Source organism: Apodemus sylvaticus, chromosome 18, assembly GCF_947179515.1.
Source record: "Apodemus sylvaticus chromosome 18, mApoSyl1.1, whole genome shotgun sequence".
NCBI lineage: Eukaryota > Metazoa > Chordata > Mammalia > Rodentia > Muridae > Apodemus > Apodemus sylvaticus.
In genome coordinates this window covers 28,346,627-28,418,715 of record NC_067489.1, presented here as the reverse complement: position 1 = coordinate 28,418,715, position 72,089 = coordinate 28,346,627, and positions in this window count along the sequence as shown.

Genomic DNA, 72,089 nt, shown 5'->3' with positions numbered 1-72,089 from the left:
TGGGGACCATGGAGGAACACTGCAAGAAGTTCTAGGACCAGTGAAGCAGAAACCTCTAGTTTCTTTGGAGAATTGGTTATGCTAAATGATGTTTTGCTGGGGCACACAGATGAGAGGATGTTTTGCTGAAGCAGACACAGGCAAAAGGATGTTTTAATATAGCAAACACGTGAAAGGACCAGAGATGAAGGAGTATAAATATGGCCCCACAGGCAGTGGGAGAGGAGCCCTGAGCTTTGGTTTGGTTTGCTCCACCCTCTACTTTAATGACATGCCTGTATTGGTTTATCTTACATAGCATTGTTGAGCTGAACTTGTGTTATTGTCACCATTGAGAGAAACTCGCCTAAGAACTGCTCAAGATTCCTTGCCGATTCTGACTGAGGTCTCGACTCAGGTTGGTTGGTGAGCTTTGCAGTTCTTTCAAGATAGAACTTCAGCTATTGGTTAGAGCCTGGTGTCTGCCTGCCTAGAGACCTGGTCTGCAGCTGCTGAGTCGTATTTGGTGTTTGCTACGGGACAGAACTGCTGCCAAAGTAGATTGAGTTTGTCCCCCAAAGAGCTATTGCCGAGCAGGTCCACTTCCACCATACCCTAATAACTTTTTTCTTCTACTACTTCTGCTGGGTGATGGGCTAGAGGAGAGGTCGAACCCTTATTAAAAGTAAGTTGCTGGCTGGAGAGATGGCTCAGAGGTTAAGAGCACTGAATGCTCTTTCAGAGGTCCTGAGTTCAATTCCCAACAACCACATGGCAGTTTACAACCATCCTTAATGAGATCTGGTGCCCTCTTCTGGCCTGCAGGCAGAATGGTGTATACATAATAAATAAATAGATCTTTAAAAAAAATTAAAATAAAGTAGGTTGCAAAAAATGTATGCCTACAGACCAGTGCCAGGAGATCAGTGTGCCCCAAAGGGGGGCTGGCTTTCCTATCTAGAAGCCACAACACAAGGAGCAGAACCCCAGCAGACTCTGCAGACATGCAGTGAGAGAGATGTCTGGCTCTCAGCTCTTGAGATGCTGGGACTACGGGCTCCCAGCTAGCTGTATGCTTAAGTGGAGATGCAGGGAAGGTAGGAAGGGAGCCACCTCCATCTTATCATGGCTATCATTAGGGCAAGAATGATAGTGGTAGTGTGAGTGAATTTTTAGGAAATGGCGCATGAGGGAACTAGAGGGATGCTCTGGAGGAAGGAAAGCCATTTTGGTCAATGAGGTTTTACATGAGTGAACTTCGTAATTAGAAGCAAATGGAGGCGTTAGTGACATGGAAAAGGGGGGAACATCCTCGCAGGAAGAAATGTCTGACTCAGGGAGGGAAGCATGAAAGAGAATGTATTCTATAAAAAGAACGTTAGGGGGTGAGGTGCTGTGTATGCCCTGGAGGGATTCAGATTCAATCCTAACCTCTCTGGGGAGCTCATAAAGAGTTTTCACTGGGAGTGATGGGATCAGATTTAGAGTTGAGATGGGAGGGAGTGGTTGATCATTGAGGCAATAGGATGTGTGTAAAACCTTTCTTTGAGCAGCGTAAAGGAAGCAGAGAGAGCCTCTACCTGGGAAGGATCCATGGTAAGTTGTTTTGCAAACCGGAGTTCCGGGCCCACAGCATCAAAGGTAGTGGCAGTATTTTCTACCGAGAAATACATAGGCTGGTAGCAGAATATTTTTACCCTTTTAAAAGGGAGAAACATGAGACCTTCCAAGTGTATTTTAAACAAAGTGTCTTGCAATTCTGCATCAGAGGAACTGCCACACAGCTGAGTGCCATCAGCTGCCGTGGCGATCTTTATAAATGCGTGGCCTTTTTACTCTGAATGATGTTTTAATTCATATAACGGGCCACCTGTTGGAGGGGGGACGCAGATGTTTAAACATAGCTGGTTAGGGTATGTTGAGACTGCACATTCATGTCAACCAGGTCTCTGTTCCACTGGTGTGAGTGAGCGGCCAAACATTTCTGGTCAGAAAGAGGAAAATCGGGGTTGTTAAACGTGCTTCCTCTTGCTTAAATGCAAGTAAATTCTATTCACACCACAGTGTGTATTTGCAGAGAATCATTTGCAAATACCAGCTTGAGATCTTTCTTCTTGTCTATTAAACATTCAACATTTAGGTGTTAAAAAAAAAGCCACTTATATTTTAGGTAAAATACAATGTTTTAAGATAAAACATATGTACCTTGAGGTTTAGGCATTAAAGGTAGGTTTTGCCTGGGCTTACTGACTGAATGGGCTACGGTTGATCCAATACATATTTAGACATAAATTCGGAATTCAAATGGTATGTTATATGACGTTGGAATTTATTCCAACTCCCCCCAAAATATTTTTATGCATACACAGGACATTAAAATATAACTTTTTGATAAAAATGATGTTATATTTATACAGTAAATAAGTACCAACAGTCAACACAAATCTAAAACTAACTTCCAACCCTGGGTTTGAGAAACAGCTGAGTGACTTCCTTCAGGAAGGGGGAGGGGCATGGTGGCTCATATCCAATGACCCATGGCTTCCTGGACAGTGCAGAGCATAACATAAGCTGGATAGCCTGTGGAAGGAGAGAACCCAGTGGCTATTAGGATAGGGCTTCAGTCAGTAGGACTCTTGTCTTCTGCGGCCCCTAAAATATAACTGTTTAAATGGAAATAAGTTAAACTGTGCCTATATAATATTTCAGTGTTGAAATCATTTTATGAAAAAAAATTTTTTTTGAGACAGTATATTTTTGCTATGGTAGCCCTAGCTGGTCTGGAACTTGCTATGCAGACCAGGCTAGCCTCAAACTCAAAGATCTCTGCCTGCCTCTGCCTTCTGACTGTTGGGATTAAAAGCTTGTACCACCATGCCTAGCAATTTTAGGATCTCTTAAGAAAGCTTATGGAATTCCACGTAGGTGAGGAGTTACTGGGGATGAAGTCTCATTCACTCTGAGAACTAAGTGCTCCACAAGGGAGCTACATCCCCAGCTCTGAGGTTCTGTATTACTACTTAAGGCCAGAAAGGCATTGTGGTGCGGGGAAGGAGCTGAATCCAGAAGTCAAATAGGATCCAAAATCTTTATATTGCCACACCAAAGCCTTGTATTATACTTCACTTTTTGAGAATAGATTAGTATCAAACTTATAGTTGGGGTGGCTAGCTTGGACCTCTTCATCCTCCAGCTAAGACTCCTAATAGGATCACAGATCTCTGCCACCATCCTTGGCTTACCCTTAGATCATCGTTTGAAGGTGTTGCGGTAGATGTGAAGAGACTGAGGCCGAGGAGTTTGCGGTCTTTTTCAGACCGACTGTGCAGATTACCTGTCCTATTGCCTTCCAATCTTTTTCAGTTGATTGGTACTCTGCTCTAACAGAGCAGCCAGGAAGGTCTGAAAGGGATGGTAGAATGGAGAAGGACGTCCATTAGAAGAAGCCTTGAACAGGACGGCTGTTGTGTATGATGGCGGGAGGTAAGTACTTGCACACTGGGTGGATGGAGGATGGGAATCTGGTTTGGATTCTTTGAGCTACAGAATGCTGAAATGAGCCTGTCTGCTTGGGGCTTCACATAATTGCCTGGGGCCCTATGATAAGATGGCCTGAGATGAGAGGCATCAATGACAGATGTGTCAGGAGATACACCTGAAAGGGGGTTCTTAAATGCTCGATGCAGGGATTTCCTTGCAGTGGATTCAGATGAAGGCTCTGCATCGTAAAGGGGGACTTTTGTACTACATTGTTTTGCTAAAACAGCACCAGGGTGACTTATACAAAGGCGCATTTGCTCAGGCTGACAGTTTTAGAGGGGTGACAGCCCATCATTGCAGGGAACTGTGACACACGGTGGTAGGAGCTCATATGCGATTCTGCTGCAGCCTTGGCAGAACCATGGCATCCCGTGATGCTGGAAAAAGTCTTGGTGTGGGAAGGGAAATCTGATGTGCCTTCTGTTTTGAGGCAGAGATGGGAGTGTTGTAGTTTATTACCTTTAATGGAAGTACAAAGCTCTCCATGGCATCTCCCCACCCCACCTCCACTGAATAGCTGGGCCTTTATAGGTAAGAGATGTGTAAGCATGAGGGGTTGGGAGGAGGCAGGGGGTGGGTAGCAGGTAGGAGAAGGGCAGGATTTTTAAAGCAAATGAAAAGAATTAAGAGGATGGGAAAGAGAGAGGAGGGGTACAGCAAAAGTTCATCATATCTACGGGAACAATGAGAACTATTTACCTTAGGAAAGGGCAGGGAGGTGTCAGCTGATACCTAACATTGTCTGACTGTGAAAGGAGTAACCTTTCTAGGGAGCAAGGGATTTGACACAGGGAAGAGTAGGCAAACCATTGCTCTTTGCAGGCCCAGACAGAATGTCACTTTTATTAAAATAAGAAAGGTCGAAAGAGGCAGGTGTTGAAAGTGGGCAGAGTTCTGGCAGAGTCAGGTGTGGGGTTCCAAGGAAGAGGTGCTTCTTCCACAGAGGCTGCTAAAGCTTTTGCAGCTGCCTCCGGGTGAGCCTGGCGGTGTAGCACTCAGTGAACTCAATGCTCTGCACCAGACTCCTCCTGATGGATAACCGGCTACATTGCTTTTAAGTTTAATGGTCACACCCAGCACTGAATCTATTTGGGCACAGTGTGAAGGCGCTCAGGTAAATTACAAATATTCGGGTTGGATGATGAATTTAACATGATGAGGGATCCATGGGGCATGGTTGTCTCTGTAGAATGTTGGGTAGTGGTATGATCAAGCACACAGTATGATGTGCTGACAGGGATATACATCATAGTTTCTCCTTTGTTAGCTATTACCTCATTGCCTGCTGTCTAGTTTGCTTTCTAACAACACTGTGAGGAACATCATGACCAAGAAGAACTTGGGGAGAAAGGGGTATATTTCAGATTACAGTTTACTGTCCATCATGAAGGGAAGTCAGGGCAGGAACCTGGAGGCAGGAACCAAAGCGGAGGCCGTGGAGGGATGCTGCTAACTGGCTTACCCTCCAGTGTCATGCTCAGCTCTCTTTCTTGTACCTCTTATGACCACCTGTGTCAGTCCATCAATCATTAATCAAGAAAGTACCTCACAATCTTGGCAACAGGCTAATTTGATGGAGCGATTTTTTTTCTCAGCTGAGATTCCCTTTTCCTCGATGGCCCTAGTATATATCCAGTTGACAAAAATCAACCAGCACGTTTGGAGTTCTTTTTTTCCAAGAAAAGTTACTGTAATGTCGAGTCCCTTACTACTCCACAATTATTTGATTATTCCTACATCAAGCAACATATATTAGGGCTTTTTTTCTGTTAACTTGGTGGATTGGATTGTTTCCTGCTATAGTTAGATCTTAAGTATCCTCCATAGGCACATATACTAAAACCTTGGTCTCCAGGGTGGTGGTGTTTATTGAGCGCTCTTAGAACATTCAATAGTGGGAGCTTTATGGAAGGACCTTAGGTCATGCAGGGAGTGCCAGTGAAGGAGGTAGTAGATCTCCAGCATCTTCTCTGTGTACATGTTACATGTATGTATGTGCATGCCTGTGGCAGGCAGCGGTCCACGTTACATGTTCTCCTTGCCAACTTGTTTAAACAACATTTTGATATTTATTTATTTACACTCTCTCTCTCTCTCTCTCTCTCTCTCTCTCTCTCTCTTTCGTGTGTGTGTGTGTGTGTGTATGTGTGTGTGTGTGTGTATTTGCATGGGAGCCATGGTGAGCAGGTGGGGTCAGGGGACAGCTTATGGGAGTTGATTTTCTCCTCCCACCATGGGGAGGGCTGAGGCTTGTCAGCGTTTACTCACTTCACCATCGTTTCACCTCCTTGACTGAGATGGATTTGGAGTCACTCCCTGGATCCGAAGCTCACCAGCTGAGCAGATTTCCTAGACACGGAGGAGCCCTAGAGACCCTCCTGTCTCTGCCTGCCAAATGCTGGGGTTAGAGGTATACACTGGTAAGCCTGGTTAGAGGTATACACTGGTAAGCCTGGTTAGAGGTATACACTGGTAAGCCTGGTTAGAGGTATACGCTGGTAAGCCTGGTTAGAGGTATACGCTGGTAAGCCTGGTTAGAGGTATACGCTGGTAAGCCTGGTTAGAGGTATACACTGGTAAGCCTGGTTAGAGGTATACGCTGGTAAGCCTGGTTAGAGGTATACGCTGGTAATCCTGGTTAGAGGTATACACTGGTAAGCCTGGTTAGAGGTATACACTGGTAAGCCTGGTTAGAGGTATACACTGGTAAGCCCTAGAGACCCTCCTGTCTCTGCCTGCCAAATGCTGGGGTTAGAGATATACACTGGTAAGCCTGGCTTCTTACACGGGCACAGAGATCCCGAGTCATATCCTCTAGCCTTTACTAATCCACTTCTCCAGCCAAACAGTACTTCTTCTTCCTCTGTTTTCTCTTGCTTGACCACATGCTCACGAAATGATGAACCATCTTTCTGCAGACCTAAATGATTATGATCTGAAACCTCAAAGCTGTGACTCAAAGCAATGCTTTTCTCTTTACAAATTGTTATTTATTTATTTATTTTTTGGTAACATTTTGGATGTGGATTATCATCAAAGGCTCATAGTTACCAGTGTAGCAGTCAGTGTTTATAAGGGAAACCTTTGGAAGGTTTCATGAGAGCTTTAACTTTATCAGGGAATCAACCCATTAATGAATTCACACTCTAGAAAGAGGAACACTCCTCCACTGCTGGTGGGGTTGCAAATTGGTACAACCACTCTGGAAATCAGTCTGGCGGTTCCTCAGAAAACTGGGCACCTCACTTCCAGAAGATCCTGCTATACCACTCCTGGGCATATACCCTAAAGATTCCTCAGCATGTAATAAGGATACATGTTCCACTATGTTCATAGCAGCCCTATTTATAATTGCCAGATGCTGGAAAGAACCCAGGTATCCCTCAACAGAAGAGTGGATGCAAAAAATGTGGTATATCTACACAATGCAGTACTATTCAGCCATTAGAAACAATGAATTCATGAAATTCTTAGGCAAATGGATGGAGCTAGAGAACATCATACTAAGTGAGGTAACCCAGACTCAAAAGGTGAATCATGGTATGCACTCACTAATAAGTGGTTATTAACCTAGAAAACTGGAATACCCAAAACATAATCCACACATCAAATGAGATACAAGAAGAAAGGAGGAGTGGCCCCTGGTTCTGGAAAGATTCAGTGAAACAGTATTCGGCAAAACCAGAACGGGGAAGTGGGAAGGGGTGGGAGGGAGGACAGGGGAAGAGAAGGGGGCTTATGGGACTATCGGGGAGTGGGGGGGCTAGAAAAGGGGAAATCATTTGAAATGTAAATAAATTATATCGAATAAAAAAATGTAAAAAAAAATGAATTCACACTCTGATGGCATCATAGGTGTAAGGGTAACTTTTGTTTGCCTGATGTAATTGTTGTCTTGGAGGCTTACTGCTGGGTTAGCTTACTCTTTGCAGTTCTTTCTGAGCTCTGACTGGCTGGTTTAACTCAGCTATTTTGGCTCAAATTTCTCTCTAATCTGATTTCAATCCAGCTTCGTTCACCTTCTCACTGAATTGTTCTGCTTATCCTCAAACTAACTCTGCCAAAGAGTTGGGCCTATCCTATCTCTGACTCATTCTGTTAAGTCTTTCCCTGATCCATCATTTTGCCCCCCAGTTAGACGTCATTGTTTGGGATGAAAGGTGTGTCTGCATCGCAGCTGGATCACACAGATCTAGAAGGTCTTTGGACGTGATCAGAGGATCCAGCTGTGGTGCTGGATTAAAATTCCTCTACACATTGGGAGGTAGCAGAAACTCCAGGAGCCCTGTGGAAAAGTAGGAGATGTAACTCATAGAGTCATGGCCTAGAAGGGCATTGCTAACTTGTTCCATTTCTTTGTTTCCTGCCTTCTCTGAGGCGAGCAGCTTCTCTCACACTTGTCCACCACTATGGCATTCTGTTTCAACCTAAGCCCAAAGCAAGGGAACCAGCCAACCTTGGGTTGAGACCTCTGAAACTGTGAGCCCAAATAAAGTTCCTCCTTATCCTATTTGCACGAGGTATTTTATCACAGTGAAGAAAAACTAGCACAATTATCTTTGGTATTTGTCCTCATGACAAAATGTGGTGGTTTGAATATACTAGACCCAGGGAGTGGCATTAGTGGGAGATGGGGCCTTGTTGAAGGAAGTGTGTCATGGTGGGCATGGGGTTTGAAACCCTCTTCCTCCTCCTGCACCATGCCTACCTAGATGCTGCCATGCTCCCACCTTGATGATAATGGACTGAACCACCCTGAACCTATAAGCTAGCCCCAATTAAATGTTGTCCTTTATAAGAGTTGCCTTCATCACAGTGTCTGTACATAGCAGTAAAACTGTAAGGCACAAGCTAACTAAAGTGTCCCTATATCTATCTCACAACGTGATCTAATTTGGAAGCTGTCATTGCTAATGCAATTAGATGTAGTCATACTGGAGCAGGGCCCTAGCAACATATTGTTGATACTCCATTGTTTAAAAGCAATGTTTGGGGCACAGATATGTGCACAAGAAGAATGGCATGTGACTATGTGACTATCTAGAGGTCACCTACAAGCCCAGAAGTTATGTTCAGAGGATACTTTTCCTTAGGCCACTCAGAGAGTACAAACAATTTATCCCCTTGGAATTCTAGCCTCTGAGTCTATGAGGTAGTTCTTCTGTGACTGAAGCTGCCCTGCATGTGGTACTTTGTCATGGCAGTCCTGGCAAATGGAAAGTAACCACTGTAAGCATAGATAATAGACACGCGGGCACTGCAAAGGTAATTAAAAGTCCAGAGTTTGAAAAAGCCGCTTTCTTCTTTGACATGAACCATTGGCTTTAGAATGTTCCCTGTTCCCTGACTTGTGCTGTTTTAACTACATCTTCATCCCAAACCACCTAGCATATCTCATTCAGAATTATCCAGAGTCATTATATTATGTTACACAATGAAATGAAATGCTCTGTCCAGTGCAGAAGAGATGCTCCTTCTGGCTCTCCACAGAATTGAATCTTCCCCTGGTTGCCTTCGGATCAAGATGTAGAACTCTTGGTTCCTCCAGTACCATGACTGCCTGCACACTGCCATGCTTCCCACCATCATTTTTTTTTTTTCTTATCCGGGATGGCTAACTTTGAATCTGGCCCCTGTGATTTGAGTTGGACAGTGGAGTAGAGGTGGCTATAAAAACACGTGACACAAAGAAGCTTTGAGCGTCTTGGCTGTAAGTGCGGTCACCTTGATGGCATACATTTTTGAGCATCTCTGTCGACTTGCCTCCCCATATAAGACTCGTGAAGCCCACCCCAGAAGAATTGAAGAAAACATGGGTTAAAAAAATAGTGGTTCATTTATCATTACAGTATAATAGTATGTGCTGGAGTGTCAGATTCTGTGGTAGGCATTTTCGTGTATTGATTTGCATGAGTGGAGCAACCACATCTCTATCCATACTGAGGAAATGAAATTAGAGAGCTTAAAGAAGGTTTGATTTTCCTTGGACTAGAAGTAGCGGAGTCGGAAAATGAACTCAGATTATGTTGACTCTAAACTCAATGTTCTTCCCTGAATTGGGATGCTACCTGTCACCCGCCATTTCTGTTCTTCTGCCTATAGCTGAGGAATCACCTCTGTGTTCCTCTTGCTTTGTTAAAGGTGGGCCCTCTGGGTCCAGAGCAGGAGTGCACTTCCTATAGGAGTGGGTTCCAGCCTCCTCAGGGGATTCTTCCACTGGCCCTCAATCAATCTTCTTCCCATGGTTCTTTCAAACCTTCCCTTCCTTCTAAGGTCTGTCATCGTCCATCTTAGCCAGCAATCTGGCAGTTTACCTTAGAGTGAGTCTTAAACCGTAGCAGGTATGAGAATTGCCCAGAGAACAGTCCTAGCAAACACAATGCTGGGCTATACTAATCTCAGCAGATCTGGGAAGTTTCCATGGACCACCTTTTGAGTGAATTCTGTGGCACAGCAGATGTGGTGGCCATAGGAAGTGGCATTGTTAGGAGGTGTGGCCTTGCTGGAGGAAGTATGTTGTAGCATAGGCTTTGAGGCTTCTATGCTCAGGCTCTGTCCAGTGCAGGAGAGACGATCCTTCTGGCTCTCTATAGAATTGAATCTTCCCCTGGTTGCCTTTGGGTCAAGATGTAGAACTCTTGGCTCCTCCAGCACCATGACTGCCTACACACTGCCATGCTTCCCACCATGATGATAAGGGACTGAACCTCAGAACCTATAAGCCAGCCCCAATTAAATAGTTTCCTTAATAAGAGTTACCTTGCTTATGGTGTCTCTTCACAGGAATGGAAACCCTAAGACAGCAAATGATGCTCTTCCAGGGCTGGCACTTGGAGGTCCCACTTCAGGAAGGTGGCACCCATGGAAAGGCCATGTCTACTCAGATTTGTGCCAACTATTCTTTTTCATCTCCCCATACTGACATCTTTCTTCCTGCAAAAAGTTAAAACTACCTTTGCTACTGCTTTTGACTAGGGTCTTAATTCTGTTTACCCCTACAGAGGTGATCAAATAATTTTTCATACCTCCCCCATTTCAATCTGTTTCTCCTTTATTGGACTTTTCTCCTGAGCATGCACATGGCCTCTAAGTCTTTTCCAGTCTGTATGTACAACAAACAAACAATCAAATGAAGAAGCAACCCTCTCCCAAACTAACCATTCCTTCAGGAGGCTTCTTGAATACTTATGACCATTTCTTGAAAGAAGTAGCATACTTTTTGTCACTGGCTGTGACTAGGAGAGTTTCAAGGTACCAACCTTTGGTACCCTGTTTGGACTCCACCCCCACAGTTACCTAGCAACAGCCAGATGGCCTGGTCCACTATCAGAGGGGCTGCTTGGCCCCTCCCCTCTCTATTGCCTCTTGGCTCTCTTGCTTTTTTGTTCTCTCTTGCTTTCTTGTTCTCTCTTGCCCTCTTGGGCTCTTACCTTCCTCCTTCCCTTCCCCCCTCTCTCCACATGGTCATGGCCGGCCTCTACTTCTCTACTCTCTCCTTTTCTCTGCCTCTACTACCCTCTTAACTCCCCTCCCCACGCCCTAAGTAAACTCTACTCTCTGCTATACTATTGTGTATATGGTCCCTCAGGGGGAAGGGATGCCTTCACATGGGTCCACTGAGGCACCTCCTTCCCCCACACATCACCACACATACACCATAGAACACATCTTTTACTCCTTTCTCTTTTTATGATCACAACAGCAACTCTAAGATTCCTCTTTTCTAGTGTCTCAGTCAAAACACTAATGTGAACACTGCTATGAAGGAATTGGTAGTTGGAACTGAGGTGACTAGTCACCTGATTTTAACATGGGGAGATTATGTTGGATTGCCTAATTAGTTCATCATGATCAATAGATCCCTTAAAAAAACAGCATAAGACGACAACAGAAATGAATCAGAGAGGTCAGGGAGATTTGAAAAGATTCAACCCTGGCTCAGGATATAGCTTCACGGTAGAAAATTTGTCTTTCATGTGTCAAACTATGGGTTTGATCCCCAGCATGGAAAACCAGCTAATCTGCCACTCTGGGCCTTGAAAGATGGGTTTGTATGTAGCTTCTAGATGCTCAAAACAGTCCCCAGAAGCACATAGGAAGGAGATGGAGGATCTGCTCCCAACAACTGCATGGAGTAGAATTCAGCAAACATCTGGGCAGACAGGATTCTTCCCAGACTGTCTGGATGACAGCCCAGAGAGCCTGAAGCAGCTGCTTGATTTCTGAACTACAAAACCATGGGCCATCCTAAGCCTGCAAGTCTATAATGATTTGTTGTATGAGCAGCAACAAGGCATTAGCCTGCTTCCCCCTGCCTCAGTGGCTCCTGCTGATAGTTTTGAGCATCCACCTTTATTGCTATTGAAAATCACAAGGATTACAGCTATATCTTGTCTTAGCCAGGGTTCTGTTGCTGTGAAGAGATACCATGACTGTGGCAACTCTTATAAAGGAAAACATGTAATAGGGCCCGGCTTACCGTTTGGGGGTTTAATTCTGTTATCATCATGGTGATGAGCATGGTGTCATGGATGCAGAAATGGTGGTGGAGAGGTAGTTGAGAGTTCCCTGGAATCACAGGCAGCAGCAGGAAAGGAGAGAGAGACACCGGGCCTGGCTCAGGCTTCTGAAACCCCAGAGTTGTTCTTCCGTATGGTAGGGGAGGAAGTCACCATATGAAAGGAATCGATGTCCAACTTTTCATATGGAAATGGAAGGGCAAGAAATTCTTCCTGCATTAGTGATCTTTAGTTGTCCTTGTTAAAATAAATAATCCTTTTTGTCAATGTGGCACACATCAGGTGGCCCCTGCAAACCTCTTCTGAGATTTAATCTCGTGTCCCCAGAACTGTCATGTCTCAACATAGGTTCTCTAGTTCAACCCACAGATGCCGTTTTGTTTTTACTACAGAAACTTCCTGTGTACTCCAGGCTGGCCGGGAACCCGTGGTTCTGTGTCCTCACTGCCCTGAGCAAGTAGCTGTCGACACAGGCATTGCTCCTTGCCACAATGACAACACTCACTCCTCCCTTCACCACCAAAGTCAATTTTGCTGTGACTGCTTTTATGAATGGCATCACCATCCACCCTGTATGACTTAAGGTTAAGATTAGAAATATTATATGTCAAATGGCAAGTTCACATATACTTCCTACTCTCATATACATGAAATTCAGAGCTAAGAGAAAACAACAACAACAACAATAACAACAGCAACAGCTGGGCTGTGGTGGCGCACACCTCTAATCCCAGCACTCTGGGAGGCAGAGGCAGGCGGATTTCTGAGTTCAAGGCCAGCCTGGTCTACAGAGTGGGTTCTAGGACAGCCAGGGCTACACAGAGAAACCCTGTCTCGAAAAAACCAAATCAAAAAAACCAAAACAAACACACACACCACACACACACACACACACACACCACACAAAACTAAAAACCAAAAAACACAAAACAAAAAACAGCACCAAGTCCTCCCCATGGCTTCCTAATTACCAAGCATGTAGGTTACTTCTGCCATCCTGCTACAATACTGTCATGCGCAGTGTCTGTCCTCAGTGGTCACCTCATGGTTTAAGACTGCTGCCAGGAATTGTGTCACTCTTGTGGATTCCAGGCAGCAGGACTGAGGACATGAGGAGCAGGTCAGCTGGGGCTGTCTGCGGTATGAACATTGCTGGAAGATGTTTTTATTCTGTGACTAGGGAAGAGAGCGGGAGGACGGACAGCGCATTACTGACGATCTGCAATGGCTGCAGCCTCCACTTCTCCCACCCCTGCTCCCTAAGTCAGGCCCCCGGGATCATCTTGAGTCCTATACCCTTTCTCCTCATATCTTTCTCCGTTTCGTTCAAATTCCCCCCATTGGAGCATGACATATACAACATTTAAACATTCACTGAGATGTCACAATGTGTCGCGGTTCCAGATACCTTACACGTATTTTTCTCATTTTAGACTCAACTACAACTCTGGATGGGTACTGCTTTGTTCTTCTCATTGTCAGGGTCCTGGTCATTAAACCCAGGGCTTTGTGTACACTGGGCGAGCCCTGTACCGCTGAGCTAGACCCCATCCCAAAGGTACTGTTATTAAAGTCACATGCCAAATTATAAAATCAAATATTAGGAATTGGAGAAAGCAGCTCAGAGCTCAGCAAGAGGGCAGAGTACTGTGGTTTGAATCGATGTTTCCCATAGACTCTGCTACTGACAGCTTGCTTGTCAGTGGATAGGCTTTCCGGAAGTGTTTGGTTCCTGGGGGGCTCTGACCTGATCCATGGGTCACTCATTTGGTGCATTCAAAACAAAATGACATTACGGGAAGTTGGTGAAATGTGGGTGGCGGATTCTAGTTGGCAGAAGTGGGTGACTAAGGGGGAGGGCTGCTCACGGCTGTGTCTTTTTCTGGTTCTTTCCTGCATTTTTTTTTTTCAATACAGGGTTTCTCTGTGTAGCCCTGGCTGTCCTGGGACTCACTCTATAGACCAGGCTGGCCTCGAACTCAGAAATCCACCTGCCTCTGCCTCCCAGAATGCTGGGATTACAGGCATGCGCCACCACCGCCCGGCTTCTTTTCTGCTTTTTGTCTGCTGAGACAAGAGCTACTCCACTATGCCTGTGTGTGTGTGTGTGTGTGTGTGTGTGTGTGAGAGAGAGAGAGAGAGAGAGAGAGAGAGAGAGAGAGAGAGAGAGACAGAGAGAGACAGAGAGAGACAGAGAGAGAGACAGAGAGAGAGACAGAGACAGAGAGAGAGAGAGTCACATGTAGAGAGAGGGACAGACACAGGGAGAGAGAGACACAGAGACACACACAGAGACACAGAGAGGGAGAGACATACACACAGAGCCACACACAGAGACAAAAAACACACAGAAACAGAGAGGTGGGGCAGAGAGAGGCGGGAGAAGGAGAGGGAGAGAGATTGCCTGGATGCAGAAGAGGAAACAGGCCGTATGAAACCGAGGTGCATTATCTAACCACCCGGCAGACCTAGAATAGTGTAATGGGTTAATATAACTTGCAAGCTAGTTGGGGAACAAACCTAGCTTATGGCCTGCCTAGGCCATAACTCCAATCTCAGGCCAGATGGAAAAGCCTGCGGTTATAACCTTCATATAGAAAGATTCTTAGAATGGATAGGAGGGGCTTAGAGGATTCCATCCCTAAACTCTGCTCCCTTTCAGACATGGCTTCCTCAAGGCCAACGCTTCAGTGAGTGATCTCTAAGTGATCTTTCTCAATTGCAAATCTGATTTGGCTTTTTCTTTGATTCACAACTTCAATGGTACTCTGAATCATCCAGCATACATCTGAAGCCTCTGACTGCTCCGTACCCCCAAGCCCCTGAGCCCTTGATGGTTTCCTAGAAACAAGCGCTACTGAAACCACAAGCCCATGCTTATTTTCCCGGCATGCAGTGCAGTGTCTCCAGGTTGCCGTGCTCACCGTTCTCTCTGCCTGGGAGGCGGTCTCTGTTCCTCCACCCGCTTCGTCTGGACTCAGTCCTACATTACTTCTTCCAAGAAATACTTCACAACTTGTTCACTCAGGCTAGGCTCATTTCTCTCCCTCTGTGCACCACTGGCAACCTGAATAGACTTCTAAAATAAATAGCAGTAAGCACACTGCTTCATAATCTGTCTCTCTGCCTGCTTTCCTCAGTAGCCCCAAGCTCCTGGGGGGAATGGAGCAAGTCTTAATTGTCTTTGTATGTGTCCAAGACCGAACAGAATGTCTGGCTCTGAGAATGTTTCTTGAGTTAGCGTTGCATGTCCAGAATCAAGGGAAATTCTGGTAAGTGTCAATTTGGTTAGGATGAAATCACATTTGCAAGAACGTTTCCAAAATCTTAAGTAGAAATTGAACATAAAGTCAAATCTTTATTGTAAGATCAATACCCACATATGTCTTTGGGAGTACTTGGGTGGGGGGAGGGTGGGAGATGGTTTACAAGTCCTGTAAAGATAAAGTAGGGTAAAGTGGAGCATGTGGCTTTGATGTAGAAGAAAACCATCTCCAGCCCCTCCCTCAACTCTCCCTTTCTACCTTCTCTTTGGTTCCTTTCTGTTCTTCCTCCCTTTCCAGGTACCATGATGGCAGAAGGGAGAAATTCATACACAAAGATGGGAGTTGGAATCTGTCCTAGTGCTGGTGGTAGTTCCTTTTATTTCTTCTAAAGATCTACTTTGTTTATTTACATGAGTACACTGTAGCTGTCTTCAGACACACCAGAAGAGGGCATCTGATCCCACGATCCCATTACAGATGGTTGTGAGCCACCACGTAGTTGCTGGGAATTGAACTCAGGACCTCTGAAAGAACAGTCAGTGCTCTTAACCACTGAGCCATCTCACCAGGCTCCCAGTTGTTCCTTTTGAATCATACAAGTTGTTCTCATTTGATCCTCGAGGGACATTTCTTTGGTTAAACCTCAGTCTTTCACACAGTTCTGGGCACAGCATTTATTCATTCAAGAAGTATCCACAGAACCCCTGTGGTTTCTTTTCTTTATTGTTTTCAAAGGTCCTGCAGAAAGAAATAGCTCTGTGATGGACAGGACAGACAAGTTCCACGGTGAGCCTGCAGCTGCTGACTTGGGCAGTCCAGACTAGCTTTAGCCATCTGCTTGCTTACTCCTTGATTGGCTGCACACAGAACGGAATGGAAACCAATCAAGACCGATGACCTTTAGCGGAAGGAACAATTTGCAAGCAGCTGCCAGGACCCTGAGACCTCGGGAAGAGGAGCAGATTCCCCAAGCTTTTATGTTAGATTCACATCAAACTCCTTAATGTCAATAAGAAAGAACTCGAGCCTGTCTTTGCTGTGACGCTAATGAGGCCTTTGCTGGTTGCACTAAATTTCTCTCTTTGATTTCCCTCTTTGCCTTTTCTGTTTTCCATTCATTTTGTGTCCCTCTTGCCAATAGCCCTTTTCACTAATTTCAAACAAGGGAGGGAGGGAGGACAGAAAGTGAGAGAGCTTATAGACCAAGAAAAACTCCATAACGAGTTGTTAGCCTTTCTCTGTAGTGATAAGCTTTGATTCTTCCAAATTCAAGTCCAAGGAAACTCTGTTCCAGCTTGATTGGCTGTGAGGGCTGGGAGAATGGGGTACCTACCTTCTGTGGATCAGCACTGACGTCAGAGCAGGGCTGACTCCTCCCTTCTTGTACATGTCTACTCAAGATGAAGTATGTTCGAATGGAAGTTTTTTTTTCTTTTTTATTCGATATATTTTTTATTTACATTTCAAATGATTTTCCCCTTTTCTAGCCCCCCACTCCCTGAAAGTCCTATAAGCCCCCTTCTCTCCCCCTGTCCTCCCACCCACCCCTTCCCACTTCCCTGTTCTGGTTTTGCCCTATACTGCTTCACTGAGTCTTTCCAGAACAAGGGGCCACTCCTCCTTTCTTCTTGTACCTCATTTGATGTGTGGATTATGTTTTGGGTATTCCAGTTTTCTAGGTTAATATCCACTTATCAGTGAGTGCATACCATGATTGATCTTTTGAGTCTGGGTTACCTCACTTAGTATGATGTTCTCCAGCTCCATCCATTTGCCTAAGAATTTCATGAATTCATTGTTTCTAATGGCTGAATAGTACTCCATTGTGTAGATATACCACATTTTTTGCATCCACTCTTCTGTTGAGGGATACCTGGGTTCTTTCCAGCATCTGGCAATTATAAATAGGGCTGCTATGAACATAGTAGAGTATGTATCCTTATTACATGGTAGGGAATCCTCTGGGTATATGCCCAGGAGTGGTATAGCAGGATCTTCTGGAAGTGAGGTGCCCAGTTTTTGGAGGAACCACCAGACTGATATCCAGAGTGGTTGTACCAATTTGCAACCCCACCAGCAGTGGAGGAGTGTTTGAATGGAAGGTTTTTAAGGCTTCTAATTTGTGCTTTCTTTCCCTCCTTCTCTTCCTCCTCCTCTTCTTCCTCCTCCCTCCCCTCTTCTTCCTCTTCCTCCTCTTCCCCTCCCCCCTCACTGGGGATGTCACAGAGTTGTGAGGTTTCAGAAGCTCAATCCAGGTCGAGCGGCTCATCCTCTCTTCCTGCTACCTACAGATCCAGATGGAGAGCTCTCAGCTCTTTGTCCTGCGCCAAGTCTGCCTGCATGCTGCCATGCTTCCTGCCCTGAGATGACACTGGGCTAACCCTCTGCAGGTTAGCCAGCCCCAATTAAATGCTTCCCTTTATAATAGTTGCCATGCCTCTTCACAGTGATAGAACACTGACTAAGACATGGCCTATAACTTTTTTTTTCCTTCTTGTGTCTGATTTTAGGATCTAGGCAATGCTGATTTTAAATTTTTAGTTTGGTTGACATTTTTTTCTCCAAATGTTTTGTGTAATTTAACAATGATTTCATCTGTCTTAGGTTTTTTTCCATTATAGGTTTCTGGTCCAACTTCTACACGAGTTCTAGGTATACTGAGACTTCCTGTTTCTTCATGGATTAGCCTTTGCAGTCAGCATGCATCTAGGATTTTATCTTCTCTTCTAATTTGTCAAGTCTAATTCAGTTTTACTTTAGACTATAATTCTTTTTTTCCCCACAATGCAAAAGCAAGAGGTTTATTTTCTGGAGCACAGGGGTTGGCCTTTAATTAGTCCCTCAAGGCAAGTGACTAGAAGGTGTCCTAGACTATTGGTTCTTCCCCAAAGCAGACAGAATAATTTTCCTCCTTTTTAAAAAAATATTTATTTTTGCCTCGCTAATTGGTAGGAAAAAAATCTGGATCACTCCTAACACCATAATCAGAGTGTATTTTGAGTAAGGACCTGGCTAAAAAGTAAAACCATGTCAGTGAAAGACACATGTCAGGATATTTTATGATTTTAGAATGGAGAGGACAGGGGCTGGAGAGATGGCTCAGTGGTTAAGAGCACTGATTGCTCTTTCAGAGGTCCTGAGTTCAAATCCCAGCAACCACATGGTGGCTCATAACCATCTGTAATGAGATCTGATGCCCTCTTCTGGTGTGTCAGAAGACAGTTACGTGTACTTACATATAATAAATAAATAAATCTTTTTTTATTGATATATTTTTATTTACATTTCAAATGATTTCCCCTTTTCTGGGTCCCCACTCCCCACAAGTCCCATAAGCCCTCTTACGTCCCCCTGTTCTTTCATCCACCCCTTCCCATTTCCCTGTTCTGGAATTCCCCTATACTCTTGCACCGAGTCTTTCCAGAACCAGGGGCTACTCCTCCATTCTTTTTGGACATCATTTAATTTGTGGATTATGTCCTGGGTATTCAAAGTTTCTAGCCTAATATCCACTTATCAGTGAGTGAATACCATGATTGATCTTTTGAGACTGGGTTACTTCACTTAGTATGATGTTCTCCAGCTCCATCCATTTGTCTAAGAATTTCATGAATTCATTGTTTCTAATGGCTGAATAGTACTTCATTGTGTAAATATACCACATTTTTTGTATCCATTCCTCCGTTGAAGGACACCTAGGTTCTTTCCAGCTTCTGGCTACTACAAATAGGGCTGCTATGAACATAGTGGAGCATGTGTCCTTATTGCATGCTAAAGAATCCTCTGGATATATGCCCAGTAGTGGTATAACAGGGTCCTCAGGAAGTGACATGCCCAGTTTTCTGAGGAACCGCTAGACTGATTTCCAAAGTGGTTGCACCATCTTGCAATCCCACCAGCAGTGGAGGAGTGTTCCTCTTTCTCCACATCCTCACCAACACCTGCTGTCTCCTGAGTTTTTGACCTTAGCCATTCTGACAGGTGTGAGGTGAAATCTCAGGGTTGTTTTGATCTGCATTTCCCTAATGATTAATGATGTTGAACATTTCTTAAGGTGTTTCTCAGCTCTCCGAAGTTCTTCATGTGAAAATTCTTTGTTTAGCTCCATACCCCACTTTTTAATGGGGTTATTTTTTTTTTAGTTTGTAGTTATGAGGTCCCATTTGTCAATTCTTGATCTTAGAGCATAAGCTATTGGTGTTCTATTCAGGAACTTTTCCCCTGTGCCCATGTCCTCCAGGGTCTTCCCCAGTTTCTTTTCGATTAGTTTCAGTGTGTCAGGTTTTATGTGGAGGTCCTTGATCCATTTGGAGTTGAACTTGGTACAAGGAGATAAGAATGGATCGATGTGCATTCTTCTGTATGCTGACCTCCAATTGAACCAGCACCATTTGTTGAAAAGACTGTCTTTTTTCCACTGGATGCTTTCAGCTCCTTTGTCGAAGACCAAATGACCATAGGTGTGTTGGTTCATTTCTGGGTCTTCAATCCTATTCCATTGATCAGCTTGCCTGATATTGTACCAATACCATGCAGTTTTTATCACTATTGCTCTGTAGTAGAGTTTAAAGTCTGGGATACTGAATCCCCCTGAAGTTCTTTTACTGTTGAGAATAGTTTTAGCTATCCTGGGTTTTTTGTTATTCCAGATGAATTTGAGAATTGCTCTTTCTAGCTCTATGAAGAACTGGGTTGGGATTTTTATGGCAATAGCACTGAATCTGTAGATTGCCTTTGGCAAGATGGTCATTTTAACTATATTAATCCTGCCAATCCACGAGCATGGAAGATTTTTCCATTTTCTGAGATCTTCTTCGATTTCCTTCTTCAGAGATCGGAAGTTCTTGTCATATAGGTCTTTCACTTGTTTGGTTAGAGTCACCCCAAGATACTTTATGCTGTTTGTAGCTATTGTGAAGGGGGTCATTTCCCTAATTTCTTTCTCAGTCTGCTTATCCTTTTTTTTTTTTTGAAAGAATGGAGAGGACAAACTGGAGATTTATTTTCAATAAAGACTATCATGGACAGAATTTGAAGGCAGGAAAAATTGGGAAAAGATATTTACAATATTATAATATTTAAAATCTACAATGGAATATTTTCCATAATATACATATTTACAAATGAATATCATAGATACCAGTAAAGAGATGAGGAAAGAAAAATGCAGTTTGTAGGGTGTTGAGTTTTTAAGGCCTGCAAGTATAGAAACACATGATTTAGAAATAACTACCATGGGACAGGAGAGATGGCTCAGTCATTAAGAGTACTGGCTGCTCTTCAAGAATATATGGGTCCAAACCTCAGCACCCATACTGTCCCTTACAACTGTCTGCAACTCTAGGCCCCAAGGAACTGATAGTCCCTCCTGGAATCTTTGAATACCAGGTACATATGTGGTGCTCAAATATACATGCAGGCAAAGCACCCATACACATAAAATAAGCAAATTAAAAAAAATCACTGTTATGCTTCCATTTTTAGAAAAGTGGAAAGCTGGGAGTTCAAGTGTTAACATTATTTAGGGGTCAACTACCAGCTCTTATAGACAGGAACTCTTAGTAGAGCACTCAAGAAGTAATTGGTGAAGTCACATATTTACCCTGGAACCTAGCAAGCCAATATGGGGTACATATATGCCCAAATTTTAAGTCCATAAAAAGACATGCATGCCGGGTGGTAGTGGCGCACGCCTGTAATCCTAGCACTCTGGGAGGCAGAGGCAGGTAGATTTCTGAGTTCTAGGCCAGCCTGGTCTACAGAGTGAGTTCCAGGACAGCCAGGGCTACACAGAGAAACCCTGTCTCGAAAAAAACAAATCCAAAAAAAAAAAAAAAGAAAAAAAAAAGAAAAAAAAAGACATGCTGTATTGCTTGGGGAGATGGGATAATAACCAATCAATGGGATATTACAGAGAATTGTTATCACACAACTTCTGAGACAGAGAAGCCATGGGTGAGCCCTTCCATTCCCAGGTCCTGGCTATGTTGGAGTGGGGACTCTGTAGAAGACAAGTCTGTTTGGCTCATGTGAGTGTATCCTGCTAAAAATCCATGCACTGGCTGTAGTGTTAGGGAGAGCTGTCCATCAGGATGTGTCGTCATGGATACTCTGCCACAGGACTGCCTGAAGGACAAATGCTAGAGACAACTTGTGGGTAGTCCCAGCTCTTGTGCCCATCAGGAACCAGGAACTGGGGAACCCCATGAGCAACATTGCTGCAAAGTCCCCCAGTTTGAACGGAGTCATCTCAGGAAAGTCGTGATCATTGGCTGCCACTGGTTGCTGTGGGGTAGCTGTCTGTTCTGAAGCCTAACGAGGTACCAAACCAGAGCTAAGGAAAGGAGATGCCTTCTTCCTCAACACTTTCTGCCCTACTCTAGAATATTAACATTGTATCAACTGGTAGAACAAGAATACTTAAAAGGGTCCATATTTATTTATTTATTTATTCATTAAGTAGAGAAGACAGTGCAAAGTAAATTTGGAGCTGAAAGGCAAAAGAGTGCTAACTAAAACAGCTGGGGAGTTGAGGGTAATTTGAGTGTGTATTACAGTAGTTGGTTAAATGCCATGGCTGCACCAGTCTTTAGAGTCTTTAGAGGCTGCATAGATAGGATGTATCTAAGGCAGTATGTATCGAGATGGATAGAATTTTAAATTATGTGTTGGGTGAAGAAGAATAGAATCACAATAGGGACTTGGGCCTTGCACTGTTTTGTAAACACACATGCACACAGTGTTAGCAATTCCTCTAGGCTCCGCTCAAAAGTTACCTAGGAACAGCTTGGTAGCCAGGGGTGCTCGCCAACATGGCTAATAAGAAGGACTACTTGGCAACCTTCCTCTCCCATGTCTCTCTCTTTCTCTCTTTCTCTTTTTGTTTCTGTCTCTGACCCCCCCCCCATGCATGCACACATGCATGTGTCCCAACTGGCCTCTTTCCGCCTTCCTCTCTTCCTCTCTTCTCTCTCTCTTTTTCCTTCTCTGTCACCCTTTCTCTACCTCTATGCCTCTCCAGTTCCCCTTCCTTTTCCCCAATAAACTTCCTTTTGTGCTAGGCCTGTTGCGTGGCTTGATTCCTCAGGAGCACACCTTGGCCAGCCTGCTCTCCCTCCCACTGCATTATGAAACCACAACACACATTCCTTGCTTTAATGTTTGAACACAAGGCTAGCCTTGTCTTTGGGGATGGAACATTGACAAGTTTTGCATGATAGGGGGATGCCAGCTAGCAATGCAAAATCTGTAAGGTCCCAGAAACTGACCTTGTTGTCACAAGGTTGGTGGCTAAAGCAAGTGTCTGCGATAAATATAACTTTTCCCGAACACCTAAGTTTATATAGAAATATTTTAATAAATGTCAGCTCCTACAACAGACACTATCAAATTAGAACTCAATCCTTGGGTCTATGAAAATAAATCTTTCAATATTGCAGGAAAGTGGTTTGCCAGTCCCAGTAAACATTCTTAGACAGAAACCCAGCTTTATACTGTCAGGACACAGAGTAAGTGCACATTTCGCTTATATGTTATGGCGAGTTGCGCGTGAAGGTTCACTAAACTCTCAACTGTGAGAACAAGATGGATTGTCTAGGGGAACACTTCGTCTTTGCCAGTTCTCCAACAGCTGCCCTCCATCCTCTTTTGGGGCTTCCATTACATTGCTAATTAGCTTCTGTACTCATCCCATTCAGTTGTGCTTTCCATTCAAGGCTGACTGTGAAACCGTGGGTTTTTCTGAAGGAACAGGGTTGTGCCTGAGACATGCCTTCTCTGGAGAGCCAATGACTCGGGATTGTGACCTACAGGCCTAGAATTTTACCCTTCAGTTGGGTGTGGAATTGAGGAAGGCTATCATCGTACCCAATCTGACTGCTTTGCCTATAGAATTTTGTCGGTATTCTTCCCCACATGAAATACACATAAGCAATACTTACCACACATTGGAACTGATCCCCTGTCTTCCCTGTACCGACTGCAATACTAAAGAGTGGGCAGTAGTGATGTTAGTGGTTACTCTCATGCCCACACTTTGGGCTGAACATCAACAGTGGTTTGAATAGGTGTGGCCCTCATAGATTCATGCGTTTGATGCTTTGATCACGGAAAGTAGCACTATTAGGTGATACGCCCTCCATGGAGTAGGTGTGACCTTATCAGAAGCGGTGTGTCACCATTGGGGACAGGCTTTGAGGTCCCCATTTCTCAGTCTCTGCCCAGTGTGGTACCCAGTGTCCTGCTGCCTGCAGATCAAGATGGACAACTCTTGGCTCCTCCAGCATCATGCCTGGCTGCACACTGTGATGCTTCTTACCACGATGATAATGGACTGAACCTCTGAATCTGTAAGCCAGCCCCAGTTAAGTGTTGTCCTTTATAACAGTTGCCTTGGCCAGGATGTCTCTTCACTGCAATGGAAATGTCAATTAAGACAACATGTTTTCTGGTCATACAGTTCTTCTCCTAAATATAAATATGCTTTGCCTTTTTTGGTTGGTATTTTTGAGGTGGGGTCTTATTATGAAGTCTGGGTGTTACTGATGAGCAGGCTAGTATTACTGGGGTATAGTCTCAGTGTAACTGGTGTGTAGTTTATGTGTGGCTGGTGTTGCTGAGGAAAACCAGATCTCCTTCTAGGCGATTAGTCTCATTACTAAATAAGTTAAAAAGACGGACTTGGACAGAGGCTTGGGAATAATTGAATTCATTCCTGAGAAAACCACCAGAGTAGAGAAACCGACAGTCTTGGCAGCATTCAGGAGGGGAGTTGGGTAAAAGGCCATGCTTTTTCTTTGGGTGTGGAGGGCGGGTAATAGTCAGAAAGGCCAGTGTGTTGAGAAGGCATGCCCAGGGTTTAGGCTGACACCCACAGGGACAGAATGGAAAGGGACAGGGCGGGTACACTTCTTGCTGGGCCATGGATCTGAATTGAGAGGACACTTTGTGACTCAGGCTCTTGTGTCCCAGGGCAAAGGATTGGACCAGGGATGCCTGATTAAAATAGAAACAGAGACAGCTTATTAATAAAGGAAAAACATTCCTAAAAATGAGAGTGAGCTAGTGAGCTATGGAAGGCTTGCACAAGCTTCAGGGCGTGAGATATATAGACCATTCATTAAAGGCCCTGCACATACAATCAACCTTATACATCCATACGTTCTCCTTGTGTTTTTGATTTGTAAGCTCCACGATTTTTAAGGTCAATGAAGCTTAGGTAAGAAAGGGTTGCAAGTCTTCTTCTGTAGACTGCCTTCTTTCATATGCTAATAAGCATGTTTGAGTCTCCAGTTTCTGTTCAGTCACACAGGCTGGTCTCAGGCTTGGGGTCTTCTTTCTCCGGTCTCAGCCTTCAGTACTGGTGTCACAGACATGTGGCACCTTGCACAGCCGTCTTGATTGTGCCCGTACATAAAAGATATGCATGCTCAGAGCACACAGTTTTATTTATTTACCGCATAGCAAACCTTTTATGAGTCCTGTCCTTATATATTCCAAGTTGGTGAGCAAACAGGAGTCTGTCTGCCAGGGGAAGATATTAAGGGATAATATATGGGTAATGGATCTGTCAGCTTAGGGACGTAGATTCTGAATTACTTATATGATTTTGATAGGAAATACCATTTCTGGACCTCTGATGGAGCCCCAGGGAAATATCATCCAAGAACAGATCCGGTCATCTGGTTCTCTACTACACTTTGGATTTCTTTTCCTATCCGAGTTGCTTCGGCTGGATCGAATGGCTTTCAGACAGGGCCACAATGATGTATAGGACCAGTCTCCTCTCAACAAGGAACCTCTGAGAAAAGGTTATAGAACATTAACCCTGGGGGATGAAAGGGCTCACCTTATGCGCTATGCCATGAATAAGCTAGGTAAGCTCTAAATCCCATGTTCTGGTTACCTGAGCTACTGTGTGTGTGTGTGTGTGTGTGTGTCATCTATAGGAAGAGGGCTTTCCTGTCCTTGTCAGTGGCTTTGCTTATGTAGCGATGTGTATGTGTGTGTGTGTGTGTGTGTAGGAGTTCCTAACACACAGATAGGAGCAGAGGACTACCCTCTGTATGATTTAAGGGCTGGCTCTGAAGGTGTTCTCTTATCTGATCATTTAATGAGATTCCCTACCGGCTTTGTTAATATTCAAGATACTTACAATTCTTCCAGTTAGTCATGCTTGTAATTGAGTTATGGCTGACAGAGGCCTCTGTCAACAAGCCAGTCTTTGAGAGTAGTTCCTGTATTGAATCATTAGTCATCTAACATGATGATGTCCAGTCCGTATGATTTGCCACAAACAATTTGCTGCTCTTTAAGAGAAGAAAGGTAGAGGAGGAGGAGGAGTCTGGGCAGGTGGTGGGAGGTGGTCAAGGAGGAGCCAGGAGCATCCCGAGTCTGGAAGGTCCTGGACCTCCAGTCTGCTTCAGGAAGTATCTCAAAGGGACAGTCAGGACAATTCAGCCTTGTAAAAAGGTTTGGACATGGAAAGCAAGACAAAAGGGGAACAAACCTGCGGAAGGTGGTCCAAATGCTAAAGAGCAACTGTGTTTATATCATGAGTTTCCTGAAGTTCAGCTGACACAGAAAACAAACAAGGACAATAGCAAAAACCTTAATTAGCAAAAACCTTAATTGTGCTTAAGTGAGTGTGTATCATTCTGGGTACAAGAGGATCTGGGCTTATATATGTACTTAACTGAGTACTACTTATGTTCCCAGAAGAAACAGGATTTGCTCCTCATTAATTCTTGCTCCTTGTTGTCTTACAACATCAGACACTGGAAGTGGTGACTGGCCATTGAGTAATTCGTCTTGAATGAATGAAATGAAAGACAATTGCAAGCCAAGTTGCTCCTACTATGATTAATCCTGCCAACTTGAGAGGCTTTGGTGTCATTTAGGAGACAGTCCCCTGTGAACATCTGGAAAGGGTTTTCTGGGTTTTATCTTCATTGGGAAGCCCTACCCTGAATATAGGTGCCCCATTCTATTTAGGGGCCACACCCCAAATGAGAAGAAACACGGAGAAGGAAAATGAAGAAAATGAATGCAGGGCCAGAATTCCTGCCTAATTCCTGACTGGGTCACTATGACAACTGCCCTACGCTTCCGTCACTAAGTCTTTTCATCATGATAGACTGTCTGCGTTTTCAAACTGCACACTGACTAATTTTATGTTAAATTGATGGTAGCTAGAGTCATCAGAGAGGAGGGAACCTCAGTGGAGAAAATGTCTCCGTAAGATCAGGCTGTAGGCAAGCCTGTGGGCATTTCTTTTGCTAGTGACGAATCACTAGTGATTGATTTGGGAGGCTCAGCTCGTTGTGGGTGGGGCTACCTGTTAGATGGCCGCGTTCTATAAGAAGGCAGGCTGAACAAACCTGAGAAGCAAGCCAGTAGCAGCATCCTTCCACAGCCTCTGCATCAGCTCCTGCCCCCAGGGCCCTGCTTGTGTTCCTGTCCTGACTTCCTTCAGAGATGGGCTGTGATGTGGAAGTATAAACTGAATAAACCCTTTCCTTCCCAAGTTGCTCTTGGCCATGGTGTGCCATCACAGCAGTAGGAACCCTAACTAAGACAGAAGTCGGTACCAGCATAGTGCGGTTTCGCTGTGATGGACCTGAGCATGTGTTTGGGAAGATTGTGGAAGGACTTTGGAACTTTTAGTGGGAAAAATCATTGAGTGTTGAGGCTCAGTGGATTTTTTTTTTGTCAGAGCTCGGAAGATAAGAGTATTGAGAGCAGTGCAGATGACAGAGGCCTGGACTGTGACGTTTCAGAGGGAAGTGTAAAGAGTCTGTGGGGCCATTTGCTATTTTTGAATTAAGAGTCTATCCTTCTGGTCAGATAGGGCTGAAGGGTCATCTGTGATGAATAAAAATCCAGCTCTGCTGAAGTGACACCTATGCTTTACTGGGACAATGGATGCTGGTCAGGTGGAGCTAAGAAAAGAGCAGTGATTAAGAAGAGACCACCATCACTGACGTGAAGTGTCCTGGGAAGTGGTTCCTCAGAGTCAGACAGAAACTGTGTTCCAGAGGTTGTCAAGGCTGAAAACCTTGTGCAGGCAACTGAACTTGGAAACGTGTAAGAGTCACCTAGAAGGTATGGTGGTGCTGGTTTTGAAGGCATGGAAGTGTCACGGAAAGCACCTGGGCTTCTGTATCAGCTCGTGTGTCCAGGTTTCTGCTATGACTTCCTCCAATGATGGACTCTGATGTGGCAGTGTAAGCCAAATAGCCTCTTTCCTCCTTCCCATGTTGCTTGTGATCATAGTGTTTCACTACAGCTATAGTAACCCTAATAAAGACAAACAGCCATCCAAACAAACCCTTCCTTCCTTAAGTTGCTTTTATCATATATTTTGACAAAGCAAGAACAAAAGTAACTAATGTACCACGTAACCGGGTAAGAGAGAGAAATGGTTAATAACACGGTAAGTTTAGCGAAACAAACATCGAGTTTAGCTAGATTATAAGAGGAACCTACTTCAACAATTCAGAGCGCTTTTAGGATAATAGATCTATTTATCCAAACAGAGCAGCACCGATTTGTCAAGGCAATTGATTTTTTTTTTTTTTAAATTCTTTGCCTCAGAGGGATGCGATTCCACTTTCGCACAGCAGGCGGCGCCGTTAGCACCGTAATCCTGCTCAGCCATGGTTGGCTGCATCTGTGTGGAGAATGCCAAGGCAGACAAGCTTGTTTGTATTACAGGAGTCTGTTGCTTTTCAGAATTTCATTAAGGAGAGAAAGGCTATTCTTACTGCTATTACAATCACTTTACATTTCCAATGTGCCTCTAGTACCGGCAAAGACCGCAGCACTGTCAAAAGTGCCTGAGTGGCTTTTTCCGAAAACAGGAGCAGGGATTTGCTGAGTTCTTGCCTGCAGTGAAATAAATCTTTTAATTGTATTTACAGATGAAGATTCGTAGTAAATCTTGGCGAGAGACGCTTTGGAAATATTTGTTTTGTTGGCTGTATCTGAACCGTTTGTTTTTAGATGAAGTTATTATGTTTATAGATGAAGTTATTATTTTGTGTATTTTATTGTCTCTTTTCTTTTATATCTATTGAAAGTGACTTATTAGATGATCAATATTTTGTAAGTTTTTTTTTTTTTTAAGACCATGTTCCTAGTTAGGCACAGAGCATATAAATACTTGAACTATAGGTTCGTGAGAGTCGCCATTGGATCTTCATTTTCTTGATTGGTCTGATAGAACATTTCTTAATTTCCCGATAGAAAATTTGGTGAAATAAAGACGTTGAGTTCTTCCCACAGCCAGCCGTTTTGGCGAGATGGGAATTGTATTCCTTGGAGTGTTAGGCATATTATTCTTGAAAAGCGGATACAAAGCAACCTTCATATATTTGAAATGTCTTATTTTCTCATTATGCAAATTGTGCGTGATTCCACTTATGGGGGGGTCTCCAGAGTAGCCAAATTCATAGAAACAGCAGAATGGTGACCAGCGGGGCTTAGGGGAACAGGGAGTGGAAGCTGTTTACAGAGTAGAATTTTCTGTTTTGCTTGCTCAATAGATTCTGGAGAATTGTCAGGAATCTGTGTGAATAAGAGTGAACATGCAGCTGTGTACCGGGAAGTGATTGTGAGATGGTCCAGCTTTTTGTTAGCATCTTTGGCATAACTGAAAACTTAAAACAGAGGGTTTGGACAGTGGCGGTCGGTGGCCTACGGTTGGCATCCTGAAGGCTCAGGCTGACTCGCTCGCACTTCAATGCAGTGGCCATCGGCTACGGTACACTACGCATGCCCGTGGGTGAGAGTCAGGTCCTGCAACTACTGGGTAGGTGCTCGGCGGTCTTGGGGGGGGAGGGGGCAGTCTCCAACCTATAATCTCCCTGCGCCTGGAAGGCTGATGCTCTCCTCACAGCTCCTCCTAAGCTTCCAGGCTCTGCCTCTGCAGCTGAAATGCAGTGTCAGCTTCCCTCAGACCCCGGAAGCCGCTTTCTGGGCTCCTTCCACCCAGCTCTGTAGGGAACACCTGTCTCTACAGATGTAAAAGGAGCAGCCCGGAAGACTCATGCTAGAATCCGGCTCCAGCCTGTCCTGCCTTTCCACCTGTTCAGGCTTCTTGTCCTTCTGGATGGGCCCTTCTTAGCTTGGCTTTCTTGAGCCCGGGAAGGACCTGAGCTTGGTGTCTTTTGCAAAGGAAGGCCGGTGCCAGCCTCCTCCTCCTCCCACACGGTTCCCTTGCCCAGTTTCCCTTTTGGGATGAAGCTGCGGTTACTCTGGTGAAACAGTAGGTGGCGGTGTGGCAGCCGCTGCCTCTGCTCTGTGCTGAGCCGCCGGCCTTTGACACTGGCAGAGAGCTCTTCCAGCCTGCGACAAGAGCAGCAGGGAACGCGCTGGAATGGCCAGTTGAAGTCAAACTCTGATCATTCCTTTCAGTGGCTGCTTTTTTTCTTCTTTAAATCTCAGGCAAAACAAAACAAAACAAACCCCAAAAAACCAAACCAAACCAAACCAAACTAAAATACCTCAAACCCAAAACAAAACAAACAAACAAATACCCTTCAGCAAGAAAGAAGCTCCTGGCTTCTATGACACGCTCTTGCCGTCTGGACTCTTCTGCCCTCTGAGGGGCCATTACCCACCTAAGCAAATACATTACTCATTGCAGAATGTGAAACAAATAACTCTCTCTCATCACCTCAAAAAACTCCCCCAAACAAAATCAGAAACACCTCCCCTCAAATAATAACCCCCCACACACAACCCTACCTGTCTCCCGACCCCCAACAACTAACTAAGAAAGAGACTTGGCCAAGAGAGGCAAAGGCACATTCATTATGTGTCTCAAATCCATAGTAAATACAGTTTATAGTTAAGTAGAATTTTATAGAGTCTCTTAGCACACTTAAATCATATTTGTTGAGCCAGCATGCAAAGTGATATGTTTGCTTATATTTTCAGTTATGTCCCAAACAACTATACTGCGTGTGAGTGTGTGTGTGTGTGTGTGTGTGGTTGTATATTTGCAGATATGTGTATATGTATGTGTGGGTGTTTGTGTATATGGGTGTGTGTGTGTGTGTGTGTGTGTGTGTGTATGTGTGTGTGTTTGAAATGGCAAAGCCCCTAAGAAGGAGAGGTTTGCTAGGCAGTGTTTATTCTATTCTGTTTTGGTTTCTGAGGTCTTACTGCATGCTTTAGGTCATTCTGAAATTCACTGTGTGGCCCAGGAGGTCCTTACATTTATGATGCTCCTGCCCTTCTCTCCTGCTGCTGAGATTATAGGCCTATGCTACTATACCCAGTAGCAACTTCTAAACGGCAGGGGGAAAAACTCTTAGTACAGGGAAAATGCCCTCTTCTCTCCTAGTCGGTCAAAGGTTACAGTGATTATGGAACTGTAGGAAGAGTCTTAGTTTTTGAAAATAAAGGACTTGGATTTAAGTAATTACTATGTTCCAAGACTTCATGCGAGCCACCCCACATTTCAAAGGCCTGGCTTTCTCACTTAGTATGACACTCCTCCTCATTTCTTCCAGAATTGTTGGATGGACTGGGCAGTTGATGGCTGTGGTGGTCTGAATAAGATGGACCCCATAAACTCATATATTTGAATGCTTAGCCACCAGGGAGTGGAACTCTTTGATAGGATTAGAAGGATTAGGAAGTGTGGCCTGTTGGAATAAATGTGTGTGTGTATGTGTGTGTGTGTGTGTGTGTGTGTGTAAGTGTGGGTGAGTGGATTTTGAGGTTTCAAAAGCTCACATCACATCCAGTGTCAATTCTCTCTCAGCCTGTGGACCAGGATGTAACTCTCAAGTTAATGCTTGGTGTGTGCGTGTGTGTGTGTGTGTGTGTGTGTGTGTGTGTGTGTATGTGTGTGTGTGTGTGTACTGCTATGCATGATAATGGACTAAGCCTCTGAAACTGTAAGCAAGCCCCCAGTGAAATGCTTTCTTTCGTAAGAGTTGTCTTGGTCATGGTGTCTCTTCACAGCAACCGAGTTATTGAGGAGCCAACAATGAACTAACACTATGACAATGGCAAACTCACACTTAGGGATGCTAATGACCTCATTATAAAATTTGATCAGGGCTATTAATGCTTGACATCTAACGCACTAAACAAAATGAGCTGCGAGATGCTAGAAAGGAGAGACACAAGCGGGAAATGAGTCAGAAAGGACAGTGGTGTTTACTTAGAACAGAGCTATTCTGTTCTTTAACACTCATGTACAAATGGACCCAAATTGGCATAAAAAGGGCAAGCCCTTATTATGAGCTTGGAGGTTTTGTTGTTGAGAGCCTAGCCTTTAACAGTGGAGCCTTCACTCTAGCCCAAGCTTGGACTGAAGAGTCAAGTTTCTTCCCTCTTTCCTATTTCAGTCACCCCACTAGACTTAGAACTATGGCTGTTAACCACCGGGGACAGATGCCCTTGCCTCCTGTTCTTATGCATACTTTCTTATATGGTGGAGATCAGATTTGGTGTAGTTCGCATCTAACATGTCTCCTAAGTGCTCATGGATTACAGCAGGCTTCCCACTGTGGTGCTCCCAGGAGATAGTGAAACCTGTAAGAGGTGTGGCCTGGTGGGAAGAGTTTAGGAGAGAGCAGTTGCATTGCTGAAGGGGATATCACAGTACCGGAAGTCCTTTGTCTTTTGTTGGGCTCTGCTTGAGAGCTGAATGATTTACCACACGCTTCTGTGATTAGATGCTGCCTTGACTTGGGCTCCTAAGCAATCATTGCATCATGGAGGTTTTCATGATCAATCCCTCTCTCATGGTTAAGGTACATACTGGAGTATTTTGTGGAAGGCTGTCTAATATAATATTGTGCATGTAATTTTGTATATTAGCCTTTAACTTAAAACTGTATGTAGATATCTGCTTAGGTTTTCACTGTCCATAAATCCTGTGAGTAGAGGCAGAGTATATGTTGGGTTTATTCTAATTGACTCAGCCAGTTCCTTCACATTCCCCATTTTAGACATAAATACCAAGATTTTGTTACCCTCTCTAATCTAGATTCAATTCTCAATCTTTGTTGGGAGAGCAAGGAGCACTTTACTTCCTTTGAGAAGTTTTAGTCAGCACAGGTTTGCAAAGAAGAGGTGGGGGGTCTCTATGAGATTTAAAATATCTGTAACCACATTAGTATGTCTCCCCCCCCCCACCTCAATTCTTTTGTGAAGAATGGAAGAGCCTCTGGTATCCTGTTTCCCCTGCACAGCCATGGCTGACCTGCAATTTCAGCGGTATCGTAACAAATGAAAGGCCCCCTCTGAGTCAATAGTAATTATAGGAATTTATCACAATTGCCAATCAAGGTGTTCTGAAGAGACTCATCTTTCTTGTTAAATTAGCTTTCACTGCACACAAACAGTGAGTTATCTTTAGGAAATCAATTGCGGGGAAATTACAGCTTTCATGGAATGCTATCACCTTGCCAGCCATCTTGTTATATACATAATTCCTCTAGCAAGAAATTTCTGTTGGGCTTCACATGACTTTCTTTTTCGGGGTTATATTTCAATGGAGCAAACATGGAAACGCTGACTAACTTCTCAAAGTCTAAGAAGAAAGCAGAACCCAGGGCCTGGGAAAGGTCTTATGATACTGTAGCCGATTAAATGATCAGCTTATAAGTAGTCACTGGGCTAGGGCTTGTCATTTCAGAAGACTTTGATCCAGTGGGCTTGAGAGTAGGTGTCTCTGGTAGGAGACTCTACTTGCCTCTTTTTCTGTACCCACAGTAGCAGGAACTGTAGTTGGAAGAGACTTTGAGTAATTTGGAAAAGGCAGTTCCACAGAAATACTATTATTGCTCAGAAGTTCTTTGTGACTTGAGTGGTCAGGGGTCATTCACGGACACGGCTGGAGAAGGGGTATTTCAGCACTTGATCTCAGCAGCAGGTTCCCTCATCATCAGATGTAGGGCTGATCGATGCTGTAAGATGGTAATTAATATGCAATTAGCCCGGACAGCTTGAGAAGCCTTCTTTCTCATTGGATTGGATGTCACTTCTCTTGACAACACCAGGAGGAATTCCTCCGTGCAGAGGCTTAGTCCTTGTATGGTAAGTGGCTGAGTGCACGCAGGTTCTAGTTGGTGTTGATGGCAAGAACTACACTCTATTATTATTATTTTTTCTTTTTGTATAAAAATATACTCACTTTGTATTAGTCAGGGTTCTCTAGAGTCACAGAACGTATGGGTAGTCTCTATATAGTAAGGGAATTGGTTGATGACTTATAGTCTGTAGTCCAATTAACTCCCCAGCAATGGTCAGCAGCAGCTGTGACTGTAAATCCAAGGATCTAGCAGTTGTTCAGTCCCACAAGGAAAGCAGGCGAAAAAGAGAGAATCTTCCTTCTTCCAATGTCCTTTTGTAGGTCTCTTGCAGAAGGTATGGCCCAGATTAAAGGCATGTGCTACCACACCTTTAATCCCAGATGACCTTGAACTCAGAGATCTTCCTGTCTTAATCTTCTGGAATTCATAGCCACTATGCCTCAAGATCTGCATGCCATGGCCCAGGTCAGAAACTTGTATCTCCCAGCCTCCAGATCAGGATCACAGGTGAGCCTTCCAATTCTGGATTGCGGTTCATTCCAGATATAGTCAAGTTGACAACCAGGAAGAGCCACTACACAGTCTTTATCTCAGACTCTTTAGGCTGCCACAAAAACATCATAAAGTGGGCTACTGAGAAAGCTCAGTGGGTAAAATGAAAGGCACTCGCTGACAAGAGTTTGATTTCTGGGACCCACGTAGTTGAAAGAGAGAACAGACTCCCACCAGTTGTCCTCAGACTTACACACACACACACACACACACACACACACACACACACACACACACACTATTATGTGCACTCTTTTATACACACATACACACATGCAAAATGAATCAAATATAAAATATAATTAAAATACATATACACTGAGTGACTTAGAAATAATAGAAATGTCTCCCAGTTCCTCATGTTGTGAGCCCCAAGCTCAAGGTTGTAGCATGTTTAGGGTTCTGCTTGGGGGTTTCTTGCTGTCTGCAGCTTCCAGACATTTCTCTGTACACACGCAGGGTAGAAGGGGCAAGCTGTGGTCTTCTTAGCGTCTCATGTGGACACTCGTTCCTTTTATAAGATCTTCATTCCCAGGACCTAATCCTCCTCCTAATCTCCCATATAGAAAATCAGGTTTCAGCACATACATTTTGAGAGATGTGAAAGTTCAGTCCATATAGCAACTTAATACTCCTGCCCTCCTTCTTTTTAAGTGATTCAGTTGGAGCAGGTGGAGGCTAAGCTATGATCCCTTTCAGATAGCAGATCTATCGATCTATCTATCGATCTATGGAATGCATTATTTTGCCCTCAGGGATGAGTTAAGTCTTCTACAGTTTCAAGGCTTTAGAACTTGGTTTACAAATTAGAAATGTAAATAGAGAGTCTGGGTTGGTGGTGATATTGTTATCAAAGGGTCAAGGCCAGAAGTCCCCAAGAAAAGGCCTTGGCGCTACAAACAAGGGTAGCCAATGAGGCAGCGATGAAAGTGGCTGTCAGGGAAGAGGAGGGAACAGCTGGCATATGTCAAGAGGGAAAACAACAGAGCAGCAGAAGACTGAGTATCTTGCAAAAAGAGCTATTGACTTTGAGATCTAAAAGGGAAATCTGGTCTGAATGTTATATGAGGCACAGGACAGGGTATAAGTGTCTCCTGACCTTTAGCGAGAAAACAACATAAAACACTAGGTCTCTCTGTGTTGAAAGAGAATTTAAGGCAGGTCTCTGTGGTATGAAGTCACAGGACAAGCAGGCAGGAAGGCTAGGATGGCTTTCCCTGTTTGTCTTTGTGTTTGTTTATGGTGTGTGTGTGTGTGTGTGTGTGTGTGTGTGTGGTATGTGTGTGTGAGAGTCTAGGCATTGCATGCTACTATCAGAGGACAACCTTGGTTCCTCGTCCTTGTCTTCTCCCTTGTTTGAAGCAGAGCCTCTGTGTTGATCACTGCTCTGTACGCCAGCCTACCAGGGCCTCTCCTGTCTCCATGCCCTGTCTTATCAGAGGAACTCTGTGTTGACAGCCACAGGCTACTATGCACCGGTTAACCTGAGTTCTGTGGATTTGAGCTCTTGGTTCTCAGACTTTTTTGTAGCAAGTGCTTTGTCCATTTCCCTGGTCTACGGCTGCTGATGTTTTATAGGAATCAGAGGCAGTCGTGGTCCTTTCATTGCCATGACGTCATGTCTATCTCAGAGAGAAGGCTTTATTTTGCTCATGGCTTGGATCTGCTGGCTTTGGTCCCCTGCAGAATATCACGGCAGATATGTGGTAGAGGCAACTTTCCTCATATTGGACAGGAAGTAGGGAGAGGGGAGGAAGAGAAATATATGCCTTTTAACTAGCTCCTACTTCTGTGGCCTATTTCCTCCAGCAAGGCCTGGACTCCTATAATTTCTACCATCACTCAAGAAGTTTATTCTGATTTTGAATCCGTCAATGGATCTTATGATCTACCCATCTCTGGAAGTGCTCTAAGAGACGGAGTGCTTTACTAACCTCCCAGAGAGCCATGAAATTCCTGGAATTGCCCACTGCAGACCTGTCTCTTGGTGGTATAACTGGGGAACTGATGTAGTGATCTTGATAAAAGGGGTAGTTCTTCTTGGCAAGTGGTTCTTTTTTTTTTTTTGGTTTTTTGGATTTGGTTTTTTGGAGACAGGGTTTCTCTGTGTAGCCCTGGCTGTCCTGGAACTCACTCTGTAGACCAGGCTAGCCTCGAACTCAGAAATCCACATGCGCCACATGCCCGGCTGGCAAGTGGTTCTTAACTGGCCTAATGCTGTGACCCCCATCATAAAAAGTTATTTCTATTGCTACTTCATAACTAACTTTGCTACTGTTATGAATCATAATGCAAATATCTATGTCTTCCAGTAGTCTTAGGTGACTCCTGTAAAAGTGTCATCCGACCCCCATAAGGGTCATGACCCATAGGTTGAGAACCTCTGTTCTAGGTGGCTGTATCCCATGGGTAGCTGGACATTTGTTCCCTGCTGTCCCTCCTTAGTCAGATGATTTTCTGTATAAACAGCTGCACAATGTACATAGTATCTTTCCCTTCGGAATAGGGATCCTGATGCTGCGGGATCAAAGGCTCTAGGTGAAAGGCACAGCCGTTTAGTTAGCAGCTAAACAGTTTTCTCTGCTTGTGAGAGTGGCCTTCTAGATGCACAGTGAAATTGAGATGTCGCTGTGATTCCGTTTTATTTATTTTATTTTATTTTTTATAGGCTGCAGCCTCTGATGTATGTCAGGGGTGTTAATACTTGTTGTTCCTACAGGTTGATAGAATGGAGAGATAGCAGGAAGGCATAAAATCAACCTGCCACTCCTACTTTCTCTCTGTGATCTAGTTATGAGCTTAGCAGCCCAAATAGTTTATGACCCATTCCTGTCTGGATGTGGGAAGGCCGATGTGGAAAGCCCTGTTTTGAGAAATCACATCCTTGCACTAATTCAGTGTATCTCAGGCAATCAAAACAGGCCTTGCAAGAGCTTGTGGAAGTCAGTATTTTGTCTTTCAGAACGGGAAGGGTGAGGGGCTTGGAAACTTCAGCCTTTGAATCAGAGCCCAGGGCCAAACACAGTTTGGTGGCTTTTCTTGTGCCCTTAGTGTCCCCTGGAGCCTAGAGTCGCAAATCTATAGAAGGTAGCTGCTCTTTACCCTGAAGGGGCCTTACAGCAGCCTCCAGTTGTTCAGTGTAAATTTCTGTCATTGCTAGAAGCAAATGCTGCCCTCTGCACCCAAGGGCCTGCGGGTACGAGGCCCGTGGAGCCCTGGCAAGCTGCAGTGGGAAGGGAATGTATTTGTTCACCTAAGAAACCATGAGATAAATGCCTAAGAAGGGAGACTTTCCTTCTTGTCCTGATTCATTGTACAAAGATAACAAAACAGCACAAAATGAAATTAAAAAAAAAAAAAGAAAGAAAAATGCGTCCCACCGTCACCCGTTGCTACGGAGCAGAGATGTTCACTTCTGAATATTGACTTTTAGCCCCTGTTCTTGTGTCTGTGTATTTACATAGCTATAAATCAGGCTGTGCTTTATAATGTGTTAGGTGAAGGAAGCGGAATGCTAAATGCCTTCTCCTATTTCTCTTTTTTCTCCTGTTTCTCAATTTTAAAGAATGGATAATACTCATACACTGGAATAATTCAACACCTGACTCTTTACCCTTTAGTCCTTGTATACCTTTAGATCTCTTTTAGCTTTACTGTTCATGGGATGGGGGAGGGAAGCTTGTCATGTTTATACTGATATGATGGAAGGGACTTGTTTGTCCTTCTAGGTGCTATGATGGAACACTTTGCCCAAAAGCAACTTGGGGAAGGAAAGAGTTTACTTCATCTTACGCTTCTGGCTCACAGTCTGCTGTGGAGGGAAGTCAGGGCAGGGACCCATGGCATGAAGCTCAGTCAGGAACTGTGGCATCGTGGCGACCACTGGCTCTCTTTCTGGCTTGCAGCCTCAGGTTCAGCTAGTGTTCTCATATAGTCCAGGACTGCCTTTCTAGGTATGGTGCTGCCCACAGAGAATTGGGCCCTCCCGAATAAAAGAGCAATTGAAACAGTCCAATCTGATGGAGAACATTCTTCAACTGAAGTTCCTCCTTCCCAGGTGACTCTAGCTTTTGTCAAATTGAGGATAAAATCTAGCATACCTGTCATAGCTTTAAACAACGAGTTGAGGTGATGTTTTCTTTGTTTATGCTTTTGAGACAGGATCTGTAGCCCAGGCTGGCCCATAATGACCTCACCTTGAACTTCCTATCTTGCCTATACTTCCCAATTGCTAAGACTATAGGCATATACAACCACGGCAGGCTCGTCAGTGGCATTTTATCAATTACTTTTTCTTTAATTCAGAAAACCTTTCTGGATCTTTGTAGAGCCTCAGCAGAAGATCCGTTATAGGTGAGAAAATAGAGCCTCCTAAAGTTAGCTAGTCTGTCCAGGGCTAAATGTCAATTTTTTTTTTTTTAAAAAGATTTATTTTATTTTTATGAGTACATAGTTGCTCTCTTCAGACACACCAGAAGAGGGTATCAGATCCCATTACAGACAGTTGTGAGCCACCATGTGGATGCTGGGAATTGAATTCAGGACCTCTGGAGGAGCAGCCAGTGCTCTTAACCGCTGAGCCATCTCTCCAACCCAGAGATTTTCGAACTCATTACCTAGTGAACTCCTATTTACCTATTATAGACCAGTTCAAAAGTCATTGTTAGTCTTTTGTTGTCAGTTCTCAAATGCTGTCCTTATAGAATTAAAAAGAAAAACTATGCCGTTGCTTAAAAAAGTGACAAGACATACATAGCACTATGGATTGGAATGAAGTCTTCTAAGAGATTCATTTATTGAAAGCCTGGTACCCAACCGGCAGTACTGCTCTGGAAGGTTCTCAAAACTTAAGAAGCTAGGGGTTCTCACTGGAGTAAGTAGGCTCGTGGGGGTTATCTCCTTGGGAGCTTCGCTTGTCCTAGATCCACGTTTCTTTCTTTCTCTGCTTCCTGGTTGCTAGGATACTTTCAAGTTTGGCCTTCTAGGGGAAGAAGAACCGTACTCCTGTAAGTAACCTAAACTCTGAAAGAAGCCCAATAAACTCATCATTTCCCCAGAGTGAACTCTGGTGGAATAGTGCCTGAGTTTGTCATTGGGACCTTAGGAGGAGAGGTAGACATTGTGTATGTCCCCTGAGGGAAGGAATTTTAGTAACACCCTCCCTGGGGACCAAACCTTGAACACATGAACCCTTGGGGGAAATTAAATGTCCCAACTGTGGTCTAGGATTGTTGTACCTAGATTCTGTGGAAAAGCTGAGGTAGATGTGAAGAGCGTGCTCATCCCAGCCTTTAGCAGGGTCCAGGCTCAGCGCGAGCACTTGGCACATATGAGCATCCTTACAATTCACTCTCTCCTTCCTTTGATTTACTCACGGCTGCTCTTTGTGGAAAGTGCCCTTTTATTGTTTTGGCACATTACGGAGAGATGAGGATAAACAGGAGTTTTGTTCCCTGAGGAGTCTAAATGGAAGAATGAACTATGCTAGGCATAATTTAGGCTTTACATTTTTTATCACAGCGATTCAAAGTCTTACAACTTAACAGTATCTTCCCTGGTTTCTCATTTCATAAATTATTTGAGAGCAACCATTGCATGACAGATAATGGGGTGGTCGCTCAGAATCCACAATTGAATAAGATACAGTGTTGCACTTGAGAAATTCCCAGCTCATTGGAGAAATATATATAAATAGAGCAAGAAAACAGTGCAGAAAGGGGGCATTATTTACTACACCGTGATGAAACCGAGGAAGGAGGAACTGAACATATCAGGGAGTTGGCCCTGAATTTGTGGCAGTCCTCCTACCTCAGTGGCCTGAGTGCTGACATTCAAGTCACTGGACCAATACTCTTGGATCTAACCCGTTATTTTTGATAATCATCATCTTAAGTGTGAAGTGGCATCTTCATGGTCTTTTGGTATTTGTGATGGTTAGGATTAATCGCCTACTTGCATCTTGGACCACTGAGGAGACAAGTCTTCAGGAACACTTGTGGGAGATTATTTAGCTTCTGGGCATGTCTGTGAGGTATTATCTTGAGGTCTGGTCTACTCTGAGTTTGGTCTTTCTTCTCTCCTACATCCAGTTGTCCACTATGTATGTCATTCCTTTACCTCCAGTAGTACCTGTCACATCCATCTCTGCTGGAGGTCAAGGAGGGTGCCACCAACCCTCAACCTTAAGTACAGGAGTGTGTAAAAAGGTATGATACAGTGGCCATTGGCATTCACCATCTGTGGTTCCTGACTGCAGATCCAACAGGACCTGCAGTCTCATGCTCCTGCTTGGAGGATTTCTCCGCCATGATGGATTGTACCATTAAACTGTAAGTTGGCTTTGTCAGGCTATTTTATCATAGCAGAAGGAAAACTAATGCCATGGGCTTACAGTTACTATTTGATTTCTGCCTTGAAGTTTTGGGTAATTCTAGAAAGAAAGAAAGACCTGGCTTTACAGAGCCAGAGAGGTGAGTGGAAATGAGTGTCCTGGAACAATGAGTTTTGGGGAGGATTGTGAGCCGATCTCTCCGACTAATTACATGAGGGAGAAGGGGATGCTTGGGCGTTGAGCAGACCCACTGGGAAGCTCTTGTCATGACAGGCTTGAAGAAAGAAGAGGAGGGACTGGGCACATCACTGTCAGGAATCAGCAGAGGTGGATGTGACAGGTACTGCTGGAGATGTTGGAATGACAAGACATACATAGTGGTCAACGGGATGCAGAAGACTAGAAAGAGCAAACTCAAACAGATGACCGCACAATTCTTGCCAGGGGCCAGTCCTTGTGGTTCTTCTTTCTTGGTTCTCTCTTGAGGTAAGCTGATGGGGAAGAGCATTGGTGGGGGCAAAACTTGGTCTCATGAGATATTTAGGACTGCCTTTTCTATAATAAAATGTTTACCGGTCTTAAGGAAGATCACCCGCTAGTTTTTAGTTTCTGCTAGATGGATCTTGGCAATTTCTTCACAGCAGCATGTTAAAGTAACTTTTATTCACCTGCTGTAATTGTTGTCTCTGAGACTTGCTGCTTCTGTCTGCTAACCTAGTCCTAGTCCTGGAAGCTTCATAGAATCCTCCATACAGGATCTAGGCCTAGAATGTTTTCAGTTTCTGAGACTTACTGCTGAATAAGTTCACTCTTACTAGTTCTTTCTGAGCTCTGGCTGGTTCAACTCAGCAGTTCCAACTCAAAATTCTTCTCCAAGCTGATTGATCCAAACTGGCTTCTCTCTTGGCCTCTGACTAAATTGTTCTGCTCGGCAATTAGAACAATTGCTTGTCAATATGTTCTAATCTTCTGGCTCCTTCTCAATCTTGGGCTCCTTTGATCCTCGCCTGTGTCTAGCTTGTTCCCTCTCTGTTTCTTACAACTGTCTCAGTAAAACTGTCCCCTTGTCTCTCTCTTAAGTAGCCTGACTTTCTTCTGTCTTGTGAGTGTTGGACAGATCCTATCTGTGAAATCTTTCTCTGATTCATCACTTTGTCTGCCACTCAATTAGACATCACTTTCAAACGTGGGTGCTAAAGTAACTACCTTCATTGTTTGAGACTGAAGGTGTGTACTAAGGATATGCCTATGTACAAGCTAGAGTGATTAAAGGTGTGTGTTAAGGGCTGAGACATACCACAACTAGAAACCGTTTGTTTTCCCAGTAAATAACATACTATCAGGGGTCACAGTGTGATCAAACGGCCTTCAGCAGCATGCCTCTTCTTCCCTAATATTTTAAGAGTATTTAAAACACAACATTACACGATGAGTCTTTTATGGGTTAGAGCTGAGTGTGACTCAGAAGGACTACAAGTTCCCAGAGCATTTACTATTTTATTTTTAGTTCCTCGGAGGTTAGTGTTTCCATGCATTTGATTGCTGCTATCAACATCATTACGGAGTCTCAGAATTTATGGGCCCATTACTGTCCCATTTCACACATATCCACCTACAAAGTCCTACAGGTAGATAATCTTATTTCTTTGTAGAAGATATGTTGCGAGTTGGGTGCAGAAGTTTCCATACTACTTTCTCTAAATTAAACCATTCTTACGCTCCCGTGCCCTTGCCCCACTGAGTGACAGGAAATTCAGTCTATCTGTATTGGAATTCTGGTCCCAAACCTTTGCAGAGGACAATAGAAAAAGACTTAGTGCTCTAAGTCAACCAGAAACTTTGGAAAGATTGCTTTGTTTTTTGTTTGTTTATTTTGATCAACGCTTGGGTATTCATTGTTCAAACCCACATGAGGTCTTAAAGACATATTCAAGACTGGGAATAGGAGTGCTTAGGGCCATGCCTCCCTGGGACTTCATTGAGTAATTTCCTTTCTTCTACTACAACCTCTTAGTAATCCCACCAGGTGAGCTTTTCAGAAACATAATGAAAGAAGAAAAACTGCTTTTTGTTATGGGGAAGTGAGGGGAACCTCAGTGCTGTCTTGGAATGGGAGGCACATAATGCAATGATAAACCCAAAGTAGAAAGCATCCTGCATCCCTCTTCAGAGACGCTACTCAAGTTAAGCCACTGTGGAAGGCAGAAAAAAAAAAATACCTTAAAGATGTCCCTGTCACTATCTCTGAGAGCTGTGATTCTGTTAGCTCATGAGGTACAGGGAATTTGCAAATGTGCTTCATGAGAGTGTCTTGAATGGTTTGAGCAGATTCAGTCTTATCATGTGAGTCCTTGTAAATAGAGGGGACAGCAGAAGACAGGTTGGATACACAGCGCTGGGTTTGAAGCTATCAGATGGAACTACTAGTTCAGTGGCTTCTGTGACTAGCCCTTAGCTATAGCCAATATCTTGTCTTAAGAACCATGGTCCAATAGTCATAAGAACTAAAATTTACCCACGAGCTGAAGACACAAGTAAGAGGTTCTCCCTGCCTGGAACTCCCATATAGGTGCACAGACTTGCCTGCATTTTGATTTTAGACCAGTCAGTCTGTGAGTATGACTCCCAGGGCTGCAAGATCATAAACTTGTGTTGTTTAAACCAGTAAGCTTGGGAGAATTTACTGGAGCAGCAGTAGAAAGCTAACGATATCACAAAGCTAATAAAAGCCAAATTGTACCTCAGGTGGGGACTACTCTAAAGATCACGTCTGCCTCCACTGTGTTTTCCATTATTTTAAAGTGTTCATGGATTCAGCCTTATCTAACACAGATGTATTAGAAAAAGGGAGATGTGTATTTGCTTTTCCTATTGGAAATAACCATATTGCTGTCAAGACAATAGATCTTATTTAAAGTCAATGAAATATGTAAAACCCCCCAAAAGAAAGTAAAAGCCTCCAGAAATGTTATATTCTAAAAAAAAAACCAGGCCCAGTGTTATTTTCACAAGCAGCCTCCCAGAAAGTTTGCTGTGTATATACCTATGATGAATATTTAAATTTTTATATATGTTTTGGTGATTGTGGTTTGGACTACATGATTCTTCCATAGACATCATTGTGTCCAACGTCATTATTCTGGGTGACTGAGTCACATCCCAGCATTTGGATGCTTTGTAACTTAAGCAGTTCTCATAAATGGACACTGATGTCATTCCCAACGTTTAGCTCTTGTAAGCAAAGTCTGATTGATGCCTTCATCTTCCAGTTGGGAGCATCTCTTAAACTCATTCCTGGAAACAGTGATTTTTTTTTCCAAGCATGCCTAAGTACATTTTCATATATTTTGAAAGAGCTGCCTGCCCCTTGGGATGGTTTTAGAACTTAAAACCTCCTCTGGTTTTATAACTTACAACGCCAGCACCAAAACTCCAGTTCTCAGGAAGACCAAGAGTTCCTAATTACTGAGAAACCTGTCGAACTGAAAGGATTTTGTGGATATTATTTATTTTAGTTTTGAAGCAGGGTCTAGTTTGTAGCCAGTGTTTCTCAGAGCCTATTTTATAACCCAGGGTGGCCCCAAACTCATATAGATCTTCCTGCCTTACAGGTGAGGTTCTGGGTATGAGTCACCATATGTGGACATTCTAGTTGTTATTAATTACTTTTTTTTTTTTTTGATTTGTAAGAATGTACACACAGGCTCTTTTTTTTTCACACAAAGCCAACAGAAAAATAAGAACACCAAGAGAAGGCGCAAGACTCGGAGAGTCACTTGTTTTACACACTCCAGAGTCCCATAAACTGAAGGCTATAATATATATGCAGAGGACCTGGTACAGATCTGTGTAGGCCCTGGGATTGCCACTTCAGTATCTTGAGTTTGTATGGGCTTTCCTTACTTGTTTTAAAGGACCTTATCTCCTGGTGTCTCCCGTCCCGTCTTCCCACTCCAGGTTTCCTGAGTTCTGAGGAGAGGGTTTTGATGGAGACATCTTGTTTAGAGCTGTGAATTTGGAGGTTTCTCTCTGTCCATACTGTCTAGTTGCAGGTGTCTGTATTTGTTTGTATCTGTTGCAGGAAGAAGTCTCCCTGAATAAAGCATTGATCTATGAGTATAGCAAAATATCAGTAGGGTCATTTTAGTGTTACTTTTTTTTTTCTTTTGACCGGTAGTATTACCTTAGGTTTGTGGGCTATCCAGTCTTTGGTTTGTGGTCACCCACACAGTGTCAGATGTGAGTTCTACCTCATGAACTAACTACACACAAGCTCTTTTTAATCTTTAAGGCCACTTATCTCTTGCACTAGATTTTTGCCCTGCATTTTGAGCACGTGATTTTGAATGCAGATAAAACCCTCCAGACAAGGTACCCGGAAATCTGTGCTATCTTTCAAGCACTTTCTCCCGTGGGGGTTTCACATCTACCCACTCACCTTGAGAAGGATTCTAAAGGTCTGTCTGTGCTTTGTGTCATCAGTGATTCGTAACCTAGAGCTGTTATTAGTTCCCAAGGATCCTGGTCAGCTACAAGGTTTGTAGTTCGTTTCCCATATAGGAAGGGAGAGCTCACAGATTATTTAAGTCTCTTTTAGCCAATTCTGCCTGCACTAGCCACATCCTTGCCAAGGTTTCCACGCTTTATGTGGAGTTAACTAAACAAACCAACCCTTGATTCTTGCTACCCACTGGCCTCCTAGACTTTTGCCAGGCCTTTGGGAGATAGCCTTGCCTCGTGGCTGTTAGAGCATGAGGAGGGGCAAGCAGTCCCTTTTATAGTGGGCCAGGTCTATGGGGCGGGGCATATCTGGCTGTTGCCAGGTAAGTGTGGGGTGGAGCTTAGACAGAATACCAACAGTGGCCCCTCCCACCTCTGTGTGGCGGAACTTCCTGTGCATCTCTGCAGGACCTGGTTTGGTGCTTTTACAAAGGCAGTTGCTGTGCAGAGCTGGAGGGGAAAGAATTGACAGGGTTTGGGAGGCGCTAGAGCCCTTGTGTACTCTTGCTGGGTCTTTTTCCTGAATCGTCAATTTTCTTCCTCTGCACTGATTGACTCGGGCCCGCCCGTCTGCCACTGACAGAGGAGCGAATCGTTGATTCATGTTAACTTCTATTAATAGAGCTCATTATTTCCTGGGAAACCGGCAAGCTGATGCTCCTCCTTGTCGTCTGTTTTTCAGGGCACAATTGATTCTTCTTCAGCACATTAAGTGGTCGCTGTTTAAATCATATTGATGTCTTCAGTTCCAAGAGATGCCTCTGTTGCCCCCATGTGAATGAATTAAATATGCGTGCTGGACTCCTGAACACATTTACCTGTTTGCTGTTTTGTTTTTTAGCTCTGAAGTGCAGATGTGTCATCTAGACTATTTGAGTGCAGCCTACACAGATGTTTCTTTGTGTCTACTGCTTGGGTATGTATGCATCCTTCCATCACTGACTAAAAAAAGTATGATTTTCTCAGAGATAGGGTTTCATTTATTCTAGGCCGAACTTAAACTCGTGAACTCAGTATGTAGTTCAGGATGGCCTTGAACCTTGCTCCCCGGTCTTCCCACTTCTACCTCTAGGGTGCTGGGATGACAGATGTTTGCCACCATGCCAGGTTTTGAGGGCATATGTGGTGCTGGGATCGAATCTAGGGCCATGCATATGCTTAGAAAATACTCCAGTAACTGCACGACAGATCCAGGACCCTGATTATTGTTGTTTTCTTGAAACAAGGTCTCATGTCATGCAGGGTAGCTTCTAGTTTATGTTATGTAGCCAGGGATAGCCCTAATTTTTGGACCCTCCATGGGCTGGGATCACAGGTGCCTACCACCATAGTAGCTGTCATTCGTTTTTAAATAACCCCCCAGCCTTTCAGTGGAGTTAAGAGGACTTTTATAACTTGCGTGTTAGGTTTGTTTGTTTGTTTGTTTTTAAATAAAAAAAACCTGGGAAGAGAGAACCTTCATTGAGGAATTGCTTCCATCAGATCGGCCTGTGGTGGGTATGTCTGTTGGGGTATTTTCTTGATTGATGGTTGGTGTGAGAGGGCCCAGCATTCATTGAGGGTGGTATCTCCTCTGGGCAAGTAGTCCTGGGTTGTATAAGAAAACAAGTAGAACAAATCATGGGAGTCAGGTCATTAAACAGAATTTGTCCATAGTTCTGACCTCTGTTCCTGCTTGAGTTTCTGTCCTGACTTCCCTCAGGGATGGACTGTGGAAGGAAATAGAAGCCAAAGAAACCATTCCCTCCCCTAAGATGGTTTCAATGATGACAGTTTGTCATCAACAGAGAGCAAGGTAGGATACAAGGTTTGGGAGTCTGTGCACCCTCTTGGGAGTGTGGGAAAGTTTAAGAACATATGTACCAGATGGGTAGGACAGGTGGATGGTCAGGGGGAATGAGAATAGAACGTTGATGTGGGCTTGGGAGAAAACCCTAAGGTTCGAAGTTGGTTAGCATTGTTGAAAGAGGGGTATCAGGTGTGGTGGCTCTCGCCTGTGATCCCAGCTCCCAGGAAGTCGAAGCAGGATGATAACTGGTTTGAAGCTGGTCTGGACTACATAGGGAGGTTGTAGTCTTAATCCTCCCACATGGTAAAACAGTAAAAGAGAGCAGGAGAGATGGTTCAGCAGTTTGGATCACTCTGCTTTTCCAGAGGATCCAAATAAATCCCAGCATTCACAGGGTGCCTCAACAACTGTGTGTAAGTCCAGTTCTAGGATGCCCTCTCCTGGCCTCTGTGGGTACCAGGCATACAAATGATACTCAGACAAAAACGTCCATACAAGCAACATAAAGTAAATACTAAAGAAATCTGAAGAAAGAATAAAAGAAAGAGATGGGACTAGGAGGGAGCTATATAGGAGTTAGTGGGGTAGCAGGATACTCTGTAGTGGAACTTTGAAACGTTGTTGCTTGTTTTTTTTTTTTATTAAAAACAAAACCAAAGGACGGAAGAGAGAGCTCACCGGGTAAGAGAACTTGCTGTAGTCTTAGAATTTATACTTAGAATTTAGATCCATCCTCAGCACTCATGCCTGTCCACCACCTCTGCACTGGAAGGAGGAGAGCCAAAAACACATTGGAAGTTCAGGGAGTGATCAAGCCTGCTCCATCAACATGTTCTCCAGCTCAGCAAGGATTAAAACGAAAAAAGAAAATTAGGCGACATTGTAGCGTGACCCCAGTCAATTCTGCGACTGAGGCAGGTTTAATTTTTTTCCCAATCTGCTTTTATACCATTTTAATTACATGCAAGTATTAAGGGCGATAGTAGTACAACAAGGAACAAGCCAGACAATGAATACAAAATAGTCAAGGCAATGAGCAAAGTCCTGTGATTACTCTACAGCTGAGAGTTGTTTCCAAGAGTGAGTCAGAATGACCAAAATACCTGAGCCCACTTCCTTGCCCAAGCCCAAAATCTTGCCTGAAGATTTCCTTTGTTCCACCCTAAGATTAAAATTCCTGCCTTAACCTACTTCCCTAAAGTCAGATTCTTGCCTTTCCTTGATCTTGGCCAACGTCAATCTCCTTGGCCAATGCCAGGCAGTACCGCACCCCAATAAGGCTCTCTTCAAGGGAGAAATCCTGCTTCAAATAAGGCAGAGAGTTATAGAGCAAGACAGCCAGTGTTTTCCTCTGGTCTTCTTGGGCATGCACAGCAACACACGCCTGCATGCACACAAGCACACAGACTATAGTACACACATGCATGGACACATGTACAACAATAACAACGTCAAAACTCAAATCCTATTCCATCTTATTCTTCCATAGGGGATGAATAACTTTGGCAGTCATTAATGTTTCTCTTTGGGAATCTGTTGGATCCAGAGCATGTAGCTGGCCAGTATGACCTCTGAGGATGCAGGTGTCCCTGTCTCCCCTCACCCCCCACCCTGTGTGCATATCTATCTGTAGGCCTGACAGGGGATTCTCATTTACTCCCCTGTTTCATGCATTTCTGTGCAAGAACATTTCAAGAGCATCCGTGGCTTGCCTGGGCATCACCGATTTACCAGGTATCGGGCAGAGCCCCAGAGGAAGCACAGACTCTCCTAAAGACTGATGTGTCATGACTTTGCGAAGTGCACCGGGAGTCAAACAGAGCAGAAAGAAGCAGGAGTGTGTGCGTGATGATTGCTTCCCTCACAACCTGTAAGTGAGTTGGCAGTATGAGCCTCCTCTGCCAATGGTGTATCTGATTGATTGATTTAACATTACAGCCTCTAAGGGGGGAAAAAAAAGAGGCTGCAGCATGGAGGAGCTGTAATTGTTGCTGGAGGTGGCTGTCATCCTCTTGCTGAGTGAGTGGCTGGTGTCTGAGGGAACCCTGGGGGTGGGGGCGTGTGTGTGTGTGTGTGTGTGTGTGTGTGTGTGCCTACTGGCTCAGCAGGACAGGTCTTTTTCCTCTGTGCTACTGCTGTTTGGAGGATCCCTTCTGTCCAGATGATTTAAGGACTCTGGAGGCAACACACACACACACACACACACACACACACACACACACACACTATATCTATTAGAGGTTTTGTTAAAATAGCCAAGAAAGTGGTTATGTTCTATACGGATCTTTGCTCTGGCAATCTGATTTCAGGGAGAAAAACAGGAACTTTGGTTGAATTCTGGGCATGGCAGGAAAATATATTCTTGGCCATCTTTGTAGTTTGGCTTTCTTCTTATTCTCCCCCTCCCCCCATGCCCTTCCCTTTCTTTGGTGACTGAACCTGGAGCCTTGTACATGCTACTTACATACGTGTCCTACCACTGAGCTATCGCCTCAGTTCTGAAAGCCTGGTGTTTTGAAGTTGACACAGAGTGTAGGGTTAATAATAATGAGACCGTTTGTGTAGTTGTTCATTGTCTTGTCAGAGTCACAGAGTGTGTTTCTGTCTACAAATCCACTGGTGTGTGGACAAGCATGAAGTGTGAGGACCTCCAGAAGATGTTATGTTCTCTCTGGTGGCAATGGAACAGTGACGATCCCTTTGTGACTGAGTCCCTTAAACTAACTTGAGCTGTGGACTGGTCTTTTTCCGCAGTCTGTCCTTAGGTTTAGGGCTTGAGCTCCTCCCCCCCACCCCCCAGGGAACACATTTTCAAAACTTTCACGGGACTCATTTACACTTTCCCTGGTGCCAGTTTATCAGATCTCCAGTGAACAGGTTTTGAGGGGGTGAGGGAGTGGGAGGTGAGGAAGCTCAGGAGATAATGAACACAGCTCTGCAGGGGGCTGTGGGATCATTCACAATCTAGCTGCAGGTGTCTTCTGCGAATGATGGGAGTCCAGGCAAAGGCAGCCAGTGGGTGTTGGATGGGCGAGCCCGCCTGCAGGGGCCATCTTTTAATCTCCTCCTCTTTGGGTTTGTTAGTTGCGCGGGGGGGGGGGGGGGGGGGGGGGGGGGGGGGTTGGGGAAACTGAGACCTCGGTCCTGGCTGTGCTGCAAGGATCACTAAGAAATTCTGCCTCTTTATGTGGTCCTACACAGGGTGCTCTTAGCAAATAGGACCGCCCATTTAAAGCGCAAACCACTTGGGGGCACAGCTTTGGTCCATCCTAGCAATGGCTTCCGGTTTCAAGGGAGAAACCAAAGTCTACCCAATAGCCAGCGAGGCTTGGCTTGCCTCATTAAACCCTGTCTCCTGGTTCCCTGGTCCCCTCCATTGTGCCTCGTTTTCACTCAGCTCCATCAAGCTAGGCTTCCTCTATTCCCTTGGGCCGTCCTCTACAGCCCTACTTTTCGTCTGGAAGCTTCCTCCCATTGATTTCTGGTTATGGTTTAAATGTGAGGGGTTCCCTACAGCACCCCCATCCCCACCCCGAGCCACCGTGGCTCATTTGTTTGAACGCTGTGTTCCCCCTTGGTGGCACTGTTTTGGGAGGTTGTGGGACTTTTGGGGTGGGGATCATGGCTAGCAGAAAGAGGTGGTTCAGTGTGTGTGTGTGTGTGTGTGTGAGAGAGAGAGAGAGAGAGAGTTTGAAGGTTTTAGGCCCAAATTTTCTGCTTCCAAATCTACCAAGATAAGAAGAGTCAGAGGCAAGCTTCTACAGAGGGTGTTTCCCAGCCACTAAGCCTTCCCTACCACGGTGGACCGCACCCTCTAAACTGTGAGTGAGAATTAACAGGGTTTCTCTGTGTAGCCCTGGCTGTCCTGGAACTCACTCTGTAGACCAGACTGACCTTGAACTCAGAAATCTGCCTGCCTCTGCCTCCCAAGTGCTGGGATTACAGGTGTGCGCCACCACCGCCATAAACTCACCTTTAAGTTGCTTCTGACAGGGCTTTGTCACAGTGACGAGGAGAGCGACTACTCCATATCTGCTTGGCTATCCTCCCCTTAAGCACTTACTCCATCCTGTTCTTGTCAGTAATTCCTTTCATTGTTCTATTGAAAATCAAATGACCTACTCTCCATTTCTAATTATGAAATTATTTTGTGTATACGGTGGTGCTTTGCCTGCACGTGTGTCTGTGCACCCTGAGCATAGCTGGTGCCTGTGGAGATTGTGGAGGCCAGGAGGAAGGGGCTGGATCCTCTGGTACTGGAGCTGTGAGCAGCCACCTGGGTATGTAGAATTAGACCCTGAGCCTCTGAAGAGCAGCCAATGCCCTTGACTGATGAATCCTTTCTCCCCAGTCACTTCCTGTGATTTGCTCCTTCTCTCTACCTCCCCCCCCATTCTGTAATAGATTGATTTTTTTAATTGAATTAGGTTTTAATTTTCATATAGTATATTTTCATTACACTTTTCCCTCTCTCAGCTCCTCCTGTATCCTCCCCACTTCCACATCTACCCAAATCCACACCCCTTCTTTCTCTCTCTCCTTAGATTACAAACAAGCATCCAAAATTAAATAAAATAAGACAAAATAATAACGGACAAACCACAATAGCACAAAACAAACGAACAATGGATAGGAAAAAAATAGCCTAAGAAGAAACACAGAAGCACGTACTGATGCTGAGGCATTCACACTCACACACACAGAAAACCCACAAAAAAATCAGAATACAAAATACATAAGCACCATATCTGTAGTAGGAGAGAGGTCAAAGGATTATGAGGTTTAAAAAAAAACAAACCTCCAACAATACTGGTGAGTTCATTTTGGGTTCCCCATCTTACTGTTGGGCATGGAGCCTGGCCTTAAGAGTGGTTTGTCTCTCCAGTGAGACTCTGTTGAAGAAAACAGATTTTTCCTTTGCTAGCAGTTATTCACTGGAGACAGTTTCTGGATTAGGGATGGACACTTGTGGTCATGTCCCCTCCCGGCACTGGGACGTCATCTAGCCCTGTGCATGCTGCCACAGCCTCTATGAGTTCATGGGTGTGTTGGTCTTGTTGTGTCTAGAAGACTGTCTTAGTTAGGGTTTTACTGCTCTGAACAGACACCATGACCAAGGCAACTCTCATAAGGACAGAATTTAAATGGGGCTGGTTTACAGGCTCAGAGGTTCAGTCCATTATCATCAAGGTAGGAGCATGGTAGTGTCCAGGCAAGCATGGTGCAGGAGGAGCTGAGAATCCTACATCTTCATCTGAAGGTTGCTAGCAGAATACTGGCTTCCAGGCAGTTCGGATGAGGGGCTTAAGCCCACTCCACAATGCTAGACTTCCTCCAACAAGGCCACACCTCCTCCAAGGCCACACCTCCTCCAAGGCCACACCTCCTCCAACAAGGCCACACCCCTCCAACAAGGCCACACCTCCTCCAACAAGGCCACACCTCCTAATAGTGGCACTCCCTGGGCCAAGCATATATTAAAGATCTTATTATCTTGGTGTCTTCCATCCCCACAGGCTCTTATGACCTTTCTGCCTCCTCCTCTGCTATTTTCTGAGCCCTGAGGGGAAGGATTTGATAACAACATCCCGTTTAGGGCTGGGTGCTCCAAGGTCTGTCTGTCCCTGCTATTGTCCAGTTGCGTGTCTCTGTGTTTGTCCCCATCTCCTTCCTGTAGGAGGAAGCATCTCTATGACAGTTGACCAGGTACTGATGTAAGTAGAGCAGCTGTTGTCAGGATTCATTGAATGTAGCAATAAAATAGAGTGAAGGCGAGCAGGCAAAAATTCCGAAGTTTTTTTCTTCTTCCATGTCCTTTTATCTGTTCTGCCAGTAGGAGATGCCATTGGGCACCTTTACCCACTGGGCCATCTAGGTAGATGAAGGGAGCAGCAGGTGGCATGAGACAGGGTCGTCTAGATCAGACCTATGTAGATCATGCTGGCCTCAAACTTATGACAATCCTCCCCTCTCTGCCTCCTGGTTGCTGGGATTACAAATGTTCATCATGATATCCAACTTCACTGACTAGCCTGGAATTTGCTAGGTAGAGGAGTCTGGCCTTGAATTCAGAGATCTACCTTAAGTGCAGAGATTAAAGGTATGTGTATAATTTTTATTTATTTATTTATTTATTTTGGTTTTTTGTTTTTTTGGATTTGGTTTTGTCGAGACAGTGTTTCTCTGTGTAGCCCTGGCTGTCCTGGAACTCACTCTGTAGACCAGGCTGGCCTCGAACTCAGAAATCTGCCTGCCTCTGCCTCCCAGAGTGCTGGAATTACAGGCGTGCACCACCACCGCTCGGCAGGTATGTGTATAATTATAATTGGCTTTAAACTTTAAAAAAATAATTTAAAATTTAAAATTTAATTAATTAATTTAGTGTGTGTATCCGTTTATATAGGCATGTAGTACATGTAGAGGTCAGAAGATAACTGTCAGGAGTGTGTTCTGTCTCACACTTTTTTTTTAAAGCATAAGATTTAGATGTGAAAGATGTGAACTCTGACCTCTGACCTCTGTGATGGTATTGGTCACTGCAAACTGGTTATGCAAACTTGTTATGTGAACTTGATCATTTACTTTGCTGTCTCTGGGCCTCAACAATTTCATAAATAAATAGATACATAGATAGCTAGATAGCTAGCTAGGTAGAAGGATAGATAGGTAGATAGAAAGAAACAAAAACCTCATTGTTTGATCAGGGGTAGGTTCAGAGTAAAGTGCTTGGTGCCCGTTGCAACACACACACACATACACACACACACACACACACACACACACACACACACACACACCTACACCTTCTCCCTCTAGGCCACTGAGAGTCTATGAATAGCCCCCAGCAGGGCTGTATGTTTGTTACAATTGATGGACCCACATTGACACATCATTACCTCCCTATTCCAGAGTTTACCCCAGGGTTCACTGGTATGTATATAGGATGGGTTTTGACAAATGTAAGATGACAGGGATCTGTCATTATACTGTCATCCTGTATAGTTCTCAGGTAGAATGGACACGGGGGTGTCTTATAGTTTCAGAGGTTCAGTCCGTTATCATTACACTAGGAAGCATGGCAGTGTCCATGCAGACATAGTGATGGAGAAGGAGCTGAGAGTTCTACATCTCAGTCTGAAGCCAGCCAGAAGACTCTCCCAGGCAGCTAGGAGGAGGTCTTTTAAAGCCCACCCCCACAGTGACACACTTCCTCCAACAAGGCTACACCTACTCCAACAAGGCCACACCTTCTAATAGTGCCTGCACTCACTGAGCCAATCACAAATCACTACAGTGATCAATTAATTGAATAGTAAAGATCAAACTACTTCAAACCAAGGACCAGTTCAGATGACTGCTGAGTGTGTATCTCCATGTAATCGGCTGTGCAGAACCGGCTGCTCCCACTGTGTACTGGACAACGTGACACACAAGACGACTTTACATAAAGACAGAAAAATGAAATAAACCCTAGTCAGAGAGAACCACACCTCCTAGAATGGCCTATATTTCATCTGCCTTCACTCACAAAAATCCTTTACTGAGTTTTCCCATGAAATGAGCAATTCCAACACAGGCCATGCTATAGGCTTTGAGGAGTCTCTGTTCTCTTCTGCATGTAGGCCGCTGCTTTTAAGAAAACCTCATCCAAGTTCCTTACTCTATCTCCTCTAAATTCTTTCTCTGATGTTGACAAGACCCTTGCTAGTATCACCAGCAAGGTACAGTTTCTCTGTCCTACCTACCATGCCTCTGCCTCCTCCTACCTTTTTCTCTTCCCCTGGAACAACCATGGAATATTTTGCTGTTTCCAGAAAGCCACCCAGTTGGAACCAAAAGGGAGGCAGCCTCTCAGATGAGCCTCTTTTACTTAATAATATGCATTTAATGTTCTTTTAAACACAGCACATCCCTCTCCTGGGCTCACAAAAATTACCCTCTGTGGCCCGGGAGTTTCAATGCATTCAAACATGCCTGATTTTTATCACCCTAATGCACTCATATAATAGGTATTTATAAGAGGCCTAATTATAGCTGATTGTGCACATGTAATATGATTTCATTTGTTCTGAATTCCCTCACCCCAGCTCTCAGTCTCTCGAAGATGGACCCCCTTCTAAGACCATAGCAACAGACTCTGAGCTGTGGCTTCCTTCTAACTAATGAGGGGTAAGTGGTTAGGCCGGCGAGATGGGGAAGCAGTAGCTAGAGAGGGAGGAGGCTGCGGACACAGAGACAGGGTGACCTCTGATTATCCGAAGCTGCTGCTTCAACACATTTTTGTGAGCCCGCCTGCTGGCTCTCGTAGGCAGGCTGCCTTCACTCCTCCTAATTAAAGCCAGCAGGCTCCCAGGGAAGAAAACAATTTCAAAGCAAAGGGATGGGCTGGGGAGAAAGCCTTAGCTCCTCTTTCCTCTCTTCAGGGAGACTCTAAGCTTGTTGGAGGTGAAGCCAATCAGAAAGACTTGCCTGGGGGATTAAAATCCAGAGGGCCACAGGCTTCCTTTGAATCAACTTCATTCTACTCTACTGGAGTCTAGGGACTACACCAGTGAGTTATAAGGAAGGGATCTATAAATGGCACCTGACGTCCAGCCCACTCTACGTGACCAATCTTACCACATTGCCATCAACTGGGCTGCCTGAGGCTGAGCTCTGCTCCGCCATCTAACCCCAGAGGAATGGAGTTAGATTTTGGAGTGTGAGCTCATCTGCTTGGATCCTCTGTTAGCAGCCCAGGGAAGGGCTGTGCCTAAGGTGTCCCCAGCCTTTCTTTGCATCCGGGGTCCTTGCTGTGTCCCACCCACCTCCTGACCTGTAGTGTGACCTCTACCACCTCCTTTTGCTATAAGGCAGTTCTGTAAGACCTTCCAGAGAAGGGGGCTGCCACCGGAGAGGCTAAGGGCCCATCTGCTCATATCTGGGACAAGCAGGAATTGGCTACTGTTAGTACCGCGACCTGCGAGACCTGTGACGTCATATACGCGCCTGTTGCCAAGGCAACAGCCGCCATATACCCAGAATTCAATGGCCCACCTTTACCTGTAATTTACCTCATCACCTGTACATAATTGGGTAGCGTTTCTCCTCCCTCTCTCTTTTCTTTTTCTTCCTTCTTTCCCCCCATCTTAAATAAAGCCCCACGTGGAACTGTTTGGCCTGGTGTGATCTCATTGCCGCCCTCAGCATCTCCGCCGCATCCCCGTGGCCCACGCAGCGGGCAAACAGGTGACCTGTGCTGCGGTGTAGGCAGACGAACTGTGTGGAAAAACCAACAGCTACCATTTCTTCTTCCAACGCTGCCACCTCTAAGGTTCTAACTGCTACTCATCCTCAACTCCATCAGAGACCTGGTTGTTCCCAAACCCCGATTGCTGTCCAAATATTTGTTTCTTGGGCCTGTCTTCAGGCAGCCATGCCTGGTGGGCCCTTCTCTGCCTTCAGGATCCATCTCATACCCCAGCTCCCTGCCACCACTTCCATGTTCATCCTCTTCTCTTCTGGCTCTGGGCCTCCTATGACTACAGAAGGGCCCAGGTCCAAGTCTATTTCTCCTACTCCTGGTACCACGGTCTGGCTCAGAGCCCATCTGACCTTTCCTGGGATCTGACCCCAAGTGAGCAAGTGATGACGTCACCACTGGCATCAAGCTTGCGCCCCACCCACTATCATTGAGGATGAGGATTTCAGGGCTGCTGAACCAGTTTCTTCTAAATCCTCTGAAACTCTGCATCTCCATGTCAGCTAGGACTCATGGGAAGAGAGACGCTTGTGCTGCAGGAATTAACTCCTGAGTTAATCAACTGTCTTTTTCCTACATTCCAAAATAGTTCCCACTGCCAATATAGACACCGAGGTTCAGCGTTCATGACTGAATCCTGGAACTCCAAAGTCCTTCCTCGAGACATTGCCAAAGCCTCCTGGCCCTTTGCTCATGATGGCTTGATTTGTTCAAGCAAGATTTTGTAATATATATATGTATGTGTGTGTGTGTGTGTGTGTGTGTGTGTATTCATCTGTTTCTTATGGAATGCTGTTCTCCTTTATACAAGACTGGAAATGAAGGTGTAGTCATTGTAAGCATATTATATAAAAATACAGTTATATTAAGTAATATGTGTGTATATATATATATATATATATATATATTTATATATATATATTGCTTTTTTTGTGTTTTCAAGACATGGTTTCTCTGTATAGCCCTGGCTGTCCTGGAACTCACTCTGTAGACCAGGCTGGCCTCAAACTCAGAAATCCTCCTGCCTCCCAAATGCTGGAATTAAAGGTGCGTGCCACCACTGCCCATCTTAAGTAATATATACCGACACTGACTAGACCTATACTATTTCTTTTAAAGTAAAGGAATCTTGAGTGCAAACACCCTGAAAAGGGTGATGCGTGATGGGAGCTTAATTTTTCCCAGGCTGGCATTGACTGGCACGGCCCCTTTTTCAGTGATTATTATTGCAGTAGAGCATTGGTGAAAGAAAATGGCTACCATGCTTCTGTCTTCAGTATAATACACAGCTGGTTTTAACTGTTGTGGACATCAAAGTCACGTGTAAGACTGGTGACAGGTCAGTAGAACCAGGTGGGTGCCAAGAATGTGTCCCTCGGAGATGTGTCCCCAGGTGCAGCTGGAGTTGCTGGCGTGGGGCCCACACGAATAGCCTCACTGCTCTAAGTCAGACATTCTCGAAGACATCCTCAGCTATAGATCTTCAAAGGTGTCTTGCTTGGCGTTATTCCCACAGTGTGTGTGTGTGTGTGTGTGTGTGTGTGTGTGTGTGAATGAGGGATGGTACTTTCAGCTCAGTGTTTTCTGAGTACCAAGCCTGTTACCAGTGAAGTTTCCACCCAGGCGCAGAGACCCAGAACAAAGAGCTGCTCACTTGCACACCAGAGTTGGCTTAAGAGGTAGGGCAAGAAAGAGAGGCGGTGGCTGAATCCATTTCTGTCATATTGAGGAAGAACTGTGCATTTAGTTAATTCAGAATGTGTTCTTTCATGTTTTGTTGGCCACATTTTTTTTAACCTATAAACTGTATTTATCTCACAAACACAAGCAGAAGCCATTTTCTAGCTTGTAGGGATATAGCAAGGGAAGAAGGTGCAGTTTCAGACTCAGGGGACTTTATATTTTGCTGACCTAGAATGAAGTCAACCTAATCGAGAACAAAGAACATTCCGTTATTTGGGACTAATTAGGATTGCAATCTGAGCAAACACTGATCCAAGCAATCTTAGAAATGAGCTTCAAGGTTTTACAAAATGACAGCTGTATTTATAGACGTGAGCCGGAGGAGGCTGGTAATTTTAACACTCGTTAGGAATGATAGGTGCTGGCAAAATCTAAGCTGCTTTGTAAGAGAGACTGGGTGTGGTCTCAGCAGCTTGGTGAAGTGGGACAGTTAGGGAGCAGGATATGGAGGGTCAGGAAAGCTTAGCAGTGATTCAGAGGTTAACTCTAGACTTGGGGTCAGGAATATGGAGTGTGTGTGTGTGTGTGTGTGTGTGTAGCTCCCGTGTTGCTTTTCCTTCTTGGCTGTGAGTTTATATGTTTACCAGGTGGATCTGTAACCGAATTGGAAGGTTCAGGTAGAAACAGATGTCTGAGATGTCATTAACAGGAGCCTTTCAGTTACATTTTAAATGCCCCCAACACTGTTCCAGTTTGATTTTTTTTTCTTTGACAATTCTAATTTAGGGAGGGACGATGGGACAGAAGAGACACCAGCAAATTGATGTTAACAATTTCAGCTAATGATAACGGCGATAGGAATACAAAGCAGAGGAAACGTAGCTTCTCTGTCGGATTGTCTTGAGGGTGGAAAATAGGTCACGTGGACGCCCTGGTTGTAGGAAGAACACTTTTACATCGGTGACTTTTCTCCCTTTGCTCTGAAGCATTGTGGCAAGAAGTCGTGACCTATTGGGTGGATTTCTCAAATTGCTGGAGAAGATGTCTCTTGTGGGAGGAGGTACAATCGTACATGCTTAGGGAAAGCAAACTCTCAACTCGGAATTAGGTTCATTTTCACCGAATTCCACATGCGAAAAGCAACACTTTTTTTTTTCTCCTCCAAATGAACTAAGATGGAGCATTGTGATCCTCAGCCTCATTTGGAAGTTCATGTGTGAAAAAGGAGCGGGCAGGAGGAAACCTGCGTCTTAGAGTCCATAGGGCAAGCTAGGTGGGAATGGGGCAAAGCAGGGTGGCATGTTTAAGAGAGAATTCAGATTTCTGTTCGGAAGTGCCCAAGCTCCCCCAGTGTGGCTGGCTTGGTGGGAATTTCTAACTGGAAGGCCTCATGTTCTGTTCTTTAAGGATATGGGGTTATATGTTTATCAGAGGGCTTTCTGAGTTTAAAAAGCTGAAAAAGATATTAGCACTCTGAAGGCAGAGGCAGGTAGATCTCTGAGTTCAAGAACAGCCTGGTCTACAGAGTGAGTTCCAGGACAGCCAGGGCTATGCAGAGAAATCCAGTTTTGAAAGATAAACCAAGGGCTGGAGAGATGGCTCAGCGGTTAAGAGCACTGAATGCTCTTCCGAAGGTCCTGAGTTCAAATCCCAGCAACCACATAGTGGCTTGCAACCATGCGTAATGAGATCTGATGTCCTCTTCTGGGGTGTCTGAAGACAGCTACAGTGTACTTACATATAATAAATAAATAAATCTTTAAAAAAAAAGGAAAAAAGAAACCCAAAATGAACAAAACAAAATAAAAAGCTACAAAAGATAATTGGTTCTGAGAATCCAAATTCTTTGACATGGAAGTTCTCAGATTGGCCACTTAGGTAGCAGAGATTTTCATGCCCTAGAAGCATCTCTGTGTGCTACTTCTGTTCCCTACTCTGAAATGCCTACAGGGACAACAAATAAGACCTTGTCTCTCCTACCCCATCCTCCGGTCTGAAACTCTTCTAAGAGATTTAAGAACCTCTCACGGTAATTCATACGGTTCTAAGTTAATGGGTTTGCCTTTCTTCCCAGAATTGTCTACAGTCTCATCTCTAAGATGTAAATGACAAATGGAGTCTTTCTTTGAGCTCTTTTTGATGGAAAGGAGGCAAAACCTGATAGGAGGGGAGGCTGAGAAAGAGAACAGGTCTGCACTGTGCATCCTTCTGTCAGGGAGGCTGTGGGTTTTGGTGCAGACAGGCCTAGGATTGAATCTTAGCAACTCCACTTGGACTTTGGGCAGATTTCTTAACCTTTCTTTGTCATCCATGAAGTAACAATACCAGTGATGAGGATGCTTGCTTTACAAAACTGTAGTTGAAGAACAGATAATTCTTGGTCTGAAGTGTGCTCCTTCAGGATGCTCAACGCCTGCTCCTTACCGGCTCCCTCTCTGCTGACTAGCTCCCTTCTTGCTTAGGGAAAAGAGCCTCTTCCGTTGTTTGGGCCTTGCCTGTTAGGGAAGAAAGACTTAAAATTGGAAAATAGTGTGAGGTTGCCATACAAGTTCCATTCTACCCTTTCCAGGGCGCTGTGTTTTAAGGTAGAACATGGCACAGACTCAGCCAAACTCCCTGAGAAGGCTGGAATTTCAGGCTCCCATGATAATCATCATTTAGACTCATGGTGTATAGGGGTGTTTGTTGGTGTCAGTGAAGACTCCTTTCAGAAATACTTCCTGACTTTTCCTGGGGATATATGGGTACCAACAGAACAGAGACAAAACTCTGTCCATGTTCACCATGGGGAAGCCAATGAGTTTATTGGAATTACTCACAAGGGCATGGTTAATCCACAGGTATATAGCCACATCCCTGGGAAGTCCCCTGGGTGACATGAGTAGCCACACCTCTAGGAGACCTTACTCCTGTCAAGCATTTACTTCTTCTACAGTGCTCAAGGAGAGGAGAGGCCTGGTGAAGTCCTATGGAAGCCACTGAGTGTCCTGACCACTAAACCAGTTAATGCCAATCGGCCTGAGCTTGTGAGGGCTTCAAGTGTGTTAGTCGCCAGAGGTGTTTTGCGTAGAGACCACCATGTCAGTTCCAACCTGGAAGAGAAATAAGCAAACTATACATAGATCTTGGGAAGAGGGTGTTTGCATATCTTTGCTTTGGTTACAATGTTGCGGATGTGGGCAGGGGCTTCTCCATATAATGAGGTAGGTAAGCCAAACTCTCTCTGAGCCTCAAAAGGCTGTATTAGTCTCTGCTGTCAATCATCTGGTGATGGCTGTAGGAGGGGAGCATGCCTAAGATAGCATGCGTTTCTTATGCAGGGCAATTGCCTAAGAAGGGGTCTGTCTGCACAGAAGCCTCCACGGAGAAGTCATCTGGGCGGTTCTTAAAGGATTAGTCCAACATCTGGAAGAGCATTCTGGGCTGAGTGGGAGACACAGGCAAAGACACTTAGGGAGTTGGGGTGATTGTGGGCTGGAAGGGAGTGTTCCAGCTATCACGGGATAGCTGCTGGGTCTGGGGTCCTCCGCCCTATTCTGTTCATGGCCTTGAAACCAAACTACCGAGTGCACACGCAGTCTCTGCCACTCTTTTACTGAAATGCTATATTCTTGAGATGTCAGGTCCCAGATAGCCGCTTGACCACATTGTCAGTCCACATATGGCTTTTCGAGAGCCATATATAAATAAACCTGCTTGGTCCCTGGGTGGCTTCACCTCTGCGATTGTTTTTGCCCATTTTCTATAAATGACTATCTCTAGCACTTGGTTAATTATGTGATTACAGCACCTAGTGACAAGGAGAAAATTAAAAATCTATGCTGCATTTTCTGGAAGACTTTATTGCTCTATGCAAAAGAGGGCAAATGCAATTTAGCTGAGCCGCTGTGAACAAGCGCCTTCGCTTCCTTCCTCTCATTCCAGCCCCTCCCCTTTCCTTCCCTCCCCCTGAGAGAAGCCTTGTTAGCGATTTACCAAAGCAAGGAAGAGAACAGGTGTGGAGGTAAACATAAATTACCATTATCCCTGACAACTCTGGACAGTACCGCCCATGGAGAAGGAGCTCTGCCCACTTCCTCCCGATCCCCATTTAGTTGCCAGCTGCCAGGCACAGGCAGCTAGCTTCCCTTGGAGCACTCAATGCATTTGCTCTCTTTTTCATGTCGAACCTTTCTTCTGAAGAAAAAAAAAATCTGAGCACTCAAGAAGCCAAGGAAGGATGATCATGAGTTCCAAGTCAGCTGGGTTAGTAAGTTCAGGGCTAGCCTGGCCCCCTTTCAGAACATTGACGCAACGAAGCCAATGAAGCAAAGAAAGACATAGAAAGGAGAGATATAGAGTGAAGAGAGTTTTCAGAACCAAGAGAACAGGAATCATCTAGCAAATGGACCAAGTGTGTTAGATGCTGGGCTGTTGTTTAAGATTCAGCTCCTTCCAGTAACTCGGGGGTGGGGGGTTGGGGAGGGATTTAAAACTCCGTTTCCCCTAGCAGCCATCTTCTCTGAAATGAGGATTGGCTTATAGCACATGGTGTTTTCGAATGTGTCAACGTTTAATTGAGCCCCCTTTTTCATTTTTAGTGTTCCATAAAGCAGTAGGTCTTAGAATTGGTGGTTTAGACTTAATGGAGTAAGGATCAGTGCACACTCGCAGTGGTTGAAAAGAAAATGTGCCTTCTTATAATATTAGACCTCCTAGGGTGTGCATTCTCATCCTGATGGTCACCTGGACAAGGGACTCAAACTCAATTTCTTCATCTAGACATGGGGTAATCTCCAAAAACCTCCGTAAGAATGATATAAAACAAAAAACAGAAAAGAAAAAAAAAACCCCAAAAAAACAAAAAATAAAAAACACCAGTCTATGACTGGGGAACTCAATGCAGATTAGATTTCAACACAGCATGTAGGCAGATGCAATAATTCCTAGAGATCTACAATGGTATGAAACACCCAATCACAAGAGAGATTGAAAGATACATACATAGTCTTCTATTTGTGGTGCTATTACAGAATACGGAAGGCTAGGTAGTTTACAAACTACATCAGTTCATGTCTATATCAATAGCTACCTCTGTTTGCCCCCGAGTGAAGCTGAGTGTCCTGAAATTATCTCTGACGTCTTCCGTTCCTGTTGGTTCCTGGCATCCCATTCATGACCCGAACGTAGATTCTGTGGTTCTTGTTCCCAGATGCAGAGACTACATTCTATAGGGAGAGAAAGGGAATAAACCACTCAAAATAGCACCGCACAGTCCCTGGAAACAACCAGATTCACTAGGTCCCTCCCCTCTCCTCAGGGTAAAGATAACTGAGAATCACTCCAAGACTAGAAAAGGGAGACTCTGATCCCCCAGCCAGCTTGGAAAGAGCAGACATCAGCCAAATTGCCTAGAAGAAACAACAACCAGAGGTTCAGAGGTTCAGAGGTTCAGAGGTCAGTCCTTTATCATATCGGTAGGAACATGGCAGCATCCAGGCTGGCGTGGTGCAGATGGAGCTGAGAGTTCTATCTTCATCTGAAGGCCACCAGAAGACTGCTTCCAGGCAGCTAGGATGTGGGTCTTTACAGAAAATGTGGTATATTTACACAATGGAATACTACTCAGCAATTAAAAACAACGAATTCATGAAATGTTTAGGCAAATGGTTGGAACTGGAAAATATCATCCTAAGCGAGGTAACCCAATCACAAAAGAATACACATGGAATGCAATCACTGATAACTGGATATTTATTAGCCCAGAAGCTCTGAATACCCAAGACACAATTAGCATATCAAATGATTCCCATGAAGAAGTAAGGAGAGGGCCCTGATCCTGGAAAGGCTTGATCCAGCATTGTAGGGGAGTACCAGGACAGAGAAAAAGGAGCGAGGTGATTGGAGAATGGGTGGAGAGAAGAGGGCTTATGGGACATATGGGGAGGGGGGAACCGGGAAAGGGGGAAGCATTTGGAATGTAAACAAAGAATTTAGAAAAAAAAAAAGCCCAAGCCCACGTTGGCACGCCCACTCCAACAAGGCCACATCCACTCCAACAAGGCCACACCTGCTCCAACAAGGCCACACCTCCTGGGCAAGGCATAGTCAAACCGTCACAGGGACCAATTAGGAAATCAAACCTCATGTACTAGATGATTTGACTCCTTACAAAATAATGGATGTTTTTCTGATCACTGTCTTTTGATTTATGCATAAGAAACAGTATTTGAACATTTTCACAACATATAAAAGTATTGGGGAAAATTTCACTTTCAAATGTTCTTATTTATTGGGGAATTTATCTTTCTTTTCTTCCCTGCATTGTGTCTTTGGACTGTGAGCCCACCAAGGATGCGGGCCATATCCTGTTTATCTCTTCATCTGAGCATCTCGCACAGTGGAAAGCACGCAGCAAGTGCTTAATGCATGGACAGAGGAATGAATAGATGTAAGAAGCAAATCCTTTTAAGTGTTTTCAGGCGGCTGCTTCATTGGCAAAAAACCCTTTCTATTAAAGGCACCAAGAGATGGAGCCTTTGATGAACCCAGAGGCCGAGGTGGAGACGGAAGATGAGGGAAAAGACATTGATCCATTATTTTGATCTCTTCTCCTGACTTTGTCCTGTTGGTGCAGAGGTTTTTTTGGGGGGGGGGATCATGAATGCAGAAGAGATGTTTAGGTTATTTCTGAAAATGCATGGGGCCATAATTCCGTGTGTTTTGTTTTTGGAGAATGCGAAATCCTGTTTCATTTCATTAGTGTTGCTAAGCTCTGAAGATGGGTAATTAGCCCTTGCCCTCACTGGATGCCTTGGTAAAAATTTAAAACTCGTGGCCTTTGAGAAAACAAAGCAGACAGGCTTATTATTTTTCCTACTTTATGTAGCTTTATCATAGCAATGTGTGGTCTACTTTGTAGTGTGGTTATTCGTTGGAGTGCCTTTTTTCTCGGCTGGAATGGGAACCCTTTAAGGAAGTGGCTGGGCTCATTCCTCTCTTAGCATGGTGCCAGGTTTGTAGGAACTTAGTTGAGAAGACTGTACTGTTGTAATTGTATGTGGAACTATAGGAAGGGGGGCGTTCAATATTCTTTTAATCTCCCTTGAGAGTAGATGTTAATATGTTTTCCATCTTTGTTTGAGTTGAAAACATTTCTACTTTGTATCAAGATTATCCTGTCTGTCTTTCTGTCATCTATCTATCTATCTATCTATCTATCTATCTATCTATCTATCTATCATCTATCTATCTTCTATCTATAGTTTTTCTTTTGGAAAACTTTCCTTTTGGAAAGAGATCAGAGGTTACATTGATCCATCCATCCATCCATCCATCCATCCATCCATCCATTCATCTATCTCTATCATCTATCATTCATCAGCTCTATTATTTATCATCTCTATCTCTATCAATCTACACCTATCTATGTATCTATGTGTCTATGTATCTATCATCTATCTATATATGTATGTATATATGTATGTATGTATGTATGTGTGTGTGTCTATGCATCTATGTGTCTATGTATCTATCATCTATCTATATATGTATGTATATATGTATGTATGTATGTGTGTCTATGCATCTATGTATCTATGTATCTAATCATCTGTCTGTCTGTCTGTCTGCCTGCCTATCTATCTATCTATCTATCTATCTATCCATCCATCTATAGATATCTACCTACCTACCTACCTACCTACCTACCTACCTACCTACTTACCTAATCCATCCTCCAGGAATACAACTGTTTGTCCTGCAGGACTCAGGTAAGATCTGTCTTATCAAAATTACCCCTTGAAAGACCTGCGTTGGTGTCTGTTATGCTTTGACCACGGCTTATCCCTTTTGAAACCCTCATGAACTTTAATTGCTATTGCAGTTATGGGAGGGAGGAGTGGTGAGGAGTTAATGCCTTTCTTGTGTGAGTGAGTTCTTGTTCTCAAGGGACAGAAGAGTTCCATCAGAACTGGCTGTCATAGAGCAAGGCTATACCTTATGGTTTTTTTTTCTCTTCTCATTTGCATATGCCTGTTTGTACTTTCTGTCCTCTGTGAATAGAAGCAGAAGCTATTTGGGCACCATGGTCTTGGACTTCCGAGCCTTTACAACCATGAATCAAAACAGACTTCTTTCTTTTGTAAGTCCCTTAGTCACAGGTATTGGGTTTTCACAACTGAAAGCAGATTAGGCTACTTCCTGATAGTTCTGTACCATTTTGTAATTTCAAGGCTTTGGAACAGGAAGTGTTTATGAAATCCTCATCAAAGAAGACTTCTGGGGAATATTCCTAGGAGGGGGCTGTTTGGCATAGAGGGGGTGTAACAGAGTTCATTATGAAACTTTCCCTTGAAGTAGGCATCTGCATAGGCTACTGGTGTCTATGACCTTGGGCTGTGTGAACACGTTCAGTTCTTGCATTCTCCTGAGGAGATGTTTTCTGTCAATCTTGAGAAGGCCTTTGAAATCCCTGAATGAATTGGTCTGAGGACCATTACTGCAAGGCTCTTTCCAAATCTGGTCTTCTAGGTTTAGCTATGGCTTTGTTGATCAGTTCCATTTGTGTTCCCCTTACTCAAGAGGAGGGTATCTGAGAGCCATCTCTTCTCAACAGCAAGCTCAGCAGGACCTATGGAAAAGCAAGCTGATGCTGGTGGCCCAGATTGTTTTCTCATTGTCTGATTGTGGTTAGGACTATAGGTTACTTTATTACATGGGTCCCAGTTCCTTGGGGGGGGATTTGATTTAAAATGAACATTCTGCAGAATGAATTAAGAGCTTATAGTATCCATGAATGGATGGAGCCCAGGGGAAGAGATTGCTGGAGCATTTGAAGCCACTCCTGAGTGATGCTGAAAGATTTCAAAGGCATTATGGAGGTATCCCCAGTGGGTCGCAGTGACTCTGTGAGCCAGCCTCAAGCCATTTGTGTTGATGGTTCTGGAGAGAGACTTCAAACAGCAGTCCTGGGAGTAACTGATGGCTACTGATGTCCAGAGAAGGAAAGCAGTAGACATGGTTATCACATAGCAGAGACGTATACAATATGGCACCTGTGAGAAGCCAACAGGGCTCTGAGACTTTCAAGATAACAGCATAAAAATATTTAAGTGGCCATGCTAATAATAATCAGAAATACCTACTGTTAAATAAACTAAATTCATGCTGAAGATATAAAAGACATATTGTCAGACGTAGGTACACACGGTTAACAAATCATGCCAGGTTGTGTGGTTCCTTGGTATCTAAGTCTTCTTCTAACCTATGTACAGAAGGAAGGAACATTACTCATGAAGCTACTTGTTTCATGAGGTAGACACCATCAATTTATTCATATTGCCAAAGGTGTTTCTTTTGTGGGATGACACTTTAAAAGCAGCCCTTCCTTGTCTGGCCAGGACAGGGAGGAATAATTCTGTGTGGGACAGTAGAATGGCCGTCATATCTTATCCCATCTGCATCCCCTGAAGGAGCTTGAAGAGTCCCTCTGAGGAACACTAAACGTCAACCCCAGGGCTCTGTTTAGGGCGATGGCCCCTGATGTTTAGGTAGTAAAACTTTTTAACATGCACAGCCCGTGGGATCTGAGCCAGTGTTTAATGTCGCATGCTTTATGGAGCATAATGCCTTTATGCCAAGTGGAAGAAAAAATAAAAGTGCCTACCATATAGGCCTTTTCTGCAGAAAAGAATATAGCTCTAAGTATTATTATAGAACAGGTAGCCAGAAGCCATTCCTTTCAGTTAATAAAGGCTATTTTTTCATCATAACTGTTTGCTTCTTATGCTCTGTGACTGTTTACTACCAGGGCAGAATTGAATAGTTATGATACACCCTATCTCCCACAGAATCTGAAATATTGATATTCTGGCTGTTTACAGAAGAAAGCCTCCCAGCTCTCATTAGAGGTTTCCAGAGACAACGGCAATAATCCTAAGGAACGAGGTCACTGTTCGAATGAGCTAAGGCATTTGCAATGTCTTATGGCCAACAGGTGAGAAGCCAGGGTGTGCGAATGAACAGTGCCTTTTGGAACCTACTTTTAAAAAAAAACTCTCATCATATTATGAATCAAGCCCGCTTGAATTGTTTTCCCACTACAGTCTATGTCTCATCTACAGTGTTACGCTGCCTGCCTGTCAGTCAGCTGTCTGCAGCATACCCAGGCCAGGTCCCCTGCTGGGAAAACACATTAGCTGGTCCAGGCTTTCCTTTCTGTTTTGGTTCTTGGTTTTCCTCCTCATCCTTCCTTGATCAGGGAACATGATTGTGTGTTAGGCTATTCCTAATCAGGAGGATAGGGCGTGAGATTCAAGAACAGGGCCTAGAAGAGTGTTATGATCTGCTGGTAGGTCTTCTGTTTCTGTCTTTCTCTCTTTGTGTGTATGTGTGAATGTGTGTATGTATGTGTGTGTGTGTGTGTGTGTTTGGCTTAACAGGTTTCCATGACCCACAGGTTGCAGTATGTAGTCTCATGAAAGTGGGCGTTCTTTCTGATTGATCTTGAATTTGAGCTCACCCATCGTATGATCAGAAAGTGCTTTGAGTTTCAAGTCGCAGTGGGCTGGACAGGTTTTTGTGGGATAATTGAAAGGATCTAAATAAACTGTCCTTGATCCAAAACATCCCAGGGGCTGAGTGACATGTGACAAGTATGGTACTGCAGAATTCTTAAGAAGAGATTTGTATTCCAGTGGTATTTATACTACCTGCTATTTGGGAGAACAAACACAGTTGAAGGAATTAGGTCTCAGGATCAGAAAATGACAAGGCATAGTAGGTCTATAATAATCATACAGCTATCTCTTGGTGATGTAAAAACAGTATCCTAGAGAGGAGAAGAGATCCCACATCATCTAATCTAGTGGCTCTCAACCTGTGCAACACAGCCACTCAGGAGGTCACATATCAGATATCTGGCATATCAGATATTTACATTATGATTCATAACAGTAGTAAGATTAGAGTTATGAAGTAGCAATAAAGTAATCTTATGGTTGGGGTCACCACAACATGAGGAAGTACTAAAGGGTTGCAGCATTAGGAAGGTTGAGAAACACTGATCTAACCAGTCATAGACCATTTTTAACTTCCAGAAAATGGGACAGAGCTCGCCTCAGACCTGTAGGATACCTTGATATTTCTGTTGGGAGACTGTGAGTTTCCTATATTTTGAGAAGTGATGATGATATTTATTCATGTTAAGGTAAATTATTAAAGTAAAATGCCAGGTTTTATTATTCTGGCTGGAAATATATTAGCCTAGTATGTTAACACTGGTTATTTATAAAAATCTGCCAATCAGAATTGTTTAGGTGTATGTGTGTGTATACACACATACACACAAGTCTGCCAATCAGAACTTATTATACACATATAATCAGAGCCTTTATATAAAAGTCTGCCAATCAGAGTGTATTGTATAAACATATATTGTGTAGTATATTTATAATTAAAGCAGAACACTAATTTAATTCATATGCAATGCTGCAGGTTTCATAAACATTTTTTTCCAACTATGGCATTTACAAAGGGATGGGTAATAAAGGGGATTCTAGTGTAGAAATCCCTGGAAACAACTGATCTAGTTCAGGAGTCCACAGACTAAAGCAGACCAACCATACCTGGCTTGCTGACAGTATAAATAAAGTTTTATTATGGTATGGTGTTCCGTGATAGGGTTCAGAAGACGTGATGGAGTTTTCTGAGCCCATCCTTTCCCTGACTATTTACAGGCAAGGCACAGTTCCAATGTAGTTAAGCCCTCTCATTTCATAAATGAAAACCATCAAGGACCCGAGAAAGTTGTAGTAATTGAGGTATGTGCTCAGTTACCCTCATTGATTTCATGTCCTGTACCACATTGTACTCTGCCCACTATTCAAGGTTCTGCTTTTCTTACCACCTGTTAAAGTTTGGATGTGCAACGCCCCTTCCAAGCTCTGGGGTTGCATGCTGGCTCTTAAGCTAGCTGTGCTATTTTGGGAGGTTCTGGGAACTTGAGGAGAGGGGACCTCATGGGGGGGCAGGGGGGGAGTAGGTCATTGGAGCAGTAGGTCACTGGGGCAGTAGGTCATTGGGGGCAGGTCCTTAGAGGCCCTTGCCCCTTGGTTCTCCCTGTTTCCTTTTTTCTGATTCTTATCTGTTACAAAGTAGAGAGAGAGCTACACCATACTCTCCCATTGCTAAGACAGTCCTTTGACAGGAAGGTGGCCAAGCAGCCACATCTCCAATCATCTGAAACAAGGAGCCAAAGTCAACCCTTCCTCCTCTTAAGCCATTTCTGTTAGCTATTTTGTCATAGTGATAACAAAACAATAAAACAAAACTGAACAACAAGAAAGGCCAAAACTACAACTGGCTAATATAGTACCCGGTTTTATCAAGAGGACACAGCTCCAGCCAAGAGTAAGATTTTGAAGAGGAAAAGAGAAAAATGTGGAAAATGGGATTCCTCTATGGCTAGTGGGACTCACGGTGTCTGAGTGTGGACACTGTAGAGGGGAGTCAACTGGAAGAGGTCATTGATCTTGTGACCATGATACTTTCTCCTGCAGTTGGCTTGGGTATCTTGTGTGAAAGCCGCATCCTCAGAGCACGTACTGTGAACCAGGCTCCGACTGGGTCTTTATAGCCACATGCCACCAGTGCTACGAAAACCACAAAGGATGGGGTGGGGGTGGGCATATCTGTTTTAAGGATGATGAGGTCAAGGCTCAGAGGTAGTAAAACCCTGTCTACAGTCACAAAACTGAATCGAGGTGATGCAATGTGGGTCTACTAGCCTCATTTGAGTCACCCAGTGATTTTGATCTTCCTGCTTCTCTTCTATAAGAACCTGACAGTGTGGGGAGATAAATGTGTGTATGTGTGTGTGTGTATAATTCTCTCTATATATAGTATATAGTTTTCTATAATCTATCTGTCTGTCTATCCATCTATCCATCATCTATCTATCTATCTATCTATCTATCTATCATCTATCTACCTACCTATCTATCTATCTATCTATCTATCTATCTATCTATCTATCTTTTAGCTATAGTTTTCCTTTCGGAAAGAGATCAGAGGTTACATTGATGCAAGGCGTGCTGTCACTAATTGTGACTAAGCACAGAGACCCTTTGCGTGCAGCCCTCTAGGACAAGGCTACTTAGTCTTCAGATAGCACAGAAGGAAGAAACATGGTGACTAATATCAAGAGTGTGGTCTGATGATACCCTTCTGCCATGGAACTTACACAGAGACACAGAAACAACAATAACTTGGCTCTTAGGGAAAGCAATGGGATCTAAATTATAGTCCCCCCCCAACCCCCAATAAGAAAAAAAAGGGTAACTAGAAATGAAATTGTGCTTTGAAAATAAGACTTTGGACTTGTTTTCTTCCTTTCCTTTCCTTTTTGTCCTTGGAGGGAACAGAGAGGGTATCATGAATGCTAACAAGTTCCCTACTGCTGAGTTACACACTCAATCCCAAGAACTTAAACATTTTTTGCCAAGTCATTATCATAATTTATAATAAGTGGTAATAAAGAGAAGGAAGAGACAGTTAAATCTACCGAGAAGGCCATTTCCCTTAATGATGACATCTTGGATTGCTGTTTTGAGATATCAGAACTGGGAAGCTGCCACTGGTGTAGTCACACAGCTGATCAAAATCTCACAGCTTTACAAGAGATCATTTGTGTGGACCGTTCTGTGCAGCATGTCCCATGAAGATTTGGGTGATGAATAGCACAGTTGTGATATGTAATTTTAAGATAGGTATGGTAGCTTAGGTCTGTAATGCCAGTATTCAGGAAGCTGAGGCAGGAGGATTGCTTTGAGTCTGAGGACAGTCTGGGTTATACAATGACTTCTAGGTTAGCCCATGCTACAGAGTGAAACTTTGTTTCAAAAAAAAAAAAAAACCAAACAAACAAACAAAAAAAAAACCCAAAAAACAAAGTCAGTCAACTACCCAGTCAAACAAATTAAGTCCCTCAAATCCCCAGATCAAAACATGTAATTCTCCCCCCCCCCATCCAGAATCCTTGATAACCTCAGTTTCTCTCTCTCTTTGATATTGGCATTTAAAGATTATTCTAAAAATGCACTTCAGGCATTTTTTTTTTCCACTTAGCACAGTGCCCTGGAAATGCATTGACCTGTTGTATGTGTCATGCTCCATGATATGACTATGTCACTGTTTAGGTACCCGATGAGGACATTTGCTGAGTTCTGTTACTAAGATTGGTATAAACATTCATTTATAGGTGTGTGTATGGTGTCTGTGCCCAGGACTACTAGCTGCCCAACCCTACCTGCTCTTGGGGGCTGAGGTAACTCACCATGGAATCTGAGGCATGGAATCTGAGGAAGCAGGTGAGAAATGCTGTTGCAGGCTCCTTTAATACTTTCCTCTCACACCCCATTGGTCCCAAGAAAGCATCTCTTCTAAACAGCATTCCTGATTGGCTGTCATTGTCTGTGTCAGCAATCCTTGATCTTTCAGACAGTCCTCAATTAGGTCCTCCTGCAGGAGATGACTTTGTGACAGCTCCTCCCCGCTGTTCCTCCTGCATGTGTAGATGTGTGTGTTTGTCTGTGTATATGTATGTTTGTATATGTGAATGTGTGTATGTGTGTGTGCACACACGAATACACAGG